This window comes from Myxocyprinus asiaticus, chromosome 1, assembly GCF_019703515.2.
Source record: "Myxocyprinus asiaticus isolate MX2 ecotype Aquarium Trade chromosome 1, UBuf_Myxa_2, whole genome shotgun sequence".
Classification (NCBI taxonomy): domain Eukaryota; kingdom Metazoa; phylum Chordata; class Actinopteri; order Cypriniformes; family Catostomidae; genus Myxocyprinus; species Myxocyprinus asiaticus.
In genome coordinates this window covers 64,658,822-64,730,910 of record NC_059344.1, presented here as the reverse complement: position 1 = coordinate 64,730,910, position 72,089 = coordinate 64,658,822, and the positions used below count along the sequence as shown (strand labels likewise).

Genomic DNA, 72,089 nt, shown 5'->3' with positions numbered 1-72,089 from the left:
CTATCTTATGATATCAAACACTTTTACTTTAACTCATGATTTGAAAAATGACACATTTTAACGCTTGTATTACAAACCCACCTACATATACACACTTTTTCCAATACAGTTTGCTTGCTTGGTGGCTCACCTGACAAAGCGTTGGGCTTTGGACTCGACAACAGCGGTTTAAGTCCAGCCAAAGATGTAGGAAAGTGAAAGTGGCATAGAGGTGACATAAAATTACATGGTTACTTCAGAAAATGTGCTTTCCATTTCAAACTTGCATTTTAAAATACTATCGTTTAGGTTTAGGTGTTGGTTTAGGGAAAGATGTCTGTTTTGTTAAACTCTCATTTATCTTTTTGGACACTATTGGTTAGCTTTAGGGTAAAGTTTTAGGTTAGGGAGGTATGTTTTACTCATTAAAACCTCCATCTAAAATCCATCTTAAAACCCTCATCTGATTACAATGTCATTTCGCTCGGTTTTGGAGCTCCAGGCTGGACAGAGCGAATTGCAAAATGACTGAGCACTATAAATGAATGGGTATCAGAACTTTGAAGCTCCAAAAGACACATAAAGGCAGCATAAAAGTAATCCATCCAACTCCAGTGGTTTAATCCATTTCTTCAGAAGTGATATGATAGGTGTGGGATATTTAAATCCTTTTGTACTATTAATTTCCACTTTCACTTCCACATTCTTCTTCTTTTGTTTTTAGGCGATTCGCATTCTTCATGCATGTCGCCACCTACTGGTCAGGCTGGTCAAAGGTGTAGGTTTAAAGTAACAAAGGACTGAAATATTGATCTGTTTCTTACCCACACCTATCATATTGCTTCTGGAGACATGGATTTAACCACTGGAGTCATATGGATTACTTTTATGCTGCCTTTATGTGCTTTATGGAGCTTCAAAGTGTTGGACCCTGTTGACTTGCATTGTATGGAGCTACAGAGCTGAAATATTCTTCTAAAAATCCAAAGAAAAATATACACATCTGGGATGGCATGAGATTGGGTAAATGATGAGAAAATTAAAAAATTTTGGGTGAACTATTCCTTTAACTGCACCTTAGTGCTGATTATTGTGAATAAGGCAGTGCATACAGCACCTAATCATGTTGGATGCAGGTTTTTGCGCTAAAATGCCACATGCAAAGTGCTGCAGATGTGTACTGAATTCGCAGTTTCATCATTTATGTTGTTTTAAGATTTCAGGCAGTGCTTCCCCTCATGAGACATGAGTCAATTTAAAATGAAAGGTACAGTACATTAAATTTCAGACGTATCAGTTATGAATTAATAAGCTAAATGGCACACCATGCACATGTGTGTGTGTGTGTGTATGTGTGTGAGTGTGCATGCATGTGTCCATGTGTTTGCATGTGTAGGATGCAGATATATAGAGCAATTATCTGTGGGTGTCAGTCAAATATGATGAGTTAAAAGTATTTCCTCACAGCATGGTCTAAACATACACATGCATGTGATGCTGGACAGTTATACACTTTGATAGGCAGATATACAATAAGCATTTATTTATAATCATAGCATGAGCCATGCATGAGCTGTCTCTTCATATACATATAGACAAAGAGACTCCAAGTTCATATTCAATAATGCCATGGCAACCTAATGAACCTTAGTCCTACTAGGATATCATAGTGATATTCTTGAATATAGACTGGCAGTAGGCCTACATTCATTTAGCAGATGTTTTTATACAACTGTGCTCACAAATGAGTGCCACTGCAACGCAAGCGGTGCATCTTAAAGAGACATAAATTTAGACATGTGGACTGATGATTGAGCTTAATGACAGTCTACGTCAAATCAAAGAGATCTGAGAGCGCTGCAGCTCACAGCCAATTTACAGTCTCGACTAATTGTTAATGTGATTATTTCTGAATCATATTGTCTGGTCTTATTGATGCATGCATTTCTAAAGAGATGCGCATGATAATTCTTTGGCCGTGGTCGTGATTGTTACTCGTCAGAATTATGACAAAGCTTTAGACTTTTGCTTCAAACTCCTTTTATTCCAAACAGCTAAAAGAATGAGTACCATTTCAAGGAGGAAACTATTTAATCATATAACTAAATAATAAAGCAATTATGTTATTCCTTAGAGGTGTGGACTTACTTGAGACACAGTGGGTTTATATAATTATCATCATCAAGAGTTACATTTGCTACAGTCTATTATAGGACAATTGTAACATTCTGTCTTCTTGTATTAAAATCAATATTTTGACTCTTTCTCAATGTTTATATATTAATGGTAGCCTACAAATACTGCATTGGCACATACAGTATTGTGGCTATGTTTGGAGGGGAATAATTACAACTTTCTAAATACTGCACAGTATATACTGTGTAATGCCTACAATTCTTTTAATTGCATGAAAAGCAATAGCAATTGTCCCACGATAAACAGTAGTGTGCTACGTTGTTATATGACTTCATCACCTTGCATGATTACTTTAATCGAGCGAGTGGCGTCCCATTATCAACTTGGAAATCAATATGCTCTAGTCATTTATAATAACATTTATAATCCAATTTTGAGTAAAAATAATCAGTCAAGAAAGACATGTTAAATAATCATGGCTAATATTACTTGCGGTTTATTAGAAACACTGGAAATCGTACAATAGGTGCATTGTGTTGTAAGATAGTACACGCCGTGTGCTCTGTTGTATACTGCACATTTTGGTAAATGTAGTAGGTAATCCAGATCATCTATTCTTACAGAAAATATGTATAGGCTATTAGGCTACTATGCAGTTTACATACTGTATACTGCAGAAATAGTAAGAGTAGTGTGGTAGTATAATATTCCGAATATAACCCTTGGTACAAATGCCCCAGTCTCAGCCCAGTCCTTAAATATGAAATAATGGCTCTATAAAAAAAAAGTCCTAATCTATTCTTTTTTGTGTGTACATGTGTGTGTGTGTGTGTGTGTGTGTGTGTGTGTATCTACCAGTGAAGAGTTCAGTTATATATCAAATGTTCATTCTAGTGTATATCACATTTTTGATGTGGAAATCTGAAGATGAGGAAACAGAGCATGAAAAACAAAGGAATCAATAAATCTATTGGCTGAGCAAGATTTAATCATTTCCAGTCCCTAATCTGAATGCCTGCAAGCATACTGACTCACACACGCACGCACGCGCGCACACACACACACACACACACACACACACACACACAGAGTTTTCTAAGTATTTGAGTGCAGTGGACTGAAATAATTTATGTAGATCAAATGCATACTTATTTCCAATAAAATTGTAGGCCTTGATATAGGGTGTTGAGGCCGGTTTCCAAAGTGTTAATAAATGGTTGCTAGGATGTTGTGGGATGTTGCTAGGTGGTTGCTAGGGTGTTACTATGCGGTTATGGGCAGTTGCTCCAGTTGAAAATCAGTACTTTAAAACTGTAGCTTCCCAAGCTCCTCATAGCTAAAAGTAGCTCAATTACAGTCGAGCTAATCTTTTAAAACCATAGTTAGCTACACATCAAACTACTAACAAAAAGTAGCTAACCATTGAAGCTATTTAAAGAACAATCTATCTATCTATCTATCTATCTATCTATCTATATATATATATACACACACACACTTACTATACACTGATAACCTCGAAATACCCTTTTTTTATATAGAACTGAATGAACTATAGTGATAAACAGCAGCAATACTCAAAATAGTGTGCTTTAAAAAAACAAACAAAGTCCCTTTAAAGGAATAGGTTGGTGTAAGAAACAAATCGATAATTAAAACGTTTTTAACTTCGTTGCTTCCGGCCAGCACTGTGTTTTTGTTTGAAATGAACTTGCGTGACGTTCCTCTGTTGTATACAAAGTGCGCGCTTCCGACTTCTCACGTGAACGTGCCATAGTGCTTTCGTCACTGATGCATCGACAGCTGGCAGGATCAATTTGCTTAGGGCCTGGGTAGCTCAGTGGTAAAAGACGCTGGCTACCACCCAGGGCATGCTGAGTGACTCCAGCCAGGTCTCCTAAGCAACCAAATTGGCCCAGTTGCTAGGGAGGGTAGAGTCACATGGGGTAACATCCTTGTGATCACTATAATGTGGATCGTTCTTGGTGGGGCGTGTGGTGAGTTGAGCACAGATGCCGCAGTGGATGGCATGAAGCCTCCACACATGCTATGTCTCCATGGCAACACACTCAACAAGCCACGTGATAAGATGCGTGGGTTGATGGTCTCAGATGCAGAGGCAACTGAGATTTGTCCTCCACCACCCAGATTGTGGCGAATCACTATGCAACCACAAGGACTTAAAAAGCACACTGGGAATTGGGCATTCCAAATTGGGTGAAAAAGGGGAAAAATCCCCCCAAAAAATTATTGATTTGCTTCAGAAGATATTAATTGGATTACTTTTATACTGCCTTAATATGCCTTTTGGACTGTCAAATGGCATATTATGATGGCACCCATTTACTTACATTATAAGGACCTACAGAGCTTCAATATTTTTCTAAATATCTTAATTTGTGTTCTGCTGAAGAAAGACAGTCATACACATCTGGGTAAGTGAATAATGAGAGAATTTTCATTTTTGGATGAACTATTCCTTTAAGGCTGTGCGGGGATCAAGTGACTCAGTGAATCAATTATGTTAACAAGTCCGAAAAGAACAATTTACTGAAATGAATCCCAATGCTAAATATTAGGGAATTGTTTATTTTATCTGGTTCATTTACATAAACTGTCTGAAACAACTGATTCACTGAAACGATTTGGTTTTCCCAGTGCTACGAGAGAGAGAGAGAGAGAGAGAGAGAGAGAGAGAGAGACAGAAAGAGAGGACTGTTTAGGTGAGTGCGTTTGTTTACTCCCTTGGCTCCGCTGCTGCTTTTGTAATGTAATTTGACAAATGTAGTGTTTTGTGATGTTACAGCGCTACTCGTTGGAAAATGTAGCTTGTTTCTGGAAAAGCTGCACTATTATGAATATAGCTGAGTTACTGCCACGCTTCTAAAAAATTTAGCCAATTTGTTCTCCCCAATTTGGAATGCCCAGTTCCCAATGCTCTCTAAGTCCTCATGGTGGCGTAGTGACTCGCCTCAATCTGGATGGCGGAGGACGAATCTCAGTTTCCTCCGCATCTGAGACCGTCAATCTGCGCATCTCATCACGTGGCTTGTTGAGCACGTTACCACGGAGACAAAGCACATGTGGAGGCTTCACGCTATTCTCTGTGGCATCCAGGCACAACTCACCACGCATCCCACCGAGAGCGACAACCACGTTATAGCGACCACGAGGAGGTTAACCCAATGTAACTCTACCCTCCCAAGCAACCGGGCCAATTGGTTGCTTAGGAAGCCTGACTGCAGTCACTCAGCACGCCCTGGATTTGAACTTGCGACTCCAGGTGTGGTAGTCAGTGTTTTTACTTGCTGAGCTATCCAGGCCCCCAAATGTAGCTATTTTTAATTAAAGGTGCACTCAGCAATTTTTGCTCGTGTCATCTTGGACTTACAGTGACACCTAGTGGTGTGGATGCAGCATCATTCAAAATCAGTAGTTTTCATTTATAGGTGCCACTATTCACTATTCACAATCAGCCATGATTAATTTAATCCAAGAGTAAAAGTGTCCAATAACAAGACGGTTACTGAGATTAGTAGTATTCAGCTGGTCATGTGATTCTAAAATGGCAGCCCCCATGAGGGCGTCCCTGCCCCATGTAGTTTACCGTGTCCTCATCTCATGTAAGTGGTCGTGATTTTATATACTGTAAATGTTTCAAAATTACAATTAATTTCTTTAGGAGTAAAACTTTTTTAATGGGAAAAAAATTATGGAGTGCACCTTTAACTACCATTCAACACTGGAAAAAATTCGTAACACTGAACTCTTAAAATAACAGCACACCTCTCCTCAACAAGACAAATAACTTGATGTACAATTAATGTCTGCAGCACAAACAGAGCAGGATAAGTTTCAAGGCGAATTTTAATACTGTTAATAGTGCAGGGTTTGTTCAAATCACTTACCCTAGGTATGAGCAGTAATAATAGGCATGTTCGACATAGAAAGAACCACTAATAATTAAAAGCTACTTCCCCTCTCTATCTCTCTTTCTATAGGCTCACAAATTCTTATTCTCGCAATTTCCCACTGACATTTAATTAAGCTTTTCACTAAAATGCCTTTAATTAAGTAAGGCCTTTCAATCAAATACCACTTCTTAAAATGTTTAATGACCTGGTCTATTTAGCCAAATTTAACTCCATCTGAGGTTTGTATGTGTGGTGACTTCAGTGTATTAATGTGATGTGAGGACACTTTAGACTTGATATGAATACTGATTAAAGCTTCTGCTCAAATGAGACACATTCGACTAAAAGCTGTGAAATATTACAATCAAACTCACTGCAAGAAGACATGTGCGTGTGTGTGTGTGTGTGTGTGTGTGTGTGTGTATGTTAATTAAACATTTATTGGAGGGAAAAACAATTACAAGGGTAACACTTTACAGTAAGGTAACATACATTAACATTAGTTAATGCATTCGATATCATGAACAAACAATTAACAATATATTTTGTACAGCATTTATTAACCTTTGTTAATGTTAGTTAATAAAAATACAATTGTTCATTGTTAGTTCATGTCAGTTCAAAATGCATTAACAAATGTTAACAAATACAACTTTTGATTTTAAAAATGTATTATATGTTGAAATTAACATTATCTAAGATTATAAATGCTGTAAAAGTATTGTTCATTGTTAGTTCATGTTAACTAATGTTAACAAATGAAACCTTACCGTAAAGTCTTACCATTGCAATCTATATAGTTGCAGAAATAGTACTGTATGTTCATTAGGGGCTAATAGGATATAGTATTGTGAACCTTTGGATTTCTGCATGAATTGGTCAAAAACTGGTCAATAATCTGATTTTAACGTCTTTCATGCATTGCAAATTACGTAATCGAATTAAATGGAAAGAAACAAAATGTATTATTAGGTATAGAATCAATATACTGTATTTTAGGTATACTGCAGTATTTATAAATATACAAGTAGTTTGAGATTGCAGGGAAGCCGACTTGATTGCATCATTCACAGTGCGTTATGCTAGTGGGCGGTCGCTGCAGAGCTCTTTTGCTGCGGTTTGTTCTGCGCGACTCTCAGATTGGTGGATTTTCCCGCTCAGGATCATGGGAAGTGTAGTTCTTCACCAAGAATTCCACCATTAAGCACAGTATTTTAAAAATGAAGTTGAAATAATGTGGACTGATGGCTTCAAAATAAGCATAAACCATTGATTAACAAAAGCAAAGCTCAATGCATCATTAATAATCAATTTACCTTTGGACAAAATGAGTGGAAATTGCACTTCTGAAACCAGAGTGTTGCGTCCAGACCTCCTTGTTTCTGGGTGGTTTATAACAGATTCCTAACCCTATCACCAAATGTAATAGTAATGCTTGCCTTATTACCAAAAGCACTAAAAATGTCTAAGGGCGTTTTCCAAATGGCATTTTTGCACCCTTGAAGGGCACTTCGAGAAGGGGATGCCACTCTAAGTGTCGTTCCAAACAAAAGTAAGAAAGTGCATTTATTCACGAAGGGTGCTGTCACAAGACTTTTAGTGACAGCTATGTTCAAACTGTAATGTCATGCTCCCATCAGAGTGCCCACATCAAGAGCTCTATCCTTCGTAGTGAGTAGGGCATAGGGATGATCACTTTCGATTGGAATTCACCCTAAGAAAAGCTTAGTTCTGAGAAAAGGTCTCACATAATTTGTTTGCAAATGCCACTTGGTTATATATCTATTGCAATGAAAATTATTCCTTTCCTGCGTGTTTAATACGAGCCCAAATACTTTATAATAATTCTGTGAATGTGTGTCTGACGGATTATAGAGCCCAGTCTGTCCCAGTATACACTGTGATGTTGTGCAGCATGGGAGTCACAAATATTGCCACTTGGATGAGATAAACCTCTAAATGATTTATGAAGGCACTTGAAATGAAGCATCCACCTCCCTGAGGAGTACTCCACCACTTCTACAGTAGAGGCTATGGGCGCTTCTATAGTGACCAGGATGAAATACCAGCTCTGAAGCCATTTTTCTCAGATTTAGTGTTGGTGTATTTACTGTGTTTTGCCTTTGTAGGGCAGAGTAATCAAATGCTTTATTCCAAAATCTAGTGAGCTGCGTACAGAGGTGGCATTTTATGGCTTCATTTAAAGGAGCGTTCCCAATGTAAATTCGAAGATTTTCAGGGAACAATGATGTAATTTTGTACACCAGTAGACTACTTTTATGGTGCTTTTTTTGGTCCTTTTTAGCATGTATATTCTGCAAAATACCTCCTTTTGTGTTCTACAGAGAAAATCAAATGGGTCTGGGAATGACATAAGAGTAAACATTGACAGAATGTTCATTTTTGGGTGAACTATTCCTTTAAGAGAACATATCCAAGACGCTCAGTGGTTATCAAATCTCTGTTGTAATTTAAATGTCCTGTGGTGTGACGTTACATACTCCATCTAAAACTATTTTAAAGCGCATTTTCTAATTCTTTTACAATTATTGCATGCAGGGTTTTTTTTACTTATATTACTGTGTTTATACTTAAAAAATAATTTGTCACACATCAGGACAATTTAAAATTATTAATGAACACAAAAAGTGTTTGAAATGGTGAAAACCTTCAATACATTCAAGTACATTAAATTGAAATTTATTCTAAAAATAAGCTACCTAAATATTTATTATACCTTCACTTGCTTTGGTAGAACTGGTATTGTTGTTTCATAGTTGTACGTTGAAAGAAAGCTTCAGTATATGTGTTTTTGTGAAATAAAGGCCCTTTCTCATTCATTATGCTATGAAAAACTTTATAAGCTATTTTAAAAGTTTATTATCCTGACAAGACCTCCTTCTCTAAAACCTTCCAGCCATAATTAGGTTATACAAGACAAAAACCAACATCGAATTGAGCACTCCATCTCAAATAAACCCTCAAGGAACCAAGATATTCAGTGCATTACAGAGACTGCATGTAAGACAGAAGAACAAGGATGTGATTATGAAAAAGGATTCACAAATAGGCCATATACAAATGTGCTTATTTAGTAGATTATAAGAAGTGCAGAGGGGTTTAGCCACTGTCAGCTGTTCAATCTAAGGAATGTAGGTACCCTACATGTGCAGTATGACAAAATATTGTTCTTGGACAGAAGAATAGATCATGCAAAGGAATCACACATGTAAAGTATAGCTACTGTATATGTATTACCCATGCTTACATAATTGCACCTGGCTATACAGGAAAACAAGTGCTAGTTTATTTTATGAAAGTCAGTTTCTGTATTTCAGCATTTGAGCAGGAGTAAAATAAATTATAATATGTGGGATCAATTTTGTGAATTGTTCAAAGGCAAGAATATATATATATATATATATATATATATATATATATATATATATATATATATCATTAATTGTAATTTCAAAGGCCTTGCTTAACAGAACAAATTACAATGTGATCACACAGGAGGTTAGTATAATAGACTACTTCCTAGTTTAAACACGGTATCTGAAGGTTAAATATTTCCCACTAACATTTTACTCCACTGATGGTTAGGTTTAGGTTTGGGGTTTGGGATAAAGTTCATAAAACATGCATTTCTCTTCACTGTATAATGCTGTGTTCCATTTGTCTCGGAAGTCGGAGCTCCAAGTTATTTTCCGAGTTCCGAGACCGGAACTGACAAATGGAATGCCCCCCGATGTCAGAATTCCTACTCGGAAAGTCGGACGAACTCAGAGGACCCCAAGTTCAGAAAGCAAGATTTACATTTACATTTATGCATTTGGCAGGCACTTTTATCCAAAGCAACTTGCAGTGCACTTATTACAGGGACAATCCCCCTGGAGCAACCTGGAGTTAAGTGCCTTGCTCAAGGACACAATGGTGGTGGCTGTGAGGATTGAACCAGCAACCTTCTGATTACCAGTTATGTGCTTTAGCCCACTACACCACCACCACTAATGTGATTATGTGATATAAATATGATGGCTGCGAAGAGCATCGGCTGTTGTATGCTGTGGGTTTAAACTTTTTTTTAGCACTTTTGTCTTTTTTGTGTCCAATTTAGTAAGTCGTATACACAATACTGTATTACCGTTGCCTATAGGCATGTTGCTACGATCCTGTTATGTATGAATTACCGCGTAATGTGTTGTTTATAAACTGGTACAGCTAAAATGGGCTAGGACGCTGCTGCTACAAGAACAATGGTCAGTGTTGCTACAACAACACTGCCTAATGTTACAAACCGTAAAACCGTTTACACATAACACAGTTAGGCAAATTTATATTGCAAATATACATTTGTACTTCCATAGGGCATTGCCCTTTGTTTACACCGCTGGTTCGATTAAAACGTGGTTAACATGTTTTGATACAATCAAATACACGGAAACATTAACATAACTTCTCCGCTTTCTGTCATCTTCCTCGAGGCCTCTTAGGTGAAGGGCATACTTATTTTGTAGCTCTGTACTCCAAAAGAGCTAGTGCAACAATTACTTTCCTGGAGGTGTCCATCTTTTTTTCTGACTTGTCGTGTGTAAAAGGAACGCATCCAACTCAGATTTCTTGTTTTTTTTAACGGATATGACGTCGATCCGAGTCCCGAGCTCCGACTTCCGAGACAAATAGGAACGCAGCATGACAACCTGTACAGCTGAAAACAGCTCATTTCACAACTTGCTTTTGGCGCCCCTCTGTGGAAAATGGAGCTCACACATGCACATACTGTACGCCCAACAACACTTACCGCTTTGGCCACTAGGAGGAAGTGTTTCACATTTCAGTAACCACAGACCGATTTTCAGTGGTGGAAAGAGTACTGTTTTTATTTTATTTTTTTACTTAAGTAAAAGTACTGCTACTGAAGTAATAATTCACTTGAGTACAAGTAGAAGTACTGAGAAATATTATGACTCAAGAGTAAATAAGTAGTTTGCTGAAAAACTACTCAAGTAATTACAAGTTACTTTATGAAAATTATTTTATGTATTGTATATACACTTCCATTTTTAGAACACAAAGACATTTTTGTTCTTGAAAGAAATTGATGCTTCCTTTCACCAAGGATGCATTAAATTGATCAAAAATACTGGCAAAATCATTAATTGCAAATTATTATTACGGTTTGAAATAATTGTTTTAAGTGGTATTTATTCCATTATGGAAAACAGATACTGTGTCACCTATTCCTTACAAAAGCATTCTAAAGTGCTCATTTGGTACTCAAGAAAATTTTCTTATTATTAGATCAATTGAAAATGGTTACTCTACCATGCGGAAATCACAATACAGTGGGTTTTGTCCCCATTTGATGAGGTATTGAGTTCTTACAAGTTGTTTTACACTTGCAAGTCAAATTTTGGTTTTAAAAATAGGCAAAAAGAAACACATTTCTCCTGAAATTCTATTTTCTCCTAAAGTCTATTGTTTTAGAGAGATGAAGTCTATTCATGCATGCATTACTGTTTTAATGCCTAACCAGGACAGATAGGGAAGTGGACGGCCCAGATGCACAACAAGAAGACAAGTAAATCACAGTCTCTAGTTTGAGAAACAGACTCCTCACAGGTCCTAAACTAGCAGCTTCTAAATGCCAAAGACCTGCATTGCTGCAAGAGGATACTTGGACAAACAGAATATTTTAAGAATACAACATTTATTTAAATAGAAATATTTGTAGCCTTTTAAATGTCTCTAAATCGTCTCTAAATGACATAATGTGCATTGTGACTGAAACACATTCCTATTTCAGGTTTATTCTCATTCACGTATGTCCAAGTATTTTGGCTATTAAGTTAACATACTGTACAAAACTAATATAATGCAATATCAGAGGTGGAAATTTATCCTCTATGTTATTGCAGCAATTATCCAGATATGGAATGAGATTATTAAGCAAACTGTTATCAACTCCTACATGCCAACTGAATAAAATTAGTCAAAAATAAACATTTCACACAGTGTTTAGTGAGAGATATTATTGATAGGATTGTTCTGTATATGTATTATTGTACAGTTTTAATAATAAAGTCTTAATTAACATGATGGTTATTAAACATATTGAGATATTATTATTAAGTAAATTGTAGCATTTGGTTACAACTTCCCTGCCCTGTGCTGCTGTTTAAATTAGTTTAAATTTTCAATTAAAATTAATTATAACATGTTCACCCGCTAGAGACCAAAAGTGCACAAGGAATGGATGTTATATAAAGAAGATATGAGAAATCACAAAACAGTACAGCACAGTGAGCGAGAGTGTTACTGGCTAGGACAGTTTATTTTGAACAAGAGGGGCGAACGGTTACAGAATTTAACGTGGGAGTACAATACCGAACTGATGCGGATTGATAGAAGTCTGTGCCAGATGGCAGGAAAACAAATAATGTTCAGTGAAAAGTCAAAAGAAGATCGCAATCTATGTAACTGTAACTATAACAGGTATTATTAATAAAACACAGGAACTTGTTGTGTGGGCATTTTTTGCCCCATATTTTGAATTTCGGGGATATTTTGGACAATTTCTGTAGCATTTATGCACCGAGTCCCCGTTCATTTTCGACACTATTGGCATTGTATCTTTCTAAGGTATTTAAAAAGTTTGTTTTAGACATATAATAGCAAGTAAACAAGATATCCCTACATATATGTCAGACAACATTATTACTGTTTAACGCAGTGGTGGCTCAGCGGTTAATGCTCTGGGTTACTGACCAGAAGGTCAGGGGTTCAAGCCCCAGCCAAGATGCCACTGTTGAGCCCTTGAGCAAGGCCCTTGACCCCATCTGCTCCTATCTGCATATCATGGCTGACCCTGTGCTCTGACCCCAGCTTAGCTGTAATATGTGACAAAAATAAAGCACCAGCCTGGCCATGTCCTCCTCCTTGTCACACCTACTTTAAAAACAAAAGAAGTTTGACATGAGAAGTCAGTGGTTAAACATGTTCAGATGGTTCCCTCATACCTTTCCAGAATAAAATGAAATATGCAGAAAATCACAGTATTACTGTTCTTGTATAGTGACAGAAAGTCTTGGAGATGAGAAAAGAGAGGACACCAGTAGCAGTTTATGCATGATGCTGTGCCCTGCAGGCTTCTGTCATGCCACACACAGCATGTTTTAGTTTATAAACAGATTTAGCCCTTATAACTTGCCAATTTCTGCTTCCCAAAAAACATCCCAAAAAATTCAGAAATATTATGTTTTTTTTTTTTGTTTTTTTTTTTGTACTTTGTAAATGTGGTGGAAAAATAACTGTAGTGAAGTTGAATACTTCATTTTTAGTCAACTCAAGTAAAAGTAAAAGTACTATTATTTATTTATACTTAAAAAAAGTAGAAAAATTTGAAAAATGTACTTAAGTACTGTAACAAGAGTAGCTGTAATTTGTTACTTTCCACCTCTGCCGATTTTAGCTGAAGAAAACTCAACCTACTTTTCTGTGAGATCAGTCTGCAATTGAATACATATTAAAACCTCCATCTAATATTCACCTTTTTTTGGTGAGTAAAACGTACCTCCCTAACCTAAAACTTGAACCTAAACCCAACCAACAGTGGCCTAAAAGCAAATGAGAGGTGAACAAAACAGACATCCTTACCCTTAACCAACTCCCAAACCTAACTGATAGTGTCCAAAAAGCAAATGTGACATGATAAGTACATTTTCTGAAGCAATGACCTAATTACATGGAACTTTCTTCTCTCATGTCAGCTTGTGTGTCTGGCTGGGCTCAAACCACAATCTTCCAAGTCCAAAATCCAGCACTCTATCAGATGAGCTACCATGGAAGTTAATCACATTGGAATAAGTTGTTAATGTAGGTGAGTCTGTAATACAAGTGTTGAATGATGTGTTAGTCTAAAAGTGTTTTGATATCATAACAGCAGTGTGTGAGTAAAAGAGTGAAAAATAAGTGTTTATAAAGTCATAATCAGTCAATGTACTTGTGATTTGTGTGAAAGTGAATAAAACGCACAGTTGTTGTAGCGTTCATTTCACCAGGAAACTGCAGCCAAACGCAGAATGTGGCACGTAAAAGTCAGTTTGCAAAAATGTAGTTATGGTAACGTTCATTCTATGAGACTAAGTTGCAAAAATGACCGTTTGATGAGTGAGTAATTTATGTATCACACAAACATATTTATGATGACAGTGATGGCTAATATTAAGTTATCCCCGTTCCCTATCTATTCAGTTCACGAGACATTGCTGAACGCTTTGGGGAATTCCTTTCCCCTGACCTAGTTGAAGCCTTTGGATCATAACGGCAATCTTATGATTGGCAATGGTGTTTGAGCCCCGCCCTTTTAGGCATGCATTTGCCCTAAATAAGCGGGCTCTCACACAACATTTCTTCAGAATTTGATTCCTCATCCGTCTCATCTTGACTACGCAACTGGATCAGCCCTCTCTTCACCATCGACAGACACCCATCAGCGGACGGGATTTCCTGCAGATGCATCAGGATGTTCTTCTATCTATACACTGGCAGCCAAAAGTTTGGAATAATGTACAGATATTGCTGTTTCGGAAGGAAATTGGTACTTTAATTCACCAAAGTGGCATTCAGCTGATCACAAAGTATAGTCAGGACATTACTGATGTAAAAAACAGCACCATCACTATTTGAAAAAAGTCATTTTTGATCAAATCTAGACAGGCCCCATTTCCAGCAGCCATCACTCCAACACCTTATCCTTGAGTAATCATGCTAAATTGATAATTTTGTACCAGAAAATCACTTGCCATTATATCAAACACAGTTGAAAGCTATTTGGATCGTTAAATGAAGCTTAACATTGTCTTTGTTTTTGAGTTGCCACAGTATGCAATAGACTGGCATGTCTTAAGGTCAATATTAGGTCAAAAATGGCAAAAAAGAAACAGCTGTCTCTAGAAACTCTTTTAGAGGAATGAAGGCTATACGATGCTTGAAATTGCCAAAAAACTGAAGATTTCATACAAAGGTGTACACTACAGTCTTCAAAGACAAAGGACAACTGGCTCTAACAAGGACAGAAAGAGATGTGGAAAGCCAGATGTACAACTAAACAAGAGGATAAGTACATCAGAGTCTCTAGTTTGAGAAATAGGCGCCTCATGTCCTCAGCTGACAGCTTCATTGAATTCTACCCGCTCAACAACAGTTTCATGTACAACAGTAAAGAGAAGACTCAGGGGTGCAGGCCTTATGGGAAGAATTACAAAGAAAAAGACACTTTTGAAACAGAAAAACAAAAAGAAAAGGTTAGAGTGGGCAAAGAAACACAGACATTGGACAACAGATTATTGGAAAAGAGTGTTATGGATCTTAACCCCATTGAGCTTTTGTGGGATCAGCTAGACTGTAAGGTGCGTGAGGAGTGCCCGACAAGACAGCCACATCTATGGCAAGTGCTACAAGAAGCGTGGGGTGAAATGTCACCTGAGTCTCTGGACAAACTGACAGCTAGAATGCCAAGGATCTGCAAAGATGTCATTGTTGCACGTGGAGTAACTCTTTGAAGTAGTTTAAGAAGTTCTGAACATTTTATTCAAATTGTAATAGTAATTTTTCATGTTATTAATGTCCTGACTATACATTGTGATCAGTTGAATGCCACTTTGGTGAATAAAAGTACCAATTTCTTTCCATAAGAGCAACATCTATACATTATTTCAAACTTTTGGCCGCCAGTGTATGTACTGCAATATTCCGTCCAAGTGACGTAAAAAACTAATAAATGAGCCGCTTGTGTGTACATGTGACACATTGACACAGTGCAGTACACACGTGACAACCTCCGGCCCTCTATTAATGAGCACGGTGTTGTCGTATTCGGCGGGTCTGACGTTGATAATGATGCGTGTCACTCGTAGCATCGGAAGAAAGGTCCATCGAAGATGCTGCAGCGAGGGTGAGGAGCGCGCACTGGCCAATGATACGAGTTACTCCACGTCATTGCGCGGGCGGTCGAGGAGCTCGGCCTTGAGTGGTCACCTCCTGTCGTGCCGGAAAATTCGCGTCTGAATGAATGATTACTGCACACCGTCCACCATCAAAAGACAGTGGTTTGGAAAGCAGTGTCGTTCTTCCCTGAGGTTCACACGGAGCTTACTGAGACCTGGCGTGCGCCCTACTCTGTGCGCGCCCAGATTGGAGGGACTGCCGTCCTCAAGCAGATTTCAGTGTCTTAGTACTGTGACGCAAATAGCGCTGTCAGTCCCCAGCGGGAAGAATCCCCCTGGAAGTATAGTGTTTATAGGAACCTAGAGCTCATGCCTTTTTCTATTATGTTTCGACTCCCTTCTCCGCTATTCTCGCCGGGAACATGTCAGTTTTTATTGCAACGCTTCCTATGCATTGCTTGAATAGCGTGCGTTGAAGGCTGAAAAAGCTCTTTCTTCCTCTCCAACCAAACTCACTCGCCGTGATAACCGCGGGTGATTGGTGTCTATTGTTAGCTTGCTCGAGCCTTTACACTATTCTGCACTCCAAGGTTGTAAATCTCCTTGTGAGAGAGGCAATGGGGTCGTTCCCCGTACTGTGCACAGAGAGAATGTCACTGCCATTATTTTCTCATCAAAACGCAGAAAGACGGTGGCCTCAGGCCTATCTGCACCTGTGACATTTGAATTGAGTTCTGTTCATAATGATCACATCCAAACAATTCTCTCTCTTATGTTTGCATGCTCATAAACCATACCTTAGTGAACTTATTAACTTTGGCTCAGGCCATCCTTGAGATTTTGCCTTGCTTCCCCATTTCACACACTATCACAATTAGTGTCAAATATAAAGCGCCCACTGTCCTGTTATGAGAACATGTGGCGTGTGCTCACGGGCATGTCAGATTGGGTGCTAAAAATGATAGAACACGGGTATCCAATCCAATTCGCACGCAGACCGCCTCGCTTCAACAGCGTTTTGTCCTCGACGGTTCCATCACGGGACGTGCCTGTATTATGTGCAGAAATTCACAATCTCCTCGCAAAAGATGCGATAGAGGTTGTTCCGAGCTGCCATGGCCGCATAGGGTTTTACAGCTTCTACCCTTTCTTTCCAAAGAAAGATGGCGGTCTTCTAGATCTGAGACGCTTGAATCGCATGTTGGCAAAGCGGCCATTCAAGATGTCAACTCAGAAACAGATCTTATCGCACATCCGCCCATGGGACTGGTTTGCGTCAATAGATCTAAAGGACGCGTAATTTCATATACGAATTATACCATGCCACAGTCTTTTCTTGAGATTTGCATTCAAAGGTATGAATATCAATTCAAAGTCCTTCCCTTCGGATTGTCTCTGGCACTGTGCACGTTCACGAAATGTATCGATGCGGCGCTCACCCCTTTGAAGACGAACGGCATGCGCATTCTAAATTACCTCGATGATTGGCTATTACTTGCCCGATCAGAGGCACTGCTATGTGAGCACAGGGACATTATACTTCACCATTTGAACAGCCTGGGTATCAATGTAAACTGGGCGAAAAGCACACTTTCCCCCAGCCAAGAAATCTCCTTTTTGAGGGTTCGACTCGACTTCATGAACATGCATTTGTGACGCTCCTGTTCTACCCGCTCCGTACGAGACTCGAACCGGCATCTCCGGCATGGGAGGCTACAGGCTACAGCCTCTAGCGTCAGTCGCTAGTGCACCTCTTGAGGTCAGGAGAGTGAGGTTTATACACATTTCACAGCTATCTATCAGCTGGTTCCCGTTACAAATGCAACATTCAAGAGCGAGCACGTCCAGACTATTCACCAGTGTCTGTCTCAGTCCAAACTGGGAAAAACATTTCCACTGAAGACTTTTCAGAAAATGCTGGGTTTTATGGCAGCAGCATCCACCGTCATACCGTTGGGTCTTTTACACATGAGACCTCTCCAGTGCTGGCTCAAACACGCATGCGTGTCACCGTGACTCACCACTGCCTGGCTGCTCTAGCAACATGGACAGCTCCAAACCTTTATCAGCAGGGTGTGATGCTGGGTCAGGTTTTCAGATGAAAAGTGGTGACCACGGATGCGTACAACACGGGTTGGGATGCACTGTGCAATGGACTCCTGGCTTTCAGCAGTTGGACAGGTGTAAAACGAGAGTGTGTAATCAATTGCTTGGAAATGCTAGCCAACTTCTTAGCAGTGAAAGCTTTCTATTCAGACATAGTGAATCATCACATTCTGATTCCTTCAGACAGTATGTCAGTGGTAGCATACATAAATCACCAGGGCAGCACTCGATTGCTACCAATGTTGAGCCTGCCGCAACGCCTCCTCGTGTGGAGAGCGCGCCATCTCCTCCCTATGCACGACATATGTCCCGGGCCGTTTGAACTGCAGAGCGGACATGCTGTCGTGCCTGGGTCCAATGGCAGGGGAATGGATATATCATCCTCAAATGGTTATGAGGATTTGGGAACTGTCCGGCAAAGCAAAAGTCAACCTGTTTGCCGCCGCAGAGACAGCCCACTGCCCTCTTTGGTACTCCATGTCCCAAGCCCCACTGGGAGTGGACGCCTTGGCCCACAAGTGGCCGACAACACACAAATATGCATTTCCCCTGATACACCTCCTCCACGCTGTCATCAGCAAGAGGACAAGGAAACAGTTCTGTTGGTTGCACCAAAATTGCCCAACCAACCATGGTTTCCGGAAATGATGGAGATATTAGGTGGCCCTCCATGGGAAATACCGCTGAGGAGGGATCTGCTCTCTCAAGCACAGGGCATGATTTGGCATCCATAGCCAGAGCTGTGGAACCTACACGTATGGCCCCTGAACGGAGTGCAATGAACGAGCTAGGATTGACTCAGTCTGTAATAAACACCACTTTGCAGGCTAGAGACACCTGTATGCACTAAAATGGCGTGTGTTTGCGGATTGGTGCTTTGCGCAGCAAAGACCCAGTGAGATCCATACATTCCTTCAAGAGTGGTTGGATGCAGAACTTACTCCGTCAACACTTAAGGTTTATGTAGCGACCATCCCAGAGGCTGACTCCTCTATAGACAAACACAATCTAATCATAAAGTTCCTTAGGGGGCGAGGTGCTTAACCCTTCTCGCCCTGCTATGGTTCCAATATGGGACTTGAATCTGGTGCTGAGGGCGCTCACGAGACACCCGTTTGAACCTTTGGAATCCATTGAGGTATGTGTGCTCTCTTTAAAGACGGCACTGCTGTTGGCTCTGGCCTTAGTCAAATGGGTTGGCGATATACAGCCACTGTCGGTTGACAGTTCATGTCTGGAATTCAGTCCGGGCTTTCAAAAGCCACCAACAAAACCAAAAAAAGGCTATGTGCCTAAGGTGCTTTCCACACGCATTATGGCTCAGATAGTGCACCTACAAGCTTTCTCTTCTCCACTGTCTAATTCGGATAAGGAGCAGTTAGTGGATTTATTATGCCCCGTGCAGGCATTGCACACGCATGTGGAGCGCACTCGCTAGTTTAGACTGTCAGGTCAGCTCTTTGCTTGTTATGGAGGATGCACAAAAGGCATGTCCATCTCCAAACAAAGGTTACCTCACTGGATCGTTGATGCGATCGCCCTTGCTTATGAATCACAGGGCGTGAGATGCCATATTGGCATGAAAGCACATTCAACTAGAGGTATGGCCTCTTCATGGGCATGGACAAATGTATCCCGACAGGATATATGTTTTACAGCAGGATGGTCTTCGCAAAACACGTTCGCAAGGTTTTATAACCTAGACGTGGTGTCCATTACTTCACGAGTCCTCTCTGTCTAGAGAACTTACTATTCCAACACCCGGCAGGTGAGTCTGAGCCCCTTATCATGGGCGGGCTACCGGTTATATTTTAATACAGTTGCCTGTGTAGGCCGCTACCCAATTTACTCCCACTAGAAGTCACAAGCACTTCCAATAAAAATAATAAAACCTCCCTCCCTACCTCTGGTACGAAGGAGATAAATTATATTGTGTGTATTATATGATTCATACACATCCTCAGACTATGATTAACTTCCCGGCTGGTTTTCACCATGTGGGGTTATTCATTTTCACACAAACTAAAGAGATATTATACCAAGTCACCACCCGATGGACCTGTGATTTATATATAGTGTTTTATACCCTGGTGCATCCAAGGGTGTTACGTTACGTAGAGCATAGTGTAATGTTAATGTGAATGTCAATACAGAATGATAAAAAATGCATTTGCACCAACAACAAACATCTCAGCTGTTTGGTAAAGGTTAATAATAAAGAAGCGATTGGGTCCATAAAAAAACTAAACATTGACTGTAATTAATATGGACCCAAGGAACTCCAAAATGCACAAAATAATATTTTATTTATTAATTTATTTATTTTTTGCCAGAGTCCATTAAGGGTGGACTTTTGGATTGTACGGAATTGCTGAATTGTTTGATTTAAGAATTTTACTTTCTAGTGCAATAACTTGTGTAAAAGTGCTGGTCTAGATTGTACTGTTGCATTGTATTTTGGTTATATTGTATTTTATACAGATCTTGCATTGTAATATTTATTAATACAGGAAGCATACATTATGCTCCATTTTGGAACAGACTATTGTATTTTTCAATGCTCTTAAGCCAATGAGATCTTTAAGGCAGTATTTGAGTTAAGCTCTTTGTTATATCTGTAAGGCAGTGACTATTTATTAGAACAAGCTTCTATTGTGCAGCTGTCATGATTGTATTCGTCTCAGCAACTGTGTAATGTCGCATTTTCCCGAGTGGAGAGTCTGGCTGGCTGCAGATGAGTCAGAGATAATGTAAACTGCTCCGAGTTAAGTTTTTCTAATATTGAGGAAATGTACTGAAAAAATAACAGTTACATCCCATTAAAAATCAATTCCAGTTTCATTTTGACTGTAGTGTCTATACTACTGTACCGAATTATATAAGTGTAGAACTGCTTCAGAAGTATCGAAATAATCTTGTTTCACCCTAAAGGGGTTTATTGAAGCAGTAAGCCATGAGAAGCCACACGTTTCAATGACTGTGTTTACATCCACACCAATACATTGATAACTACCAAAAAATCTGCTCATTTAAAAAATCAGACAATTCAAGAAAACCATGATTATGTTAAATTTGAAATCATCATGTTATTCTCTGCTTTTAACTTCAAAATGTAAACCCGTATACTTGCACACATCGGATAAGCTGGTAAGAACATTGGTAAAAGTGTTTACATGCAACGCCAAATTGGGAAGAAAAAAAACATATCCATGCTGGTCTATTATTGTGGTATAATAACCCGGCCAGACACAATCAGTTTGGTGAAAGTAGGTTGAATGTTCTACTACTGAAATCAGTCTGTGCTTACCAAAATCTGAATCTCACTGCCCCCTGTGGCCAAGGCTGGAAGTGTTTTTGAACATGTGGGCAAGTGTGAGCTCCAGTTTCCTTGTGAAATGTTGAAAGACAATCAAAAAGGAATGCATATTTTATTAAATATACCCCCAAACCCAAACGCTAAACCTAACCATCACTGATGATGGTCCATCAGTGGAATACAAATGTAATTTTATTGCGAAAATGCAACCTCCAAATCATATTCACAATAGTTTATGTACTGTACATGTGATTACTTCCTGGTTCCCATGGGAGACCACAACCCATGTCTCGGAGGTTGCTTGCGCAACACGCTGTCCATAGCGCTAGAGGGAAAGGTGGCTATGGTAGAAACCATGCAGAAATTTCTGATGGGGGAATGGTGCTTCGGCAGAATGAGGTTGATTTCAGGGTACATTCAATTTCAGAAGACACATACCGATTTCCTATGTGATTATGTTGACCCTATAGCTAAACAGCATTTAAAAACAAAATGAACCATCAATGCTCGCTTTACATGTCAGTCAGATGCAGGGCTTGACATTACCTTTTTGGCTCTTGGCCACTGTGGCTAGTGGTATTCCAAAGTCACTTGCCACTCGGCATTTTTACTAGTCAAAATCTCTTGTCCCACAAAAACTGATAAAAGTAACTGGAGACTGTAACTGCATGCATTTCTTTGGACAAGAATTATATGAGTACAGCAGGACACAGGCCTAATGATTTAAGTCATCTCTTAGAATATCTGAAGGCAAACATGACCAGTTAGAACAAGAGGAAAACATTGTCAATCATTTGTCCATGGAAGTCCAGATTTTAACCCCATTCTTAATTGTACTTGCCCTTATGAAAGTTTGCTTTTGTTCTTCCATTTTTAACAGTGGCATTTGTAATAATAAAGCCATAACAACAGGTCAGATCATGGATTACTCCACACCACTCTGGTTAAGCTAATGTAGATAGCGTTTCTAAAAAATAAACTTCAGTATTTATTATAAAAAACAAATAGCCTAAACACATTAAGAAACCTTTAACTACATCTTTCACAGTTCATAATTTAATGGAGTACAAAAGGAGATGTTAGGTAGATTAAACTAACCAATCATGGAAGAAAGTCCTAAGGGTTTGGATCAAGATAAAGGTGAGTGAATGATAAATAATGGTAATAAAAATGAAGTTTTATAGAATCATAGTGCTGTTTAATGTCAGGGCTGTCTAGCAGTTTGTGAGGTTTGACTTCCTCCATATAGAGCTTTATACTAGAATGTTCTCAGTAGAATTCAAATGGGTGACATAAGTTTTGTGATGTCGAGTGAAGCCCAACTGAATCATGCAAGTTTGCGCTGTCCCAGAGCTTTGGTGATCTTATCTCTGGAGCACGCTGATGTGTGCTTCGGAGGTTTGCGCGAAGACCCGCTTCATTCGCCCCGCACACAAGTTATGAGAGGCATTTTTAATGCGAGATGAGTACAGTTAAATTTGCTTTGGCTGGTGTTGGCAAGTGTTAATGTCAAGCCCTGGTCAGATGACCCTTCCTGTCTAAGTGGCAGACTGATCTCAGTGAAATCGGAAACAGTAGGTTGACTTTTCTTTAGCTAAAATCGGTCTGTGCTCACCGAAATTTGAAACACTGTCTCTAGTGGCCAAAGCGGTAAGTGTTGTTGGGTGTATGGGCATGAGTGAGCTCCATTTTCCGGGTGTAATGTTCCGGGTACTCAATCAGATTTGAGTATTCCAGAGAGCCATGTGATAAGCTTTTGCTGTATTCAAAGTCTGGCTATATTACCTTATGCTGACCCTGGAACATTTCAGTTCAACTGCATAAGGGTAATCTGATGCCATCTGTTGTACAAACTCATTCCCAAAAGGTTTGTCCACACTGATTTGTATCAGATTTAGCACAGACACAGGCGCACACGCGTTGTCTATGATTCACATTCTTATGGCTCCTTAAATCCACAAAACAAGGTCACAGGATGCACCAAGAGCAAGTTAAAATTTTGCTACATTCTCACTTCTCCTTGACAACATGCATCAAGTTAATCATGCATCAAAGATAACCTCCATATACAAGATACATAACTAATATGCTGAATGAATGTAGAGGGATTAAAGAAAGCATGACGTCTCACTTCAATTTAATGAATGCCGATTGTTTGTGCATGCTGAGATTAATTGTCAATCCTGTTTAATCCTTTGGAATTACATCACTAAACATCAACATGCCACTGACCTCTGTCCTTATTTGCTGTAGTTGGGCAGGGATAGGGTTAGGGTTAGGATGTGACTATTTGTTAGATAATATTAAAATGTTATTGTGTATGTGGGTACGATCCATGATTTTCCATGCTGTCTGCTATTGGTCAGAAAACTCATGCCACTGGTTGAGCCTGTGTTGTTATGACATGTTGGTTGTTATGACATAAACAGAATAATGTTTAAAAGTGCAAAAGTGTTTACACTTTTGGAAGTCAATCTACAAATGTCTTCCTTAAAGTTGTCTTTGCATATTAAGCTGGAAAAAGGGAAAGTATTTTAACATCAGAAAAATTACACACTTGAGCTTTATGTAGTTATAGCCGTGCACAAACAAAACACATGACTTAATGAGCAGTATGATTAATAGTTGTTCCCTGCATTACTTGAGGTCATTGATTGTTTAAAACACTATGTTGGTGTGCAAGTGAGTGCATGCGAATGTGTGAATATTAACAAGAGATAGGCTGTGCATGCATGAAAGACCCTTCAACATCAGTAACCAACTCAATAAAAAAAATAAAAATAAATAAAAAATCATTTGAAAAGGCCCCAGGGTTGGTTATTATTCACAACAATTAATATGGCACAGAATTCGAGCATAAGAGATTTGCTGTCTCTAACTGTTAAACTGTAAATAGTGTACAGTCCACTTCCACCACCACACAATTATACTGAGAGGTGATTTCACTAAACAGACCAATTACAAGCAATATAGTTTAACTTAGGCTCTGTCAGTGCTGTAAAAGTGCCGCATACTCGCTAATATTGTGGCCAAGAGCACAAACGCCAGGATGGATCACGTGAAATCCACTGTCTTTACTCCCATTGATAGTCACTGCATCAAGTCGCTTCACAATTGCATAAAGTTAAAGCTGAAGTGTGTCATTTTTGATGATAAAATTCGTTCTTGTATCCCATCTTAATGTACAGAGACAACCATAAAGTCAGTGCCACACCTGCCGATTTTTCCAGTGATTTTTAGGTGTGAGCTTCATTAACGTAATCGCCGGACAGGTGGAGGGAGACGAAGCGGTATTAGGGTCTGCCAGCTGGAGGTCTTTAATCACTTGACTGTCGGGACTCCCTGCTGAGTTAATGGTTCCAGCAACAGGAAAAAGTATCCAACATGACAGAAAAAATCTGGTGGGCTCTTGTGTTCTCGTCAAGTAATCAATGAGCTTCTTTTACTGAAGAATTGACATCAAGCTTATCTGAACGATTTCATCGCACTTGCTGTATATCATCACAAACGCTGATTTTAATCCAGAGTGATTCTGTCACCAAGCATTTTCCTGCCTTTTTCTCCTGCACGAAAATGACTAATGAAATCAGAACGCGGAGACACAACAGTCTGTTTTTATTGAACATAATTTCTTTACTCGATGAAAGCTGCATATGTCAATACACGTCCTACGGCAAGCCTCGAGGGGATAAATACGCAATCACGCACTTTCACAAGGTACGTTACTCCACGAATAGCATCATAATTCACTCTTTTACAATTGTTTATGCTCACACGGAACTCCTGTTGTTATTTCGGCGAGCTCCACATGACAAGGAATCAGAGAAAGAGACGCACAGCTGAAACTGTACTAGCTACGCAGCACGTCGAACTGTCTGACTCAAAAAGAACCGAATAAGCCAGTCCCACTAACTGTCGAAGTTCACAGAGGATTAGCGAGTAGTCTGATGAGTGAGCTGCTGATACTATGAGCATGCATGTGTACCGAGGACTAGAACGAGCCTGGGGGAAAATGTAAGTTTCTTTAATAACAAACAAAACATACTGAAAATATGCTTATGGCTATCTATCTATCTATCTATCTGTCTGTCTGTCTGTCTGCATATTGTATGGTCTGTATGTACTGTATGGTCTGGTAAAATCTTCAAACTTTTTAAACGTTCAGGTAATGCTTTGTCAAGCCAACATCAAAGTTTGTCATAACAAGCTTTACCTATCTAGTGCAATTCCATTTGGTGATGCTTGTGGCACAGAAATTATACACCTCATCTATAAACTTCTCTCAACTTTGTCAAGTCACTGGACACACCCACATTGAGCCATTGTGGCACCAAGGACAGACCCGTATGACCTGGAATTGCCCATGCAAACTGTGTTCAGCATTAAATTATTGGGTGTTACAGCACCATTACTTGATTTGCATAATTGCTTTAGTGAATCGGGCAAGACAGTGTGTGCAAATAAACAACGCAATCAATGGCCGAAATTCATTCTTAGTGAATGAATTTGAAATATTTGTCATACTATATGTTACTTGGTGTACAGTTATCATATTTTGCAGCTTTGCAGGGACTCATCTAGGTGAACCCATAAATCACTTCTGCATCTCTGCAATAAACAAGCGACTTTAATGCGAACATGAATCCCGGCATGTCATTTCAAGTGGCTCACTCTCTTTTCATTAACTGTGTCATGACAGATTCTTTCTCTGACACATAGCTTAGCTACAGTGAACAGCGGCACTGTATGTAACTGTATGAGTTATATAGAGTTTTCCCTACGTGATAGGACAACTGACAAAAATGTAATTGAATTTCATGAATTCATTTATTTGATCTTTCCATGGCTTTTCCAGTCACTCGTGATCACAGAAAAATCATTGTGTAGCTAGTGCACTCACAACAAGCAATATCTAGACAATAAAATACTTTAGAGCTGAGCATAACTAGACAGGTATGTTCACAACAATATTCATGCTGTTTTAAGATTGTATTAATTTTCATGACTTTTCCTGGCCTTGAAATCACAAATTTCATCTTCCCAGCATTTTTCTAGGTTTTCTATGATTGCAGGAACCTTGAGTGTGTCTACTGTGTGTCATTTCCTGTGGTATCAGAACTGAACCTTATTGTTTTTGTACAGTGCTTGAAAACATTATTTGGAGCAATATCATCATTTTCTTTTTAGATTCAGTTTGCACTTTGTACAACTATTTTATCCGGTTTCCATAAAACCGGATGTCCCAAATGCATGCTCTATTAGCATGTTTATATACCCTGGGAAGCCGGAAAAAATTAAAATATATGTTCATCATATTATTCAGGGCTAAGTAATAAGCCACAGCTGCTTCTCTTTGATGAACATTGCATGGGAAAACAAAAGGGGAGCAGCAAATTAATGCCTTTTTCCTATTTTCTCTTCCAGAGAACAGTAAGACTGGGCTGTCCAGCATGTGAAGAACGACCGCTAGGAAAAATCCATCCACACGACTGACACACCTTAAGGTGGCTTAAGGTTGTCCAGGATAGAGAGAGGAGAGATAGCTTTGTGATTTCCCAAGAGGGCTATTCCAGAGTCGTGCCGTCCAGAGCAAACCATGAAATTGGCATCCCAGGCAGCAGGGCAGAGGCACAAAGCAATATCTGCAAACTCAGAAGTCCCTGATGGAGAAATCTGGCTGGTCAGATGTTTCCAGCATAGAGAAATGTTAGATCCACTAATGGGAATTATGTCTCTGCTCTTCTTGACTTGGAGACTATAGTCAAGAAGACTTATGGCATCCATATAAACAAAAGGGATGCTGCTATTATATTATGTGGCGTAGGGTGCATGATCCGTGATAAATTGAAACCCAGATGTGGATGAATGAAAATGATGTTAACCCTAAAATATGCAACTTCCCCCCCATAAAATGCATTTGTGTGTTGAAAAAGACCCAGGTGAAATCTAGACGCTTATTCTTTATAAAACTACTTATTTTACTTTTTCAAGTAATATTAACTGCAATTCTTATTCTATTAATACTTAAACGCATACTTCGGGTTTTTAGTGTCCCAGGACACCTCTTTAGTATTCCTCAGTCCTTCTCTAATAAATAGTGTAACCCAAAAAAATGCCAAAATTGCTAAAAAAATATATTTTCTATAATGGCTTGAATACCAAAAGTGTATAGGGTATGTAATACAGTAATGTCATTGTTTTGTTTTTGTTTTTTTGTTGTTGTTTTTTGCACTTCCATAGATCATAGTTATTATATTTTCTATTTGACAAGCAACATGGAAGTAAACTATAGCAAGTTTAACATAAACAGTATAATATGACTGTTGTCATTTGGGTGTACTACTGAAAAGTATGTAAGTTGTGCATCTATTTAGACTCAAAAAGTGCCTGAGAAAATACATATGTGTAACTTCAATGTAGCTTTTAAGTAGCTCTCTAAGTGTTTAATTTCAGTGTGAAAGTAATTAATCCTGTTCTAGATTTGTCCTGATTGTTGCATCATCTCTTTAAAGACCTGAATTTGTAAGAGTGTTTGGTGAAATTCCCATGCATTTAAGGGTTAATAACTGAATTCAGTTTTGTTCAATTTAATTATTTTATTCAATTCCGAAGTGTTTCACACACATTAAAATAAAGTAGGAGCAGTAGAGTGTAGTATTAGGTGTTTAAAGTATTTTCAGTAAACTTAAAATTGAAAGTTTTGTAATTGAAACGTGCAAAACAAACCAATAACTTGAGTAGGTAAAAGTTTCATAATAGACAAAGACAGACTTACTGTACATTCAGTTAATTATTAATTACTATCTTATTCTTGCTTAACTAATGTATCACTGTGGACCCTTAAATAATGTATTACTATAAACTTGTAAAATGACAACATTATGTGTCATATATAGCCATGGTACTCTATATTGCTACATTACTTTATGTAGCTATATAAGTTCATAAAGGAACAGTTCACCCAGAAATGAAAATTCTGCCATCATTTTGTTCCAAACCCATATTGTTTTGTTTTTCTTCTGTGTAAAAACAAAATGCGACTTTAGGGACACTATTTTCCATATAAGAAAAGGTTCAAGAAGACTAGGGTTGTCATGCTCCAATATGAAAAAAGAGCATCCTAACAGTATCATAAAATGGTCTATAAGATTTGTGCACCGTATTCCAAGTATTCTAAAGCCATACAATTGCTTTGTGTGGGGAACAATCCAAAATGTAAGTCTCATATGAGAAAACAAGCATTAATCGGCCAGAAAGGGCATTAGCTATACCAGTGTGAAGGCAATACCTTCCAATGATTATTGGATGTGTTGTTTGCTGATGTTGTTTGCTGACATCAAAACAAAGCCAAATGGTCATCAGTTGACTAATATTTAACAGCTTTTTCTCACTGAGTGTCTGCATGCATTGATTTGTCTTAATAAGCAGACAACATTGTAAACACCTTCAGCTGTGTTCATTTGCAGGGAAAAGGTCATATATATGGTTAAAGCAAAACTCAATCGACAAACCTAGAATTTTGCCTATTACCTAGATGTAATAGTTTCTATCATTTTTAAAATCTCATGCAAACACAGTTTTTTTGGCTTGGTGGTTTATTGATTTGCATCATGTATGTAAATTCTAAAAATTAATTTTTATAATGAGATGATTTTTAAAAGCATTTTGTTGTACATCAGCATCTGTTTCTCATTCAGTGTGTTTACTTATTAAACCGATTATGCTTAATAAACTGACAATGTATCAGATCATGTACTGTAAAAGCTTCAAACAGAGTTCATTTATCAGGGAAAGGTCATAAATGATTTAAGCTTTAACCTGACTGAGTGTGTTTACATGCACATCAATATGCTGAAACAACTAAAATTAGATTATTCAAACAATCTAGCAAAGCAAGAAAACCATAAAGGGTATTTAATGCAGCAATATCATTTACATGTTAAGAGAACCCATATGAGAAAGTTTGTTTCAGTTTGTAAGGCATTTGATGCACATGAAACACACGTCCTACGCTGCTGGTTCAGGATTTCTTGCTCGAGTTCCTTCAGCATTTAAATTCGGTGGTAAAAAAATTTTTGTGCTTTGGTGCCACCTTTTGCACTGCTTTTGGCAACTGCTACAGCTCCTGACACGTGATCCAATGCTCATATTTTATTGCATTTCATCACCCACAAAAAAAAAAATAACTGACACGCTCACCGTTAAAAAAACTTCGCTTTGTCACGCGCGATCAGGCACGAATGTTCGCTCCATGTGTGAATGGCTTGTTAGGAATCCATTGTTTCGAATAAAAATGTTGATCGCAGCGAGAAATCACCGTGAAAAGTTTCGTTTGGTGCATGAGAGTTGAGATCATCGGGTTATTCTCTGCTTTTGAAGCCAAAATGTAAACAAGCTTATGCACATTAGATAAGTTGGTAAGAATGCTAGCGAAGTTTTTTTACATGCTACGCGAAACTGCTTATACCATTAATGACCTAACCCTGATAAACGGAAACCATTTTAGGTATTTGCAGGATCACACACGTTGTTGATTATTAAGACTAATCGGTGAAAGATCGTGCATGTAAACACGCTCCTTTACTAAACTAGGTCAATTTAATAAACACTTTCCCCACTGTCACAAACACACCCTCTTTTCTATGTAAGTTGCTGCTAATTACCTGGAGTCAAAGCTGTTTCTAGCTATAGGCGGTGAAAGCAGCCATTTTGGGCCCCCAAGCCACCAGGGGGCCCCACAAAGCAAGGTTGATTATTGATTTATTTACTTATTAAGTATACTAAAAGCTCCTTAAGACACAGGCAGCTGTTAAGGCTCAATTAGACAGTTATATGGGGCCCCCTTGTGGCCTGAGAGGAAAGGGAGAATGTAACTGCAATAGGGTTGATGCAGAGGTTTGAAAATCAAATTTAAGACTTTTGAAGACTTTTTCAAGACCTGAACAGATCAAATTAATACCGTATCCCCAAAACAAACCCACTAAAATCACAATCTAAAATAGTTTAAACTACTTACAGGTTTTCCACATATATTTCACATTAAAATTGGTTTATTTACCATTATATAAATAAATACAAATTAAGAGGTCAACCAATATTGGATTTTGCTGATATGATAATGTGTTGAAAGAAAGGCAATTAATCTGCCAATAGTTTTTAAAATTGGTAGCCTATATTAAATGTTCTTAGTCTTTCCTTCCTGTGATGGGGAGGGCCACACAGAGGCTCCAAGAGTCCAAATTGAATTAAACTCCAGATGCAGTTTATGGTTCAACCAAAATACCAATAACCAGGGGGGTAAAAAAAGAAAAAAAGATTTGACTCATAGCGCAGAACTTTTAATTTTAAAGGCTGAAATACACTGGGGACTTTTATTTTGAAATGAAAGCGATTCACTGGCTCCAGTTGCTCATTCAAGCATATAAGGGGAATAAAATATTACTCCTACAATAATCTATTGTGTGTGTCAGTGCATCAATCGTGTGTGTTGGATGCTTTTGAGTAAAAAAATAAAAATAATTACTTTTGAGTTGGATTCGCCATCTCCCGCTTCCTCCTTCCCCACATACGGCCTTGTTACATCATGGTAGTCAAATAAAGGAAAGTCTCCATCGCCATCATTTACAGCAGGGGTTCTCATACTTCTATGGAATTAGATCTACTTTTTCATCATGTTATTGCAGCAATACCTACCATACACAATATATCTGTCACAATACCAAAATTTCAGTAGTCTGTTGTGAAAATTAATAATTTTTTATACCAGCTTCAATACCACAACAATACCTTAACTCTAATTTGTTAATTATATAAGAATTAGGTTCTGTAGTAATTAATCAAGAGTAGTTAACAGTCAGTAATAAAATAACAATAGAAAAGCTATGAATAGAAATTTTTTTTAAACAGTATAGAACAAAATAACACAAATTTAGAAAACAGTGCTTTTTAACAGCTTTAAAAAAAAAAATTACAATATCAAATAATCAATTAACATTCAGAATGAATTTGACACAAAACCCTGGTCTTCCCTGTATGAATAATACATTAATGCTTTTATACTAGAGTTATACTTCTAAAGTTATCCAGCTAAGAGTACTCTGAACTGACCGGCAAGTTTTGGGAAGTGCAGCATGCAAATTGCATTCAGTGTTTTTTTGTTTTTGTTTGCTTTTTTGGTTACCTGATTTGCATAATTCCTTTAGTGAATGGGCTAAATGAGCTAAAGCAGTGCAGACAGACTGTGCAAATAAACAATTTTCATGGCGGACTCGGGCAGCAATTTGAGTTCAAACTAATTTGTTTGTTCTCCGTCTCTCCCCACTCCTCAACTATCGACTCATCTACCATATCCGAAAACGTAGGCAGCTGACTTGCTGACTAATCAGTTAATGGCTTGACTGACAGCTGTTTTGAATGAATGGAATTCTTAAGGAAACTGGTCTCCGAACAGTTTGAAAAGCACCTTATTTTCATCCTTCCTCCATATACAGACTCCGAAGGCAGCATTTTCCTGGTTTCAGACGCAGCACCGGTTTCGTGGTCACGCCTAAAAAATCGATTGCCCTCTTGTGGTCTGAGGTTTGTAACCTCAGAGCAACATAAGAGCACATGTAATGTATTTACAACGGGACCACGCGATGGCTATGCGTTGGCCAAGCGCTCGCGTCTGTTTGCATACTTGCGTCAAGTCCTACATTTTGATACAAATCAGCTTTCCCCCCAATGTTTACTTTCACTGTAGACATAACTCTCTGTTTCCATGAACACCTCACCAAGACTTTTGAAATGTATTTGACCTTTTTAGGCATGTTAGCGCGTGCATTCTCGGAGCAAACGTGGATGTAAAGCACGCCGCACACAAACAAGCCGCCTGTCAGTCAAACAGCGCACAGCTGTTAGATCACTAGGAAATGATAAAATTACACACTCTCGATTTTCTTCTACAGCAGAATAACAATATAAACTTTGTAATGAGTGACATAGGCCTATGCAATATTAATAATATAGCCGGTTATTTTTTCGTTATTGATGTTTTAATCAGACTACTTGTCTGGTCGGGCTAGTAAAATTCTCTTTCACTTGCCCCTTTAAAAATTCATTTGTCCCAGACAAGCAGACAAGCATTAATGTTGAGCCCTGATTGTCATATTTCATCAACACTATACCATCAACAGTTGATCATTAGTCATAAATTTCCAATTTGGCCTAATGATTGCGAACTGCTCAGCAACAGCTGGAAACAATCACAATAAATGTTTTAATTAAATCGTACTCTTTTGAAGTTTGATAATTACATTAGGTCATATCGCTGTACAGTCCCAGTAAAGTTTACCCTTTTTTGTGGTATTTTCTTTCCTGCATCCTCCACAACCTAATGCTCTGAGCTGACCGGCAAGTTTTGGGAACTGCAGCATGCAAAATGCATTCAGTGTTTTTTTTTTTTTTGTGATTGCATTCAGTGATTTGCATAATTCCTTTAGTGAATGGGCTAAATGAGCTAAAGCAGTGCAGACAGAGCATGCAAATAAACCTCACTATCAGCAGGTAGGCAGGCAGTGTATTTTCTGTATCTTGCTTCACATGTTTTCACTCACCCGTCACTCCTGCATCGCTTGCCTTTCTCACTGTGAGGAATAAATGAGTAAAGGAATATTTCTGACTTAAAATAACCAGGAACTGTTAAATAAGTGCGATTACTGGTTGTTCATGTGATAACATGTAAAGATACACATATTTCAATATTGTTATTTTATAACAAATAAACATTGTGCTTTTACTTATTATACTGTATTGTTAGCACCAGTTATTGGATTTCATTTATGCCACATCTGTGCAACATTACAAAAATCTGTGTATACACACCTTTTTAAGAATTGCAGCCTGATCTCAGGAACATTGTTTGACCATGGCAACATTTTTGCAAAACGAGATTACGTGCTTCATTACGTTCACTGCAGTTTCCCAGTGAAATATCCAGCAGGGGGGGCCAAAAGCGAGTGAAATTGCGTCCTAATCAGACAAGGTTTTTAAGGTGAACATTCGATGGAGGTTTTAATAAGTAAAATGTTCCTCCCTGACCTAAAACTTTAATCTAAACTTAATCAATAGTGTTCTAAAATCAAATGAGAGGTCAACAAAACAGATATCCTTACCCTTTACCAACGCCTAAACCTAAATGATAGTGTCCTAAAAGCAAATGCGACATAAAAAAGCGAATTTGCCGAAGCAACAACATCATTGCATGTCGCTTTTATGACACTCGTTTCATGTGTCAGCTTGCGTGCTAAGCTGGACTCGAACGGCGGTCTTCTGAATCCAAAGTCCAACACATTAGATGAGCTACTGCGCAAGACAATCAAGTTGGAATAAGTGTGTAAATGTAGGTGGGCCTGTAATACAAGCGTTAAAATGTATCGTTTTTCAAATTATGCGTTCAATATCATAGCATAGCAGTGTGTGTGTGTAATAATGTGAAAAATAAGTGTATATAAAGTGAATAAAACGCACAGTTGTTGTAGCACATCTAGTGTTCATTTCACCAGGAAACTCCGGCAAAACGTAGAACGCGACACGTTAAATTTTTGCTATAGTAATGTTCATTCTATGAGACTAGGTTGCAGAATTGTATTACATTTATTTCTGATTTTTTTATATCTGTTCTGTTGAAATCTATAGAGATTTCATTATTACATATGCCTGCTGAGGGCAGTAAATGCAATAAAAATTGGATTTGTTATTTCAAATGATTTCTTACTTAAAGGAACTAAAATAACTGTTGGAATCAGTAAGAGGAATCAGAACCAGAATTGTTTATTTCCTTATGATTTTCATCTCTACTCAAGAAAGAAAGAGAGGGGAACAAGAGTAGTTTGACAGGTCATTAGTAGTTTTACATCTTCTTTCTATTTCTTCTCCTTCAACACGCACCTGATGACGTAAATGTACCTTTAATGAGCCCATAACGAGCTTTTAACGAGCTCACAGAGCCTTGAGAGCACCTGACAGGTACTGGCTGTAGTAGAAAGACACATATAGCACCATGACATCAGTTATTTCAGCAGCCTTAATCATAATACTTTAAAAGAATAGTTCACCCAGATATGAAAAGCCTGTCATTATTTACTCACCCTGATGTCACTTCAATCCCATATGCTGTTTATTTTTTCTGTGGAACACAAAAGGAGAATCTTTTTTGATTTTATATTTACACAGCTCTTTCCATACATTGACAGTTCACAGTGACTACATCTGTAAAGCTCCAAAAGAAGCCATTAAAGTACTGCATATGTAACGGGAGCCAGCTGGTAGGTAGCTGTGCAGTATGTAAACCTCACTCCTCTGGCCTCAAGAGGCGCACTAGCGACTGATGCAAGAGGCAGTAGCCATTAGGATCATCGTTAGTGTGCCTGCCTCCCATGCCAGAGACAACAGTTTGAATCCCGTTCGGAGCAGGTCAAGCAGGACCGGTTACACATACAATGTGTGCGCAATATTCCAAGTCTTCTGAAGTCATATGGTAGTTTTGTGTGAGGAAGAAGTTGACTAAACTATTATGATTAAAGTTTAAAAATGAGGCTAAATTGCATAAACATCCCTAAATGTTGTTAGATTTGTGCTTAAAACAAGAAAAAACTAAAACAAGGGGTAATAAAAAATACTGAATTTATACTAAACATTCTTGTTGTGTTTGCTTTTCCTTGTACAACTGGACATACAAAATGCTTGTAAATGTAAACAGCCTCTTAGGTCCACCTAAATGCTAATGGGTACCAGACTGACACTTGCCTCTTTGTTCCGAAGCAAAAATAGACAAAGTACTTGAAAATCTAGCTAGTAAAATTTTTGGATGGATATGAGATGAGTAACTAAAGCACTCCATCAGGTTAAATGGCACAACTGCACATCTAAAGAAAAACAGAAGGGAAGAGGATAAGTGAAAATGGGAACCATATTCTTCCAGTCTGTATTCCCACCTTCAGGATGGAAAACACTCTAGCATGAAATTGAGAATGGTGAAAAAGAGAATTCGGATCGATTAATACTCTGTGCTGAATGATATCTAGAGAGTGTTTTGGTGAGCCTGTGTACAGCAGAGGTAAGTTATGTATGTGAAATTCTCTTGTTTCAGCAGAATCCAGAATTTATAGATAGCACAAGTGTTTTTTCAAACAGGTTTGGCTATGTGTGCGTTTTGTTGGGGTGGTAATTGTGCCAAGTGAAAATGCAGTTGGCTTGCTAAAGGAATAGTTCAACCTAGGGTCATGAATTTAGGGAGGGCTCGGGGCAAAACTGCTATCCAATATGTCAAAAATCCAGAAATTAAAAATGTGGGGGCAAAAAATGCCATTGGAATTAATTCTTCAAATTTTTTATTTGCAACATCTGATATAGTTCTTAAAAGAATATTTTGGGTTCAGTGCAAGTTATAAATAATAATAATAATAATAATAATAATAATAATTTCCAGTTGTTCCGGAAATGATTGAGGTTACAGTGAGGCATTTACAATGGAAGTAAATGGAGCCAATTTTTGGAGGGTTTTATGGCAGGATTGTGAAACTTGTAATTTTACTGTATATCAGAACTTAAATTAATTCTTCTGATAAAACTTGTTTATAATTTGTGTTGTAAATTTGTTTAAATCATTGTTTTCCTAATCATTTCAGAGTTTAAGCAGTTACATCATCATGGCAACAAAGCTATAAGACTGGAAATAACTTTACACAGAAAATGTTTGTAAGCGATTTTATCACTCTAAAATCATGTTAACACACATATTGTTTTCATTGTGTGTCTATACTTTTGAAATGTTTTTTTTTTATTTATTTTTTTATGTTTACAGATTGGCCCCATTCACTTCCAAGTGCCTTACTGTTACCCAGATTTTTGCTTTTTTTATTTGTATTATTATATTTTTTTTAATAAAAGGTTTTGTGGTAAACAACATTATGCCACAAATGCTGTCGATTGAACTTAACATTGTATACTTAAGTATTGTACCTGGAATATTCCTTTACTTCTCTATTATAGTCCTACTGTAGTCAGTGGCTGTTTTGGGGGGGGGGGGGCACAGTTTAATGGCAGATTTGGAGCATTGGCTTCTTCCTTGCTGAGCAGCCTTTCAGGTTATGTCGATATAGGACTCGTTTTACTGTGGATATAGATGCTTGTCTACTTGTTTCCTCCAGCATCTCCACAAGGTTCTTTGCTGTTGTTGCTGCTGGATTGATTTGCACTTTTCGCACCAAACTACGTTCATTTCTAGGAGACAGAATGCGTCTCCTTCCTGAGCGGTATGATGGCTGCGTGGTCCCATGGTGTTTATACTTGCATACTATTGTTTGTACAGATGAACGTGGTACTTTCGGGTGTTTGGAAATTGCTCCCAAGGATGAACCAGACGTGTGGAGGTCCACAATTGTTTTTCTGAGGTTTTGGCTGATTTCTTTTGATTTTCCCATGATGTCAAGCAAATAGGCACTGAGTTTGAAGGTAGGCCTTAAAATACATCCAGAGGTACACCTCCAATTGACTCCAATTAGCCTATCAGAAGCTAAATTAGGCTTGACATAATTTTCTGGAATTTTCCAAGCTGCTTAAAGGCACAGTTAAGTTAATGTGTGTAAACTTCTGACCCACTGGAATTGTGATATAGTCAATTAAAAGTGAAACAATCTGTCTGTAAATAATTGTTGGAAAAATAACTCGTGTCATGCACAAAGTAGATGTCCTAAACGACTTGCCAAAACTATAGTTTGCTAATATGAAATCTGTGGAGTGGTTAAAAAATTAGTTTTAATGACTTCAACCTAAGTGTATGTAAACTTCTGACTTCAACTGTACGTATGTGATTAGTAACATGGAAAGAGTGCAAAATCTTGCATAATCGTCCTATCTTTTATTTACTTAATTTTTTTTCCAAATCATAACACTTATTTCCTGGTTTCAATTTAGACTTTGGACCCCAAATGTAGCCTGTATGAAACATATATGAATGCCACACTGCTGTCAAGATTCAAGGTTCTGCACAAATCTACTTTTCATAAACGACCAACCTAAAAATCAGTGAATAGAGATGATATTGCAGCCCTCTAGTGGTACTGAGACGGATTTGACCAAATGTACATGAACAATTGTCTCTCTTTCCTTATTACTATCTCCTTACAGGCTTATTATTATTATTCTCCAGATATGTTATCATATCGGCCAGCTATAATAAAACAAACCTTCCTTTAAGACCATTTACATATGCTGAAGCTCACATGTGTGAATGAACGTGCGCGTCAGAAGCAGATATTGACGCACGCATGCGCGAGGGCTGCTGAGGCTGAGCGTCGGGCGCTTCGCGTGCAGATGATAGGCGTGTGAGCGCGGGCCGCGGTTACTCTTCACTGGACACCCATGGTGAATTGGTGAGCTCCCTTATTTTGCATGTAATTACTCAATGTATTATTAGATAACTGATGCAAATCGGCATAGACACATAGCGTTTATCGGCTCATAATTGAGGCGTTTCTCTTTGGAGCATCATGTCACGAGATGTCTGCATCCCAGATACACTAGAACGCTCGTGCAGATGCTGAATTATGGCGTTAAATTGCAAGAATTCCCTGTACCATAAAGCAAATAATAATGCCTTTAAAATGGAATCAATTATGCAACATGAAAAAGGTATTTGAATCGTCCAACTTGAGGAAACCCCTCATGTCATGCAGTTTATTTACTGTATGGTTTGTGCTATTTAAATGCATAGTAGTGCAAACAGCCATTATGTGCACTGGATTCCTCTTTTTCAGGTATTTGGTCGTAGTTTTTGGATCAGTACTTGAGAAATGTATGCTGTTTCAAAAATATTATTAATGTTATCATGGCTTGAAGAAATAGATGCATAAATGTAAACACCACAATGATCTCCTGTGCTCGTGAGCTCAGGTGTTTGTTGTAATTGGTCTCATTGGATATAAATGTTCACTGCATGTCTGCTGTGTATTGTGGTATGCAGGCCTCTTACCTACCTGGAGGGATGCTTAAATTAATTAAGCGTGATACAATTTTTTATGTGAACTTGTGTCATATTAGTAACTGTTGCACTGGTGAACTGCATGTTGTGTCTGCAGCTCATGGGGTCTGAACGGGTGAAGATGGGGAAACGTCCACCGCAGGATGCTGGAAATGCCACCCAGGCACAGAATACGCCCCCCAACATGCTGGGAAGTGTGAATACGCAGACCCTCGGCTGGCTCAACGCTCCACCAAACGCCTGCTGCTTCTGCTGGTGCTGCTGCTGTAGCTGCTCTTGGTGAGAAAAGACTCGTATTGAAACACATTCACCAGCGATTTATAGCTTAGCTTGCAGTGAAGGGAACAATGACAAAATACAGTGGCCCCAAAAAATATTTGGGTACTTTAAAGGAATAGCTCACCCAAAAATGAAAATTCTCTCATCATTTACTCACCCTCATGGCATCCCAGATGTGTATGACTTTCTTTCTTTTTTTTCAGAACACAAATGAAGATTTTTAGAAGAATATCTCAGCTCTGTAGGTCCATAGAATGCAAGTGAATGGTGACCAACACTTTGAAGCTCCAAAAAGCAAATAAGGCAGCATAAAAGTAATCCATACGTCGATGCATACATCTTATGAAGCGATCCAATTGGTTTTGGGTGAGAACAGACCAAAATGTAACTAATTTTTCACTATAAATCTTGACTTTCGCAGTCTACTTGGCAATCATGATTTCAAGCTCGATTACACTTCTTAGCGCCATCTAGCAGTCAAGCACCAGGAAGTGTAATCGAGCTTGAAATCATGATCGCCAAGTAGACTGCGAAAGTCAAGATTTATAGTGAAAAATGAGTTACATTTTGGTCTGTTCTCACCCAAAACCAATTGGATCGCTTCATAAGATGTATGCATCGACGTATGGATTACTTTTATGCTGCCTTATTTGCTTTTTGGAGCTTCAAAGTGTTGGTCACCATTCACTTGCATTCTATGGACCTACAGAGCTGAGATATTCTTCTAAAAATGTGTGTTCTGTTGAAGAAAGAAAGTCATACACATCCGGGGTGGCATAAGGGTGAGTAAATGATGAGAGAAGTTTTATTTTTGGGTAAACTATTCCTTTAAGTTATCACTTTTTCAATTTAAACCTGATATAGCGACTCTGTGGCACAGGATGGATGCAAGTAACCTCAAACGTCATTGGTTCTTGCTCGTCTCTTGAGTCTGAAGCGCTAAATACTTTTATTGTATGGAAAAGAGGATATGACTGTGTACAATATAGGCTTTTATTAAGCACCATAAAAGAATGGAGTGAACTACTGAACTTCACAAAACATGCAGTAATTATGCAGTTTATAGCTACACGTTGGGGTTTGGGTTCTGTTCTATATAGATTAATCACCATTTGGATGTAATTTGGCCTCCCTTCCATGTAAATTAGATTTGATGATGACTAAAGTTTGGAATAATACTCAATAGCCCATTTTTGATAACCGTTTTATAATGTATGGCCGTTTTTAAAGGAAAAACTCAATGTAACCTAGAAATCCCTTAATTCTCTGTATAGAGCCACAGGTGTTTTTAGAAACTTAATTAAGGTCACGGCAGAGTTTAGCAGTGAACATTTACAGCATCACTATCCCTGTGGAGCCTCTCCTGAGACGCACATGTGTAATACAATGCACACTGTGGATATTTATGACACCCAAAAAACATGTTTTTCTAATGCGAGTGTTTGTGTGTGTAGTCTGACGGTACGATCTGCTAAGGAGGAAAGGATTCTGACGACAATCTCAGAAAAACAAGACAAGGTCAATATTGACCACATGTGAGTTGTTTTTATATCACTTATATAAATACGTATAATAAATTTGTTTCTATAAATAAATACAGTATGTGACTATAAATATGTTTCTTTCTCAAACTGTACCTGACCTAAATTATTTACGTGATGTCAGGATTAGGACTGAGTAAAAACATAGATTTTCCGATGCTTCACTATCTTCATTTGAAAGGTCTTGATATTGATTCTTAAATTCCAAAATCGATCTTTTATTAAATGTGCAACTCTCTACAATGTGCTCACATATGAGACCAAATTGTGCGCTATGCGACTGAAAATGTCTATGATTAGCCACTGACTGATAAATGATCAGATTTCACTTACCAGTGACTGAGTAGTATATTTGCGAAGTTCAGCATCCTTTCATTGCATTTTGAGAGTAATAGTGTGATTTGACTCGTTCCGTGAAATGTGCGTCCAAGATCCACGCAATCCATTTGTTATTGAAGATTGTCTCTTTTAATATCCTTTCTGATCTTTACGGTCAATTGTTTATCAAAAAAAGGAAAAATGAACATTTCATTCTCATCATGCATTGCACGAATGAGGTAAAGAAGCCATTCCAGTCCTCTCATTATTATGCGATCATTTACAGACGCTCTTTACAGAACTGCCGGTTTTCTTAAAGAGACAGTGCAGGTTTTTAGCACGTTTTCTACCAATCAATGTAAATACATATAAATAGTATATATTATGCATTAAACATGAAACAAAATATATGCAATATAACATCATATTTATTGATGGAATACATGGATTTGTACATTTTTAAAAAGATAAAATGTGGCCAAAACGATGAAAAACAAATAATATAATTAGCTAAATTAATATTTTCGTAATGTACCTAGTTTGAAAGTCCCTTGTATAATTAAAAGCATTAGCTGAGAGTGAATTTAATTCATATGTAAGCAAAATGGACATTATAACGGAAATATACCCATATGAATCGATATCGAATCGGGAGCTTGTGAATCGGAATCGCATTGAATCGGGAAATCTGTATCAATACCCAGCCCTCGTCAGGATTGCCAGATCTCTGTGACAAAGACAGCCCTATGACCAACCAGAATTAACCGAAAACCAACCATTTTCAGACTTCCCTTCATTTGTAAACCAACTGTATAATGTACAGTAACTGCTGTAGCATCAATGAACAATTTGAAAAGTTGAAAAAGTGTCAAGTTAACAACCGTTTGAGGGTAAAAAAAAATCTAGTCTGAAAAAGTCAATGTTCTAATTGAGAGATGTTCTGTAATATTTATAAAGCAACAAAATGCAATGCACTTGCAATACGGAAAAAAACAGACATGACAACCTTGCGTGTAGTATCTCAGTACCTTTCAATAAATATTTAAAAAAAAATTCATATATAAAAAACAAAGTAAAAGCAAAGTGTCTAAAACCTCTTTAACCATTTTAAAATTGCTGTAATGCATGGCTTCTTGTGACTTATTGCTTTTATATAAAATGCTGACTAAAGCTATATGACACAATATTTAACATCAATGTTAAATAAATAGTTAAATGTATTAATATACATTTTTTAGAATAAAGTATTATTCCACTGTTTACGGTTGCCAAACACTGTTGCAAATTGGTGCATTAATACACAGTAGAATGTGCGGCTCATCCAATCAGAATTTAGAGTCGGAACCTGTTTTATAAATTAGATCAATTTTGGATTACCCACTGTGAGAAATAACATTTTCTTCCATGAAATCTAAATAGGGAATATGACACCTGTGTTGTCATCTTCCGTAGGCCTCAGCTCACATTGGAGGAGGTGCGTTCTTGGGGAGAGTCTTTTGAGCGGTTAATAAAGAACGCACAAGGCCGCACACATTTCCAACAGTTTCTCAAGACTGAGTTTAGCGAAGAGAACCTGCTGTTCTGGCTCGCCTGTGAGGAACTGAAGAAAGAGACCAACAAAACTGTGGTAGAACAGACTGTGAAACAAATATATGAGGACTACATCTCTATACTGTCACCTAAAGAGGTATAGATGCTGTATGGCAACACACACATATTCTGCTCAAATTGTGGTAAAAGGTGAAGTAATTACTGAACCACTAGCATTCAGATGGAATGGCACAAAATTACGGCTCACACAGGTTTTCTGAACCTCAGACTTTTGGACCCAACTGACCCCGACCTTCTATTTGCATCGGCCATAAATATAAATAAATAAAAATGCGAGGTAGCCCATTAGGGTTTTTTTCTCTTCTGTATGTGTTTGTTTGCATGTAGGTGAGCCTGGACTCGCGTGTGCGAGAAGTGATCAACAGGAACATGCAGGAACCTTCCTCGAGCACGTTTGATGACGCGCAGCAGCAGATCTACACGCTCATGCAGCGAGACTCCTACCCACGATATATGAACTCCAGTGTGTATGCAGACCTCATGACCAGCCTTGAACAACCCAACGACTCCTAACACACACAGGCACACAAGATCTAGAATTCAGAAACGGGTTTAAAGGAATAGTTCATCCTAAAATTTAAATTTGATCATTATTACCCTCAAGTCATTCCAAACCCTGTTGTATGATGTTATTTTTTACCGTGGACCATGCATCTGTTGATTACATCTGTCATGCTTCAAGAAGAGCAAGAAGAGTGAAAACAACAATATAAGTTGATGTAAATAATGTCAACATTTTCATCTTTGAGTGAACTATTCTTTTAATACACTTCCCTAAATCCCTAATAGACTCCTGAAACACTTAATAGTATGTCATTCAAAGTTTTAGCTATTTAAAAAGTTGTTGCATTTTTCATAGTTTTTCTCAAATGAAGAATATATTCTGATATTTCTGCCTGTGCTGTGTCCATGCACTTCAGATGGCAGAACCGTAATTGTGCCTTGCCTCACAGACTAGGATAGGCTAGAAAATGACACTGCTCAGAGTCAGACAAGTGTCATTAAAGACTGGTGCTGTCAATTAGTTTCAGATTCGGTGATTTACAATTTCAATGTGAAATAATCAATACAAGTCTTACTCATTCACACACCAACACAACACTGAAGTCCATTCACACAGATCAACTGAACTCAGCTCCATGCTGGCATATCTTCTATTTATGACTTAATGCATGTTTTGAAATGCAGTGATTGCATTTGATACATTTGTGTATACCGGATAAGCTGTACAAATACATTTATTAAACAATAAAGCACAAATAATTGAAAATGGTTTGTTTTTAATGTTCCTTTTCTTCTTCTAAACTGAGAAATTAATACAAAAGGACAGTTTTAGAAAAGTTTAACCTCTTAACTCCACCGGTGGTGGAGGGCGGGGGGGGGGCGCGATATGTCGGGAAATAAGTTTACGCTTAAAACGTCAAAGTCCCCGGATACACAAGTCAGGCATATGTGGGTATTATTTGAAAACGTAGAATCTGAACTTTTCATAGGACACCATCACTTCACATTTTTGTTACATAAAATAGCAAAATAAGCGCTGAAAACATCTGGGTCGCAAATAAGCGCCACCTAGAGGTAATGTGGTAGTAATGTTAATATGAATATAAGTCTTTCGCATAGCACTTATATCATAGCAAGTCATATATCAAATGAAAGGGAATGCGACTATAAAGTTTATATTGTTGCCCTAATCCCACATTTCTATAGTTTCAAAAGTTGAAATATGATTTCTGTAAGACATCAAATACAAATGTCTCTTATGCACCGATCACTGCTTTGATATCTGCTCTTATCTTTGGCAGTTTTCTGTACAATGAACCATTGTTTACATGTCTGTGAGATGACCAGAACCATCTTAGATGACCAGAACAAAAAATTCAGTCCAGCAGGGAAAGCATGCTAAACAAATCATAGGAAAAATATATTATTGACTATGGATGACAAAATGTTATACACCATATCAGCTTTCTAATTACATCTAAATTGACCTTCTAGTCCACTCAGAGGCCGGGATATTCGATGAAACAATGGGGATGGTGCATAAACTGAAAATTAGACTGAATGTCTATGGCCAAGCACATTTGTAAGGGCAGACTTGCGTAAGAGCGCCACCTACTTTTCATATTTGCATATTGTGATAGAAGGCGATAGAGGACATATTCTTTTTCTTAGTACTTGCTGCCATCTGGTGGAATTAAATAAGCCATTTTGCAGGGAGCTGGAGCAAAGATAACCGGAATTACATGCTTGCATATTTAGGACAACAAAACAAAAATGTGTTTTGTTTTTTTTAACCTTTCTATTCATCATAAGATTGTAAACATACATAATATTATTTATGAATAATGATAAATATGATTCTTTTATTATTTGGGGGGGGGGGTGTCTGAAAAATGAGACCATTTATTTGCAATTAGTCTACAGTGTTAATGGTGAGCTTTTAAATTTGAGTGTGAAAAATTGCAGGCAGCAGCCCAAAACTGCACCAAAGTTGAAGGAATGTCCCAGGCTTAATACCAACTACTGTATTCAACCCGGAACATTCTTTTTCCATACCTATAGTCCTTATAACCTGCTTATAACAAACTGCTAGATCACAACTAATCGATGCTGGTATTCACAATTTTTTTTTTTTATTCCAACTCAATACGTGGAGCCCTTTAACCCACATGATCACATGGGTTTTTACATCACTTAATGCCATAGAGTGTTAACCAATGAGAAAATGAGACTTGCAGTAGCCGTGGAAACCTTTTTAAAATACATATCAACCAATCAATAGCCTGAGTAGGATATTACAATGTTAAATCGGTTACTATTGCAAGATCGTGCAATTCAGAGTCTTCTAAAGACTCAGTGATACTAGTTTATCTCAGTACAGTCCTAAACTCTGAGGTTTTAATACTCTTGAGCTTAGTTTAAGCTGGGTTTGGAAGTGTTGGGCTGAATTCAGTCAGATGAAGACGTAGCAGCTTGAAACAGTCCATGATTGAGTCACATGGCCAATTATAAGTTATCGATTAATTAATTGGGGGGAGGTGCTTCTCAATAAACTGTTTGATGTCCATCATTTCCTGTTAAAAGAAAGGAATAAGGAAATCAGTTAAGAATACTTGTATTAAACACAGATATTTTATGTTTCTTTATGTTATGTAAATCCCATTGATTAAAGGGGTCATACCATACAGTTTTATTATAGAAAAAAATAAGTTCCACTTATGTAAGTCAACTCTTTTTGTGCCAAAAGTATTATTAATATATATTAATTTTTCCATGACCATTTTCAACCCTCTTTCTTATCCAAAGAATTAAAGGATATGTTTTTTTTGCTACTACACCTTTAAGAAACGCCCCCTTCGCATGTCAAATAAGCAACAGCAACAGATTCACAAAAAAATCCACACCGAAATGTGCCACGCCTGCCAAAGACATTTTAGCCGCTCGTTTTTAACATTGGCATTCTTCAGAATAGAGGTAGACTGATATATCGGTTCAACCGATTAATCAGTGCCGATAGTTGCTTTTTGGAGCTATCAGTTATCTGCAAAAATCTATGCCAATAGTTTTTTATATCATTATTATTCCTCATGTGTTCCTCTATGACCGGCGCTGGAGGATTCTCCAGTTAAAACAGCTTTGTTCTACAGTTTATGTGAAATAAAAACAATAGATTTGCTTTCATCACTGACAATATTCAGCCATAATTTGATCCTCACTTCAATGCATATTTTATTTTTAATAAGTTAAAATACATAGAAACGTGCCCCATCAGCACATACTGTATATATCGAGTCTCCAACTTCATATCTTGTGAATATTAATAAACCTTATTCCTCATTAAACCTCGTCTGGTTATATAGGTATAAATACGTGAATATATAGGCTTACTAATGGTAAATGCTTAAATAAAGAGCACTGTAACAGAGCCAAGTCTCCATTTCAAAATAAGAGTCCCTGGTGTATTTCAGGCCTTTTTATATAGGAAAAAGTTCTGTATTATGCAGCAAATCTTCACTTTTTTTCTGGTTATTATTGGGATCTTGGCAATAATAAACTGCATCTGGGATTGTATTGATTTTGGACTCTTGTAGCCTCTTTGTCTCTGCAAGATATAGTTAGGATACGTGTAAGATTTGTGGACTTTTCCACCACCTTAGTTATTGGTATCGGTAAAATCCACCATCGGTCGACCTCTACTTCAGAAGGATCAAGCAGAGCAGCAGGTGCTACACAGCCAGAAACAATACAAGGCTTAACAGACTTTTCCACATTTTACTCTCATTGTTAATTCTTCTGGTGTTTGGGAATAGCTGCATCTATCCAACTTCCTCCTTATTACCTCATCTTGACTGGACCAGGCTTACTGATCAACCAATAGGCATCATTGATGTGTAAATGTGGACGGTCATGTATTAGTGCATTTATCTCTGTATTTATCTCTGGTTTTGATTACCAGGGAAATCCAATCAAATGTATACACTCATCAGTAAAAAGTTAGCCAAATGCATAAATATCAATTGTAAAAGATCTTCACGATTTGACCCCTTTAATGCATTCTGTGCATACTGAATAATGTAAATTTTAGGTTGGTGTCTGCAAACCTCAGGACATGAGCTGTGAGGCATCCTGGGATATGTTTTGAAGGTGATATGGGCAGGGTTAAGCATAGTTTTGAGTTTCTCTACAGTGAGACAGCCAAAGACAAGAGGAACCAGCGGATCTGCTTCACCATGACACTGTAGCACCGGTATGTCCTTATTATTGCTTATCACTGACTACAAGAGACAGAGAGAGTTAGAATGAGAACAGACCAGACAGAGAAAGAATGAGACGCATTAAAGTTAACATAAAACGGCATTCGTGATCCATTTTGTATCCAAAATGTGACGTTTTTGGGTGAAACTGAGACTTGATTTTTTCCAACAGTAGTGATTGGATGGTGAAAAGTGGGCGTTCTATCCCAGAATAGAGTGAGATCTAAATGCGGGTTTTCAGTGGATTGTGGAGGACTACTCCCCTCATAAAACACTGACTTTATATCAATTTATTAAATGCCTTTTCAAAGTGCACCTTTGTAAAGTTGAGGATGATGAAAAGGAAGAGTTGATACAACGCCTCTACAATATCAACATGATTGATACCTTTTATTTGTAGTTTTCTTCATGTCTACATGTACGTTACCTCGCAATAAGTTTTGCATTCCCTTGCAGAGGTGGGTAGAGTAGCCAAAAACTGTACTCAAGTAAAAGTACAATTACTTATACTCTACTTATACTTATTACTCAAGTAGAAGTAAAAGTAATGATGTTAATAATTACTTGAGTAAGAGTAAAACAAGTATCCAATTAATAGAATACTCAAGTAACTACTTACTTTAATAGGTAACACAATGGATGTTTAATCTCCAATATTCTATTACATAATACACATTTAACATAAATTAGAGAATAATAATAATAACAATTTAACAATAATTATTATTATTACTGGAAATGTTGTTCCAAACCTGTATGACTTTCTTTCTTCAATGCAACACAATTAAGGAGACATCAGACAGAATATTTTCCTCAGTCACCATTTACTTTCACTGCATGTTTGTTTTCCTCCATATTCTAAAAAGGAATGGTGACTGAGACTTTCAGTCCTTAACATTCTGTCTAACATCTTTTGGGTTCCACAAAATACAGAAAGGTTTGGAACAACATGAGGACGGGGATATGATGACAGAATATAAATTTACGGCTGAACTATCACTTTAAGGACGCTTGTCAGATTTGGACAAAGTCATTTAGAAGAGTTTGGAAACCAGTTTCTAGTAATTAGTACGGGGAAAAACGTGAACAATATTCCACAGGCCCAATCATATATAATGCTAAATAAAAAGAAGCAAGATCATGCTTTATTAATGGTTACCTTCACTATTTAACAGCATTTTAAAGTCCTGAATGGATTCTTGGTTCAGTCTAATTACAGTATTTTCAGTGTAGAAAGAATTTAGATAACTAGTTCTGTACAGTACGGGGTAAACTGCACCTAATCTCTGAATTTGGAAGCGTGTTAGGCTTATTTAAGTTTAGAATTTGTTCTCTGTTGTCCCTGAGAAAAAAGCACAGCATCTGTCAAACGCAAAGTTGCTGTACAATGTGCATGCGCAGAGATGAGCTCCAGTAGTCACGTACGCACGCGATAGGCAGAGCAAAAGGCATTTACACCTAACGTGGATATTTACATGTATTTATACAGTAGGCACTGATATATTTCAGCACTGATATAAAAATTTATACTTAGAAACTGATGTCATAAGAGCCCATAGTTACAGAATCACTCTGAAAATGACCATCACCACAACACAGACATGCTCACGTTATCACAATCGCAAAACTCACCGCGAAGAGTTTTTTTAAGTTGGAGCTGCAATTCTAATCTTGAAATACCCTCTTGTCTTGGTCTAAAAATTAAGACATTGCATGACAAAAGTCTTTGTTTGGCGCGCTTGCTGCTGCAGCCATGAACTCGACTCGAGTGACAAAGCGCAACTGTAAAGTTCTGCTGTCGTAAAAGTCCTATTCAAAAATAAATTACGCATTTATTAAAACATATTTATTTAAAAGCAGTAGTGTAACGAAAGGAACGTTGCCCATTGTAACGAAGAGTAAAAATACCCACTATTAAACCTATTCTCAAAAGTACATTTGCTCCAAAAATGTACTCAAGTAAATGTAGCGCGTTACTACCCACCTCTGTTCCCTCGCAATAGTATGCGTTCCCTCGCAATAAGTTTTGCGTGCCCTCGCAATAGTAAGCATTCACTCGTAATAAGTTTTGCGTGCCCTCGCATTAGTTTGCGCTCCCTCACAATACGTTTTGCGTGTCCTCGCAATAAGTTTTACGTGCCCTCGCAATAGTATGCGTTCCCTCGCAATAAGTTTTGTGTGCCCTCGCAATAGTATGCGTTCCCTCGCAATAAGTTTTACGTGCCCTCGCAATAGTATGCGTTCCCTCGCAATAAGTTTTGTGTGCCCTCGCAATAGTTTGCATTCCTTCATAATAAGTTTTGCATTCCTTCACAATAAGTTTTGCAATCCCTCGCAATAGTAAGCGTTTCCTCGTAATAAGTTTTGCGTACCCTCGCATTAGTTTGCGCTCCCTCACAATACATTTTGCGTGTCCTTGCAATACGTTTTACATGCCCATGCAATAGTATGCATTTCCTTGCAATAAGTTTTGCATTTCCTCGCAATAGAATGCGTACCTTCGCAATAAGATTTGCGGGCCCTCACAATAGTTTGCGTTCCTTCGCAATAAGGTTTGTATTCCCTCGCAACAGTATGCATTCCCTCGTAATAAGTTTGGCGTGCCCTCGCATTAGTTTGCGTTCCCTCGCAATCAGTTTTACGTGTCCTCGCAATAAGTTTTACATGCCCTTGCAATAAGTTTCACATGCCCTCGCATTAGTTTGCGTTCCCTCGCAATAAGTTTTACATGTCCTCACAATTCGTTTTGCGTTCCCTTACAATACGTTTTACGTACCCTCTCAATAGTATGCATTCCCTTACAATATGTTTTGCGTGCCCTTGCTATAAGTTTTACGTGCCCTTGCAATGAGTTTTACATGCCCTTGCAATAAGTTTTGTGTGCCTCGCAATAAGTTTCAAATACCCTCGCAATAGAATGCACTCCCTCGCAATAAGTTTTCCTAGGGCTGCCCCCGACCAAAGATTTTCCTAGTCGACTAGTAGGCGTTAATTTTTTTTTTTTTTTTTTTTTTACATTTATAATTGTTTTTATGTCTTCATTTGTGTAAGTAATTTTCCGCCTGCATGTTTAGATGGACACTTGCCTGATGGTAAATGGAAAGGTGGTTACTTTCGCATTAGTTTGCATTCCCTGACAATACGTTTTTGTGTGCCCTCGCAACAGTTTGCTTTCACTCGCAATAAGTTTTGCATTCCCTTGAAATAATCTGTGTTCCCTCGCAATACGTTTTTGCATGCCCTCGCAATAAGTTTTGCGTTCTCTCACAATTTGCGTTCCCTCACAAAAAGTTTTGCGTTCCCTCACAATAAGTTTTGCGTTCTCTCACAATAAGTTTTGCGTTCTCTCACAATAAGTTTTGCGTTCCCTCACAATAAGTTTTGCGTTCCCTCACAATAAGTTTTGCATTCCCTTGAAATAATATGTGCTCCCTCGCAATACGTTTTTGCATGCCCTCGCAATAGGTTTTTGCATGCCCTCGCAATAGGTTTTTGCATGCCCTCGCAATAAGTTTTGCGTTCTCTCGCAATACGTTTTGCGTTCCCTCGCAATAAGTTTTGCATGCCCTCGCAATAAGTTTTGCATGCCCTCGCAATAGTATGTGTTCCCTCGCAATAGTATGCATTCCCTCGCAATAAGTTTTGCGTTCCCTCGCAATAGTTTGCGTTCACTTACAATAAGTTTTATGTGCCCTCACAGTAAGTTTTACATGCTCTCGCAATATAATGCGCTCCCTCGCAATAAGTTTTATGTACCCTCGTAATAATACAGTAAAATGAAAACTATGGTAGAAAATATTATAATTTAGTGGTAATTATGGTTTTACTGCAAATAACATAGTTTAACTATGGTTACTGAAGTAAAAAAAGTAATATCATAGTAACTACGAAAAGTGACCATGGTTTTTTGCGGAAACCATGGTTTTAATACAGCATACTGTGTCCATATTCCTCTAAGTCCTACGTAGAGGACCTTGTAATATTTCAAATACAACCACCTTTTTCTTGTGAAATCTTTGCTGATTTTGACCAAATAAAATATAAACTGTTTAGTTTACTAAATTGAAGCAACTTGTGCTTGCTAAAAATGTCCTACATTATTTTATAGACAAAACTGTGCTGAAAATGAGTGCATCAAATATGATGCAACAGGCATCATACATTACATTCATTTTAAATATCTCCTTGTTTTACATTACAAGCTATTATGATGTCATCTTACTAAACACTTCTGAGACCCCAAAAAAAAAAAAAAAAGGTTTTACAATTTTGCTTTTTTTAAACATCAATATAGTGTTTAGTGCATTTAAAAAACACATGATAATAATGGGCTAAGTGAAACTTGAATAACAAAAGTCCTACACAAAAATGAATTGCTTGGACTCTCTGAGGATATTTTTGTTTTTAGGATTTGGTCTGTAGGTTAAAAAAAACAGCTCCATTTCCAAAAAAATTGAATTTTCTGTCTATTATTTCATATGTTAGACTTTATTATACAGAGACAATACATCTTCAAATGTAACATTGTTGGTGAATGCAATATTAACATTGGCGCCCGGATGCAGCCTCGATAGCATCTCCTCGTATCCAAATGGGAACGCTTCTTTTTTAAAATTTCGTTATTTGCTATTATTGTTATTACCTTTATTACATTACATTTTTTTTCTTTGAAATAATGTGCACTGATAAATCTTTCACATTAAGACCAGGTATGTGTATCAAAGTGGATTATGTGAAACTGTTTTCTATGCTCTTGATAAGTGAAATTATTTTCCCAACATCATCTTACCCATGCTATAAACCCACCTGTGAGAGGGTATTCCTGAGTGGTAACCAACAGCTGAGCGCGACCACACCTGCCAACTTCTGATGAGTAGTTAAAGCGGTGTAGAGAGAGAGCGCACCACCCTTTAAATACATACAAACAGTCAATATTAAATGACTGCAGTTCATCACTCCTTTGTATTACAGCCATAATTTTGGCCTCTACTGAAAGAAGACAATTGGGCGTTTGTTGTCCAAAAGTCAGAATTAAATTCATAAAGAAAAATGCTCAAATTTTTTGGAACATGATCAGAAACATTTATTTAAATGTATCAAATATATACTGGCCTTGTTAATTAGTCAGTGTAACGTATCACAGAAGTGACAGGGCATTACAGAAAGGGAAAAAGCACTTTTTAGAATTTTCATTCAAAAGTTAAAGAGAGAGAAAAAAGACTTTTGCCTTACCTGAGAGAATCCTCCCAGAACAATCCTATGAGACGGAATGCCGTTCTTAACCTCTTGATCAATCAGTGCTTTGACTGTGGAAGAATGAAAATATGTACATTTTTACTTTCTATTTGAACTATTATTGGCTATCCGTATTGGCTGCATTTTCTATTTCAGTGCATTTCACACATTGTATGGCTGATTTAGGATTTTGTTACTGACTTCTTAAAACAGTTTATATGATACTTAACTGCTTTCAGCAGCTTTTTTAATTCCTGATTCATCCTCCTCTGCGTCTGGACGGAGTCCAATTATGTCAAACCTAAGGACCAGGGATAAATAGTTGGGTGAAATAATATTTTGTAGTTAGCAAACATTTAAAAAAGACAATCTGTGTCTCACCAGGATGGCATTGCCATGTTCATGTTGAGGGTGACGGGCATGACTGGTCTTTTATGGTCAGCGACAGAGAAAAAGAAAAACAAAGAGAGGGAACAAAGTTAATGGACCATGCAGTCATATTCCACTAATGTATGCTTAATGCACAAAAAAAATACAAATTAAAAAAAAAAAAAAATTATATATATATATAAATATATATATATATATAGCCTATTTTTAAGATATTAAAGATTATGAAATTGAAAAGCATAAATCTTAAAATATTTTTTTGAGTGTGTATGTGAACTCTATCAGACCCACTGATATAATGACTGAGTGAATGAGGGCTTCAGCTGTCAAGCTTCAAAATGACACCATGAAAGTATCACAGAAGTAGTCCATATGAGTTCTGCATTATACTCCAAGTGTTCTGAAGACACACAATAACTGTGTGAGGAACACACTGAAATGTAGGCCGTTATTCACTGAAAATCTTCCCTTCTGCTGTCTTCTTCCATACAGCACACAGGTCAAAAAAATTTGTTTTTTCTTTACATCAATGACATCATACTGTAAGTCTTGATCCCTATTCCCTTTCATTATATGGGAAAGATTGTCAACTAGGAATGCACCGATATGAAAATATTTTCCCGATTCGAATACCGATTTAACAAAAAAACGATTGGCCAATACTGATATTTTGCCACTTACCTTATTTTGTCATTACATCAAAATGTACAAAGAGGTATAAAAGCTTTTTATTGTTCTAACAATAAATAATTTCCATTGAACATGGATTGGAACTGTTGAACACATTAACCAAAGGAACAAAATGATCAAGTCCAATTGTTGTATAATGGATAATGGCGTCCAAACCGCTAGAGGGCGCCGCTTGCTCACACAATGGTGATTGAAGCGCTGACTGAAGAGCTGATTGCTGCCCATATTGCGATTTCAATCTTAATTCAATCAATCGTGCAGTCTTAATGGATACCATACCAATGTTTTAGAAGTCAAAGTTTGCTGGTTTTAAAATGTTTTAGATTGTTTTACCTCATCATGTATAGATAAGTGCCGCTTTCACAACGATCACGTCTGTTTTTCCTCATTAATGTGAGAATGAGAATGATTAAAAATTAATTATAACATGTTCTTAGGAGTGCTAACCCTTCTACATTCTGGGGCTATCATTATTTCTGGATTGTGCATTTGAATTCACAGTTTTAACAAAGTGTGATGATAATTATAAATTAACCATCGGTATTTCATATCAGCGCTTTCATGCTTAAAACTGATTTACCGATGGTTATAACTTGATCAATAATTGGCCAATAAATATCGTCAGCCGATACACTGGTGCATCCTTAGTGTCCAGGGGTGGACTGGGAAGAAAATTCAGCCCGGGATTTTACATAGAAACTGGCCCAAAAGTTGTTGCTATCCTTAAGTTGTTGACCGGGGGGGGGGGTTGCTGTCCTTTTCTGCATATCGCTGCCCCCTTCCGCACCATTTTGTGGCGCATTCTGCATAAGGGTGAGTGAATGATGACAGTGCTTTCATTTTCGGGTAAACTATCCATTGAACCAGAATATGAACCATAATTGTAAAATGATGTGCAGGTAAACGTGGTCAATAAGAGAGACAGATACACCAATAGTGCTTTATACAAAACGCAATTAATAGAAATATTTTCAGTACTTACGCATGAGGGCAAATGTACTTGACATGAGGGGTCCTGATCCCCGCCATAGCTTCGGCCCATCCATGCCTGAAGAAACGTAGGGTAAAAAAGTTGGAAGAAACTACATATTGACTTTTCATGAGGTTTATTCATTCAAATCACACCACAAAATCAGGACATATTTACCCTGTGTCTCCCAGGCCATGGAGAAAGATCACCTGGAGAGAGAAAGAATTATAAACTTATAAGTCTTGACTTCATTAGGGGGCGTTCACTCTCAAAATACGATCTTGCAATCAAACACAAGACGGAGCACAATCAAATGAAATTGAACATGTTTTAAAAAGCTGAGCTGTTTGTAACTTGACAAGACAAAAAACAACAACAACCTCCTATTCTGATCAAGTAGGGCTGCTTACTTGGCTGTTCGTGGTCATTTTTGACCGGACACTGAACAGATATAACTTTTTTGTTTTTTTACATAATGGTAAAGGTATAACATTTCTTCCTCCCTGAAGTAAAATAAAAAATAAAATTATGCACTTCTTTTGTATTTTATGTTTTTTAGATCTTATTTACATAGATATTTTTCGATTTCACCATTCATTTGCATAAGCAAATTACTCTTGTATGCAGGGGTGCTTTAAGGTAGCTCTGGGCCCATAGGCTCGCCCAGAGGTTGCGCTAGAAAACATATTTATCCGTCACTTTGACCGACCGAGTTGTAAAATTTCCGTCATGGTCTATTTTTATCTGTCATACTTGTTTTCATTTTAAATACTACATTCAAGGGCGTAGCATCCATTATAATGGCATATACATGATAGTGGTTAGGCTAAATGATATTTTCTGACTCCACAAGCGCAAGTATGGTGAAACCAAGGTGTTCTCGGGTGAAAGTAGGGTCAAGTGCGAACAATCGCTTTTGTTGTTGTTTTCTCAAAACCGCCACGCTCGTGGCGCGAGACGAATGTACGCATCCTGAGTGAACGCACCCTTATTGATGGCAACATACAAGTACTCTGCTTGCAATCTATAGCATGCAACAGAACCGTTTGAACGCAAAATGAGTACCCAAAATCTCAACAGAGTGTTGATCGGATCACTTACCGCAGCCGTTGCTTTACGCGCGGCGGGCACTATCGCTGGCAGCGGCGCTGACATGTTATTACCGCACATAAAAGGACCTAGAGTTTTGCATTCAGCGAGGGAAAGCTCAAACTGTTAGCTACCGTGGTGTCACCAAAGGCACAGATTCAATGTCAACAGCTGTCTACAACGCTTGTAATTTTGCGTCGCTGGAAAACGTAAAACAGCAACAGAGATCAAACACTGAATCATCGAGCGACACTTTGTCACTGGGCTGAGTGAGATCAATAAACATGGAATGGACTCCTGACAGTTTCGGTTTATGACCCGTATCAACACTATAGTAGGCTTCAGGTCAGCTTATTGTCTTGTCTCATGCTTTACAAAGGTGGACTCGGTACCCGAACGGCTGATCCTGGAACAGTATTAAAGGCTAACAACCGCCACAAACGACAAGGCATTGACACAGGAAGTCCCGCCCACTACTAGAAATTGGAACGCTCAATCTATTGAACCAAGGTGCTCTGAGCGCCCAACGGTCAACGGATGTAGAAAGGAAGTCCCGCCTTACAAGTTACAACAGCCAATCACCTTTTAGCTACAGATATAACCTGTCAGTCAACTTTAGAACCCGCATGCGCATTAGCTATACAAGCCGGGAAAATGGCGATTTTTAGCATAATATGAGGTAAAGAATCACAATGTATGATTCCAGTTTTGTCAGGTTTTATTGCTGATATTTCAATATGTCCTTTGATCATAATCTTGACCAACTGTTTTTGAGATTTCGGTGTTTGCCCATTCAAGTAGATAGGAGCTGCACTGTCATGACTGGAAATAGTCTCCTGAGAGCGTTCTAAATATTGCCGCCAGTGGACTGACTTGCTATAAAGACTTTGATGCAGTGCACTGTTCTCACAAGTATTACAATTGTATTATCTTAATTATCTCAAATTATTTTTATCGGACCACCAACACAACACATGACTTATTATTATGGGTTCAATACAAGTTAATCTCAATCGACGACATATATAGCGTAATATTAATACCACAAAAATGTAATTCCTTTTCTTTAAAAAAAAGCAAAAATCTGCATCACAGTGAGGCAATGGAAGTGAAAGGGACCGATCCTTAAAAGTTTAAATTCTCACTGTTTAAAAGTGTTACCTGTGTTAACATGATTTAAGTGTGATAAAATTGCATACTAACTTATTTTTGGTGTAGTTATATCCAATTTTACAACATTGTTACCATGATGACGTAGCAGCGTAAACCCTAAAACCCTCAAATGACCATTAAAATACAATTTAAATGACTTTACAGCTCAAATAATACATGAGTATTTACAGAAGAATTCATGAAAGTGCTTTTATAAAATTATAAGCTTCACATTTCTGTCTTTTAAACCCTCCAAACATTGGCCCCATTGACTTCCATTGTAAGTGCCTCACGGTAAAATCGATTTTTGCTTCTTTTTCTTTCAAAGCAAAGACGGGGCGACTCGAAATGAGTTTTTGTGGTAATCAACATTATGCCCCAAATCGTGTTGATTGCGCTTAACCGGAATATTCCTTTGGTTTGCCTATATGCATACAATGAAAACGGTGAAATTAAACGTTACCCTTATACAGTGTTGGGTGTAATGCATTACTAAGCAATAAATTACTGTAATTAAATTACTTTTCCATTGAAAAAAGAAAAGTAAGGGATTACTCTTAATTTTTCAGTAATTTAATTACAGTTACTTCTGATGTAATTGTGTTAAATACTGTATAGACTACAGAACAATTCTATATAAAACAATAGTGAATTTAAAATCGAAATGTAACGTCTAATGTTAAAATATATGTTTTCTAATTTAACGCTGCCCCTTTAAATTCTTTGGCTGGTTCATGAATAATGTATTTGATTTTATATGATTTTTTTGAATGAATTAAAATAACTGCTTCATGTATATCCTTGTATTTTTCATCTGGTCGAGGTTTATAAGGGTTTTAGAAAGTAATTAGTAATAAGTAATGCAGTTACTTTTCAGACAGAGTAATTAGTACAGTAATCCAGTCACACTGTAGAAGATGTAATTAGTAGTTAGTAATTAATGACTTTTTAGATTAACTTACCCAGCACTGCCCTTATAGTTGCTACAATTAGTTACTAAATAAATTATATATTATATAAAAATATAATAAAAATAACAGTAATAAAACTATGGTATTATATGTTTCCTATGGCAATTTAAATAAAATATTAATAATTTTTATTTTTTTAAAGGGGGAATTATATGGCTATTTATTATATCCTTATAATTCTCTTTTATTATACTCATATATATTTTGTAACGTCTCATAAACAGATGTTTAAGAACCGCATATGAGTGTATTAAAATATGTAACGTTATCGTTTTATTTTCCTCGCACGTGCAGATTCCGGTTCCGGTTCAGTGTGACACGTGGGTCTCCTCACGTCTTCTGCCCTTGACTAGCATGTCTAAGGCTCTGCGATGTCTGTGAGCAAGACAACCGGAGGAAAAACCGTCAACATTGTAAAGAACCTACCTCGCATAACACTCGCCAATCTTCGGCCAAACCCGGGTGCAAAGAAAGATGTAAGTTATAACTCTCCTGCGAGCAGCTCATAGTAATAATGCTGCTAGTTAGCGGTTTAGCCTGCCAGCAAATATTTCTGTTTTACCAGTTTCTGTAAAAATATTTGAATACACCGAACAACTCCAGCGTTATCAATTACATAATGCATGTAAGCAAAACATGTAGGATGTTATATGTTTGCATATATGTCACATAAGATACACATGCATCCCTGTATACAGTTAATTATCTTTCTGTTCCTACTTACTGTGGTAATATAAGAATTCCCCCATTTTTAAGTAAGTTCTTATTACTTAATAAATCAAGTATCCCAAATAAAGTTAACATTTGTGCGCCAATTTAAAAAAGTTACTCAGAGGTCCTTAGAGGACAAAAATGTCCGCGTCAAAAAACTGCCGTAATAATATTATATATTAATATTATTTTCCACTTTCAGTGAGTTAATATTTTTAACCAACATCAGCCCTTATTATAACTACCAAATATTCATTTTCAGGATTTTAACCCTTTAAATGCCAGTTTGTTTACATAATACCACTGTTGTTTTTTATGAAAAAAAAAAGAAAAACAACACACACACACAAATTAGTAATTTTTCATATACTAAATGCTAAGGGGATTTTTTTATTTTGTATTTATTTATTTATTTATTTATTTTTGATTATCACAGTCTGGGATATGTCAATGATTAGCAACAACATTGATTTTGATGCATTATTATTTCTTGTGCAGTGTCAGATAAAAAAAAAAAAAAACAGGACCTTCGAAGACAAAGATGTCCGCATCAAAAAACTGCCATAAAAATATCATATATTAATATTATTTTCCACTTTCACTGATTTTTTAACCAACATCAGTCCTGATCATAACTACCAAATATTCATTCATTTTCAGGATTTTAACCCTTTAAATGCCAGTTTGTTTACATAATGCCACTGTTGTTTTTTTTTACACACACACGCACACACACACTTCTCAATACACACATACAAAACACACTCTGACATCCAAAACAACACACCCACACAATTTTAGCTGCATCATTTATTCAGTTGGCCTGCAGTGCTATAATACAGCAAACAGAAAATAGGTAAAAAGAATGTATTTGCTCCATAGGCTAAACATGAGAAAAATGGCGCCACCTGGTGGAAAATATTAAAAATGTAAATTTTGAAGCCAGGGCTCTGGAATGAAAGTATAATACAGGTGCATCTCAATAAATTAGAATGTCGTGGAAAAGTTCATTTATTTCAGTAATTCAACTCAAATTGTGAAACTCGTGTATTAAATAAATTCAATGCACACAGACTGAAGTAGTTTAAGTCTTTGGTTCTTTTAATTGTGATGATTTTGGCTCACATTTAACAAAAACCCACCAATTCACTATCTCAAAAAATTAGAATACATCATAAGACCAATAAAAAAGAAACATTTTTAGTGAATTGTTGGCCTTCTGGAAAGTATGTTAATTTACTGTATATGTACTCAATACTTGGTAGGGGCTCATTTTGCTTTAATTACTGCCTCAATTCGGCGTGGCATGGAGGTGATCAGTTTGTGGCACTGCTGAGGTGGTATGGAAGCCCAGGTTTCTTTGACAGTGGCCTTCAGCTCATCTGCATTTTTTGGTCTCTTGTTTCTCATTTTCCTCTTGACAATACCCCATAGATTCTCTATGGGGTTCAGGTCTGGTGAGTTTGCTGGCCAGTCAAGCACACCAAGACCATGGTCATTTTACCAACTTTTGGTGCTTTTGGCAGTGTGGGCAGGTGCCAAATCCTGCTGGAAAATGAAATCAGCATCTTTAAAAAGCTGGTCAGCAGAAGGAAGCATGAAGTGCTCCAAAATTTCTTGGTAAACGGGTGCAGTGACTTTGGTTTTCAAAAAACACAATGGACCAACACCAGCAGATGACATTGCACCCCAAATCATCACAGACTGTGGAAACTTAACACTGGACTTCAAGCAACTTGGGCTATGAGCTTCTCCACCTTTCCTCCAGACTCTAGGACCTTGGTTTCCAAATGAAATACAAAACTTGCTCTCATCTGAAAAGAGGACTTTGGACCACTGGGCAACAGTCCAGTTCTTCTTCTCCTTAGCCCAGGTAAGACGCCTCTGACGTTGTCTGTGGTTCAGGAGTGGCTTAACAAGAGGAATACGACAACTGTAGCCAAATTCCTTGACATGTCTGTGTGTGGTGGCTCTTGATGCCTTGACCCCAGCCTCAGTCCATTCCTTGTGAAGTTCACCCAAATTCTTGAATCGATTTTGCTTGACAATCCTCATAAGGCTGCGGTTCTCTCGGTTGGTTGTGCATCTTTTTCTTCCACACTTTTTCCTTCCACTCAACTTTCTGTTAACATGCTTGGATACAGCACTCTGTGAACAGCCAGCTTCTTTGGCAATGAATGTTTGTGGCTTACCCTCCTTGTGAAGGGTGTCAATGATTGTCTTCTGGACAACTGTCAGATCAGCAGTCTTGCCCATGATTGTGTAGCCTAGTGAACCAAACTGAGAGACCATTTTGAAGGCTCAGGAAACCTTTGCAGGTGTTTTGAGTTGATTAGCTGATTGGCATGTCACCATATTCTAATTTTTTGAGATAGTGAATTGGTGGGTTTTTGTTAAATGTGAGCCAAAATCATCACAATTAAAAGAACCAAAGACTTAAACTACTTCAGTCTGTGTGCACTGAATTTATTTAATACACGTGTTTCACAATTTGAGTTGAATTACTGAAATAAATGAACTTTTCCACGACATTCTAATTTATTGAGATGCACCTGTAATTCATGATTTTATGCTTTAATGACACTGGGATCAAGTATTGTCATTTTAATGGGTTTCAATGGGGACATTTTTGTCATTAAGGTCCTGAGTGTAAATATTTTGTGTATTATAGATGTATTATAGGAACTGTGGTTGAAATATCAAAATTCCCCCCAGAATACACACCTTTGGCTAAATTTATGCTGTTGGCATTAACACGGCTAAAATGATCGAAAAAAAAAATGAAAAAGAGAAAAATGTCCTGAAGGTCGCACAAGGGTTAAGGTTTAGTTTGAGATGGAATATTTCCAAGTAGCATTTAGGTGAGCACAGGAGAGGAGGAATGTAGGTGGTTTTTGCTGGAAAGCACAACTATTTTTGAAACATGTAGAATGGATCATCGTGGATGTGTTCTCACTTCACAGGAGAAGCACAGAGGTCGAGGCATGCATGGCGGCAACAGAAGTGGACGGGGACATAAAGGTGAACGACAGCGCGGAAATCGACCCCGACTGGGCTTTGAGGGTGGACAGACACCGTTCTATCTGATCATCCCAAAATATGGCTACAACGCTAATCACAGGTAATGGTTTACAGCTGTCATGGTATAGGGTGCTAAATATATATCTCTGACCTTTGACCATACATCCTGTTATTATCATAGCAACACTAATGTGAATGTGTGTTTGTGCGATTTCCCTCCAGTCGTAGACCCCAGTATCCCCCACTCTCCTTGCGCAGACTGCAGTACCTCATAGATTTGGGGCGTGTTGACCCCACGCAGCCCATCGATCTGACCCAGCTCGTCAACAGCAGAGGAGTCACGGTCCAGCCTCTGAAACGAGACTATGGCATCCAGCTCATTGATGAGGTGCGTATATGTCTTTGATACCTGACGGGAATGTTTGTTGACAAAGTTGTCATTTACTCACCTTCATGCCATCCCAGATGTGTATGAATTTCTTTCTTCTGCAGAACACAAAGATTTTTAGCAGAACATATCAGCTGTGTAGGTCCACACAGTGAAAGTGAATGGTGATCAGACCTTTGTACCTCCAAAAATCACATATTGAAGTAATCCATAAGACTGCAGCGGTTAAATCCATGTCTTCAGAAGTGATTTGATAGGTGTGGGTGAGAAACAGATCAAAATGTAAGTCCTTTTTTTACTCTAAATCTCCACTTTCACTTTTACATCTGAAAGTCACATGTTGTGCCTGTTTTAGTTTTTACTTTCACATCTGAAAGTTAAAGTGGAGATTTAGAGTAAAAAAAGGACTTAAAATGTGTTAAGTTTCTCACACTCGCCTATTATATTGCTTCTGAAGATATGGATTTAAACACTGGGGTCGTATGGATTACTTTTATGTTTCCTTTATGTGATTTGTGGAGGTACAAAGGTCTGATCACAAATCACTTACATTGTATGGACCTACAGAGCTGAGGTATTCTTCTAAAAATCTTCATTTGTGTCCTGCTGAAGAAATAAAGTCATGCACATCTGGGATGGCATGTAGGTGAGTAAATGGTGAGAGAATTTTCATTTTTGGGTGAACTATCCCATTAACTTGCATCTGTGGATGCACCAGCGAATGGTGTTGACTGACAAAGGTTCACCAACGCAAACTGCCTTAACGTGAGGAATTCACAACAGAGTAACTTTTAAGTCAGAGTAAAAATGACTAAAATTGATGGATATGACATGATGAAATATTTACTAAATTTAAGAGACATTTTCGTCAAAGACAAAAATGTACCTACAAGAAAAAAAAAGAAAATTAACACTGCTTGTGACCATCTCTGTTGTTCTTAATGAAAGTATGTAGGAAATCTGACTGTCCAGAAGGGGGCAGCAGCAAAGCACAATTGACTCCAAGTGAAATTATTATAATATTTGTTTTTTTCAAGTTATGCTTGTTATGTACTGTCTGTGTGTCTGTTTGTTTCAGGGTGCTGATATGTTTTGTGCCAAAGTTAACCTGGAGGTTCAGGTTGCATCAGAGAAAGCCATTGCTGCTGTTGAACGAAATGGGGGTGTGATCACAACCAGCTACTATGATCCACGCAGTCTCCGTCAGTATACTTGCATCCTTACATACATAAAAGTCCATTTCACGCTTTGAAGAGCCTTCCAAAAAACCTGGCACTTGCAAAACGTTAATTATAATATAATGAATTATTTTACAATTTAAATATTGCTTGCAAAATACTTTATTTAGTCTGAATACATGATTAATTTTGATTGGTCATGAAAGGAGAAAGATGCTTTTTGGGCCCAGATGTTGTAGTTAAGGCATCTACCAACAGAGTTAACTGGGCCATGCTAACCAGCCAAACCTTGACCCCTTGATAAATATACACACTATACACAGTCATTTCATTTACAGAGTGTACTGAGCTCCTCCTACATCTTGGTAATGAATACTGTAATATAAGTTGCATTCGTAAGTTTTTGTGTGTGTGTCATTTTAGAGGTCCTCATCAAACCAGTCCCTTTCTTCATATCTGGGCAACCCATTCCCAAACGCCTCCTTCCTGGTGAAGACCTTCTCCCATACTACACAGACGCCAATAACCGCGGCTACCTCGCAGACCGTGATAAGATTCAAGCTGCACGGCTAGCTCTTGCTAAGAAGTACGGATACAGCTTACCTGACATCACAACAGATGTGCTGTTTGAAATGCTGGCACAAAGAAAGGATCCTCGTCAGATCTTTTTTGGGTTGTCACCTGGGTGGGTGGTTAATATGGCTGACATGAAGATCCTCAAACCTAAAGATGATAAAGTCTTGCAGTATTATGGCTCATAATGCTTCATTACTCACAATGTGTTGTCTCTGGATGTAAGAACAATGTATATAGAGTGAAATACTTGTTTAAATTCTTTTTCTATAATAAAATTCCATACCACATTCCATACTTATTATTGATTTAAACCCAGAATGCACGCAAAAGAAATCTAAGAACACTATATGAAGGATGAATCACAGCCTTGCCAATGAAAACGTGTTAATGAGTGAACCATAATTTAAAGGAAGATTTGCCATACCAGTAACACTTTGTATGAAGTCTATACATACAGTGGGTTCCAAAAGTCTGAGAGCTCTAGTGAAAATGCATCTGCATTTTCTAATTGAATACAGTTTTATTTAAAAGTTGAATTGAAAAATATACTGCTTTTTAACAGCATCTTGTGTGCTTCAATGGAAGCAAGAAAATCTGAACTTTTATACTAAAGAGTTAATGTCACAAATTTGCATTGATTTGAGTAGTGACTAAGAATCTTATACATTGCTTCATTGAAGTCATAACATTTCTTTTTTACAAAAATCGTTGCATTCAATTTGTGATTATTTCTAGGTTGAAAGGTGCTGTAAGCGATTTTAACCAAAGGCTTTTTAGCCTCTAGTATTTTAAAATGGTCTAGAAATTCTCGTTCTAGAAATGCACGTAGCATAAAGAAAAGGTAGCAAAGTAGCGTCTTGACAACCGTCAAACTGACTGTCCGCGGGCTTTTTTCCCCGCCATTTACAGAGCTAGCGCTGTCACAGAAACAGGTGTGATATTTATTAAATTGCACCCATTGATATCTTTCAATAAATAGGGAAATTTTCTGCTTGCCATGTCATAAAAAACACCTTACAGCACCTTTACATTACATTTTGAATACTGCATTTTCATTTTTTCTCAGACATTTAGGCTAATGCCTATCCCCAATATTCTTGAGTCCCATGACGCGATGTGGGCGGAACTTCCGGTTAAGCGAAAACAATCATTATCTTGCGTGCTAGCAGCATTAAAAATGGCAGAAACTTGAGAACAAATGATCACATAATTACAGCAAGGCGATATTGTTCTTCCCCACCTATCTGATAATGATTATGGGTTTCAGGGTTACGGCCAAATATGCAAATAGAAGCATTTAAGTTATTTTGTTGAGTCTTTATCCATCGATGGAAGAACCTGAGCAGACTAACCTGAAAAGCTATGTAGCTTATTAGCACCTTCACAGCTGTAAAGTTGGACATGTTTTGAGAACTGTAGATAATTATGTTTATTTTAAAGCATATACTGAGTCTAGTCAGAACCTGAAGAGTTTGTTGTAACAAGATTATGTACTTACTGCAGACAGGGGAGGTCTAGACAGCAGGATGCACGTGTATTACAGGACTCAGGATTACAGGATGATAATACTGTCATGCTGCCGTTTTTCAGATAAAATACAATTATTTTGCGGGAGATGAATGTGTAGTAAACTCAATCTAGCTTTATAATTGTTAGTTTACATAATCTCTGTATATAAATGCTATAAACTGCATGAAATGTTTTAGTGCTGACTGAACAACTGATCCTGTTGATAGATTGAATGTATTGTTCTTGTGTAGGAAATAACAATGTATTAGCAACCACACAATAAACTGTACCATACAAAAAGAACTACATGCAATACAAATCAACATATTTATTTGGACATACATTATAAACTTTGTACACAAAAGTTCAATGTTCTCTGTAAAGCAACTATAAAACAGTATTTATTATTAAAAGCACTAGCTGTACAAATAAATGTAATTGATACTGAATTAATGTCCACACTGTTTTCCAAATCACCTTTTCCCCTTAAGGGAAGACATGCACATTCTGCAAAGACACTCAAAAGAAAGTGAATTGCAGGCAGGAAAAATGCAGAAAAGAGGAAAATCATAATACAATTAATTTAAAACGTGCTAAAACATCTCACTACTGTACATGTCTCATATAATAATTATGGTCTTCTACTGTAGAATTTATCCATTTAGCATCACAGCATTAAATCAGTCGAAAACACCGTCACTACTCACAGACAGTTCAGGTAAAACACTGTTCCTTTTTATATTCAGTAATAATGCCATTTCAAAACGTGAAGCATTCACAAAAAAAGATGCTAAATAGAAATGAACAAACTTTCTAGATGTCTAATGAACTTCATGCACATGTTCACACACCTGTTAGTACAATAATGCTATCATTTATATGTAATTCATTGACTCCGTTTCTGGACGGTAGATAATATAAGTAATCCCTGCTGTTGACTTCTAAATAAAGTGAAAAGAGCACACAAACAAATTATTCCAAGCTTTTTCAAACAGATGTTTCTAATTCAATCCTTCTGTAGGCAGCCGATGGAAGAAGCAGCATCTGGGACTGGAGCCCTTTGCGAGTGGTTTCTGATCATAACGTTGCTGTTTTAGATAAAACTTGAGTTTTGCTTAATTATTAGGATAACCATTAATTGCACACATTGTCCGGGAAATTTTAAAACCATTTTACAACATTTAAGAAGCAAGAATCTATCCGCATGACATGCAAGCAATTAGTGACAAGTTACACACAAAACGGCAAACAATCGCACTTCCACTAGCTAACCGGAAATTCCGCCCACCTTGCAAAATACAGTGGACTCGCTGAGAATATTGTGGATAAAGTAATTGTTTATGCATTCATAATGCCATATAATCAAGGTTGGGGAGTAACGGAATACATGTATAATACAAAATACAAAATATAAGTAACTGTATTCCACTACAGTTACAATTTAAATCATTGGTAATCAGAATACAGTTACATTCAAAAAGTATTTTGATTACTGAAGAGATTACTTTGCATTTTATTGTCATTTGTTTCATTTAATATTTAGTCCTTTCAGATGGAAAACATTTATACATATAAATGATGCGATCCAAAGTGCATTTGAACAGCGGTGAAACACTTTCTTATGATGTGTTACATTCATACGAGCAGACAGAGAAGTAAGTTTGAAGTAAGTTTGGAGCAGAAGAAATAGAAATAAACCTTGTGTAAACTGTCAGCTTTACGCTAAGCTAAAATGCTATTTCTAGCCATTTTACATGCACGTTACCAGACACGATCAAATTTTTTTTTATCAAGAAAATTCACGTTAGATCATAATTTTTTTTTTCTAGTAAGACCTTTGATATTAGGGCAAAAATTGTATTCTTGATAATAATTTTTGTATTGTTTTCCTGTAAAAATATCTAAAAATCCTTAAAACAAGATCAGTTTGATTTATCTTGTTTTAGAAACAACACCGCATAAGATATTTAGGTTTTTCAGAGAATGTATTTTAAACATGTGTATTTTGTCTTACTGTACTGACAGAGTTTTTATAGTCAAAACAAGTGACAAAATCTACCAGTGCTGAAGAAGTAATCCAAAGTATTTAGAATACGTTACTGACCTTGAGTAATCTAACGGAATATGTTACAAATTACATTTTACAGCATGTATTCTGTAATCTGTAGTGGAATACATTTCAAAAGTAACCCTCCCAACCCTGCATATAATACACCATCAGTAGTATGCTATCTTGAATAATTATAACCACACCAAATGAAATGAAGGCACAAGGAATATAACGGGTTCAATAAATTATGCTAAATTGACAGCATGTGCTGCATAATGTTGATTACCACAAAGATTTATTTGTACTCGTCCGTCCTTTTTTTTTTTTTTTAAGATAAATAGAAAAAATCATGGTTACAATGAGGCACGTACAGTGGAAGTGAATGGGCCAATTTTTGGAGGGTTTAAAGGCAGAAAAGTGAAGCTTATAAATTTATAAATGCACCTACATTAATTCTTCTGTTAAAAGTCATGTATTATTTGAGCTGTAAAGTTGTTTAAATCATCATTTTCACAGTTGTTTTTAGGGGTTGTGTCAACTAAATTGTCAAATTGGATATAACTTTACACAGAAAATGTTAGTAAGTGATTTCACTAAAATCATGTTAACACATATTGTTTACGTCTTGTGGCTATACTTTTGAAACGGTATTTTAACGTTTATGGAATGGCGCATTCACTTCCATTGTAAACCTGAATTAGCAGAACTCAAAAAATCTGAAGATACATACATTTTTTTTAAGTTAATAAATTACAAGTTTAAGTAAGCAGAACTGTCAGATTTTATACTACTCATGCGTGTTGATTTTTTACATAACTTGAAATATTGAGTAACTATAAACTCATGCATTTTAATGATACTTAACTTAAAATTTAACTCTTTGGCTGAACTTAAAATCATCGTGTAGGCTCAACTTTATCATGTCAAGTAAAGGAAACCTAACTAGTTCGTACTAGCTAGAACAAGCTACAGTGAATGTTAGCATGCTAAATGCATGCTACTTGGATAAACCATGCTTTGATTAGCATAGCAATTGCTCAACAAGCATATTAATATACTGTAGAATGATCTAATACTGTACCTGTCTTCAAGCTAATCTCAAGCTTCGCTATTCACCGTAATGGTAACCCCCCCAAAAACTTTAACATGACAGAAACTCTTCTAAACAACACAACAAAACATTGAACACCAACAAGTATCTCCCTTTACATTCATCTTGCACAAAGATACACTATAACACATAATTTTAACATTTACTCTCCCTGTCGAGTGCCATGTAAAGCATGCTGGGAAATAAAAATCCTCTTTCCAGTTTCAGTTAAATTTAAGTTCCTGTAAATTTAAAGAGACAAGTTCATTAAACTCAAAACATTAAACAATTCAGGTTACTTAAAAGGTGTAGGTTTCGTGAACTCAAAATAAAGAGAAAGTCCTAAATACTCATCAAGGTTAATTTATTTGAACTAATTTGTATGATTTAATTTTACCCTACTCAAAACAATAAGTTATTTTGAGCATTAGGGTTTACAGTGTTGTAAGTGCCTCACTGTGACCCAGATTTTTACCTCTTTTTTTATTTATTTATTTTTTTTTAAGAAAAGGAGGGACGAGTCCAAATACATTTTGTGGTAATCAATATTATGGCAAAATGATGTGTATTATATAGCATTATGAATGTTTTAAAGACAGACCTAAAGTGAATTCCCCTTGTAGCAGGTGAGCGGGAAAAATGAGAACACAATAGCAAACAGGAACCAGCTGTGTCAGTGTGTTTGAGTAGTGAAAGAACAAGGCAGGAGCCTGTGAACGAGGTTATTACTCATTGACAGCTGTATCCGGGCCCGAGTGGTGCACGATCCCGCACAGCACAAATATACGTACACGAGTTACTTCATGAATTCCCACCGGCGAAAGCAGCCCGTCTGAAACGCACAGTGGCCGCCGAGTTTATGTCACTAAAGGAGGCTTTCAGAAACATGAATATTTTCCAGGTCATTTACACACCATATATAAATTCAACACATTCATGAAATTCCATTCTGAAGTAATTAAATAAAAACCGAATATGTAAACAAATCGCGTCGTATGAAAATTCGTTCATAATTTACGAGTTGGCTATTTCGTATGGTCACACACGATGTTGTTCGCATAAAGTCGTACGATTTCATCACGTGCAAATTCCCGATGTCTAATGCGGAAGTAAGCGCGAGTTTCATGCATGAGACGTTAAGGACATACTTAATATTATGCCCTTACCCAAACACCTTATATAAACTTAACCAATCAGTAGAGTGTGTAAACATGATAGGAAGCTGTTGTGTGTGACAGAAGCAAGTAACTGTCGCGTATTAGATGGAAACGATGTCCAGCGACGTCACCGGCTGTAGTGAAAGTCGTAGGAATTCAAACGAGAGCAGTCGCACAACATCATCCAAATTAGCCCAATTTAGAAAAGTCGTACGAATCCTGACGATTTCGCCATGAGAGTATGTTGTACATATCGTAGGCCTACAAACTTATCGTAATGCATTTTTTTTTCTCTATCAATATTTTATTGATATTGGAAAAACGCGGGTAAAGTAGCTTAACTGCTTGACGTTTTCCTATGGCCTCATTTTTAGGAATATCAACAAAACAAAACAAAAAACATTATACGTCTCTTTATATTGATTTAATTGCACTATTTCCCAAAAATAAAGCACATTGCCTTGAAAATTGTTTGAAAGACAAATAAATGTGCTAAACGAAAAGTTGCATTTTATCAGACTCATTATCTCCTAATCTTAAAGTAACATTTGTTCTTTTATTTATTGCTTTTTAAAATGTACTCGATGGTGACTAAATATAGCACCCTGCTGTATTGTCATAAAGACTCAGCCGCTGCTGACATTATCGAAGGAAGCACATGGTCTATGTGAGTGTGAGTAACCCAACCAACTACTACCACCAATAGCTTTCCCATCTCTCGTCCATGTCACTTTCTTTGCCCTATCAGATGCTGAGATTTATTTTCTTTTAAAGAGGAATGTAATAAATGCACTGACATTGTTACTCTAAGTAAGCAAATTAGTTTTTTCCTTTTTGTAAAATCAATTTATTTTTAAAAAGAATTGAATATCCATCAAGCTCCGTTTAGTTCGGTTGGAAACCAGTTTGAGCTAATAGCCCCCACAAGTTACATAATGCACACTTAGAAGTCTGAATGCCATTGCACTAGATAACCAAATCTCACATAATGTGTCAATTATATATACTGAAAGATAGCCCAAGCACACTTTTCAAGCAAAACGTTTGACCAAATATATTTGTTCAGTTTGAAATGATAAAGCAAACGATACTATTCAAAAAGAAGAGAAAAAAAGGTATAAAGGACACTTCGTGGTTGTCAGACTTATAGTGGAACATGTCCATGGTTAATGTGACAAACTACACCTGTTGTACATCACCTCGACACCAGTTTGTTAACAGTCATTGCCAGGGGTTAAATTGGGATTTCAGTGGTGGGGGAACTCTAAAATCAAGTTATGTCGCAAACAACCCTTACGTAATAGGCCGTCAGTCAGACAGACATTTATCCATGTCTGTCGGCATTGATGTTGATCTAAATTAATAATCTAGAGATGAGGAACACACAAACGAGAGTTATTTATCGGCATATCGTTCTTGATTGGCAGCATTACGTGAAATGCACCGCAGAAAAAACTAAACAAAAGACAATCCTTCTTTTAAGCACACATTGTAAGTGGAGTTTATATCAGTGCTTGAGTCTTCATTAAGTTATGCTTTTCACATTATGTTCATGAGGTAAAAGTTTGATTGGTTCTTTTTGCCAATTTAAGCAGATTACTAGATCTGTGTTAAATATGTAAAGCTATTTTTAATATCAGCTCCTGTTTTTTAACCTCTATGCTGGTGTGCAGTCGACAAACTGTAGGATAAAAGATAGATCTGCTGTGTTCTTAGAACAATTATGCATTTTACTGAAGTGAATAGAGATGTAGACGCTTTTTTATACGTGAAAACATACAAACGTTATTGAAACTCATTATAATTATTATAAGACTATTATTGTTGTCTTTTGATAAAAGTCATGCTGTAGGGAAATTATAGATTTGCTTTGTTCTTATAATGCTTAAAACCGCTACTAAAGTCTCTTTGTAGGTCTGTGGACATACACATTTTAAAGGATTAAAATGTTCTTTTGATCGTTGATTCAGTGACTAACTCATTTCACACAAGACACTCATTTATCAACACCTTCTGGCACCACCAGAAATGGTCACTTTTTGTGACAGAGTCAAAACACTCGAGCCACTTGGATAAGTTTAAATACCGCAATGCACAAGCACAGAGTAAAAACATAAAATTGTGCACATGCACGACTGTCATTATTGTAATTGATTAAATAATTTATTCAGGACCAGCTTGTGCTCAGTCTTTATTGTCATGTGTGAAACAGAAGCAAGTGCTCCACAAGATAAACAAGAATTGTTTGTTTTTTTGCAATTCATTTGCAATCATTTAATCTTTAAAATACTACAAATATATATTAATATAATCTGTATATCACACTTATTAATATATACTGTAATATATTAATACTGCACTGTAAGTGTTGGGTCTGTGCGAGCCACCTACTGACAGTTGTGTGTGCCCCCCACTTTTAAAATGACTGCTACGCCCCTGTCCAACTGTATATTTGCTAGAGAAAAAAAAAAGAATTCAAAAGAAGAAAAAACCCCACACAAAATAAAAATAAATGCTGAATCAACAAAAATGGAGTACACATCAATATACAAATAACAGTGAAACCTTTTACAGCGAGTTGGTCGAGTGGTCTTTTGTTCTCAAGTTGTAGGCCTGATATTTCGATCTGATGTCGCTTTGGATGTGATTGATTCCTGATTCAAAACCCCTTCGGATATTCAGCTTTTTAACAAAACTAAGCAAATCGCTACTGCATATCAGTGGATCTAAGAAACGGGTGAGCAGTTGATTCCATATTACGTGATTTCTATGAATCAGAGATTGGTCCACGGTGCGGTACAGAAGAGGAATAACACTATGTGGGAGCGCACAGTCTGGTGCCGCTCTCGAATATGCTGCCTCTACCAGCATCCACAACTGACTATAGCAAAGTATAATGAGCTTGAATTATAATAAGTACACTAGCTAAATAGAGATGGAATGTGTCAAAGGGATCAAACAAAAAACGCACCGGAGAATATAATA

At 37.4% G+C, this 72,089-nt stretch overlaps 3 protein-coding genes across 3 annotated transcripts; 2 read left to right on the top strand and 1 right to left on the bottom strand.

Moving 5' to 3' along the window:
- The first annotated feature begins 37,720 nt into the window (after positions 1 to 37,720).
- LOC127428373 (regulator of G-protein signaling 20) lies at positions 37,721 to 43,282 on the top strand. Its single transcript, XM_051676747.1, has 5 exons — positions 37,721 to 37,813; positions 38,519 to 38,700; positions 40,155 to 40,235; positions 42,012 to 42,246; positions 42,498 to 43,282. Exons 2-5 carry the CDS (start codon positions 38,522 to 38,524, stop codon positions 42,681 to 42,683), a joined length of 681 nt encoding a protein of 226 aa, XP_051532707.1. The 5' UTR covers positions 37,721 to 37,813; positions 38,519 to 38,521; the 3' UTR covers positions 42,684 to 43,282.
- Positions 43,283 to 43,433: 151 nt separating this feature from the next.
- lypla1 (lysophospholipase 1) lies at positions 43,434 to 55,749 on the bottom strand. The gene is made up of 9 exons (XM_051676662.1): positions 55,314 to 55,749; positions 54,390 to 54,421; positions 54,225 to 54,290; positions 52,544 to 52,591; positions 52,393 to 52,463; positions 52,160 to 52,233; positions 51,734 to 51,835; positions 46,775 to 46,948; positions 43,434 to 45,247 (listed from the first exon to the last, which is right to left on the bottom strand). The coding sequence occupies exons 1-9, from the start codon at positions 55,380 to 55,382 to the stop codon at positions 45,194 to 45,196; spliced, it is 690 nt and encodes a 229-aa protein (XP_051532622.1). The 5' UTR covers positions 55,383 to 55,749; the 3' UTR covers positions 43,434 to 45,193.
- A 1,986-nt stretch (positions 55,750 to 57,735) lies between these two features.
- On the top strand, positions 57,736 to 65,110 carry mrpl15 (mitochondrial ribosomal protein L15). The gene is made up of 5 exons (XM_051676203.1): positions 57,736 to 57,900; positions 61,099 to 61,256; positions 61,379 to 61,544; positions 62,623 to 62,746; positions 63,146 to 65,110. The coding sequence occupies exons 1-5, from the start codon at positions 57,796 to 57,798 to the stop codon at positions 63,481 to 63,483; spliced, it is 891 nt and encodes a 296-aa protein (XP_051532163.1). The 5' UTR covers positions 57,736 to 57,795; the 3' UTR covers positions 63,484 to 65,110.
- Positions 65,111 to 72,089: the final 6,979 nt, after the last annotated feature.

Coding starts and splice junctions, on each gene's coding strand:
- LOC127428373 (XM_051676747.1), top strand. CDS start 38,522: ATGGGGTCTGAACGGGTGAAGATGGGGAAACGTCCACCGCAGGATGCT. Junction 38,701..40,154: donor TGCTGCTGTAGCTGCTCTTG/GTGAGAAAAGAC, acceptor TTGTGTGTGTAG/TCTGACGGTACGATCTGCTA. Junction 42,247..42,497: donor CTATACTGTCACCTAAAGAG/GTATAGATGCTG, acceptor GTTTGCATGTAG/GTGAGCCTGGACTCGCGTGT.
- lypla1 (XM_051676662.1), bottom strand. CDS start 55,382: ATGTGCGGTAATAACATGTCAGCGCCGCTGCCAGCGATAGTGCCCGCC. Junction 54,291..54,389: donor CATGGCCTGGGAGACACAGG/GTAAATATGTCC, acceptor ACGTTTCTTCAG/GCATGGATGGGCCGAAGCTA. Junction 45,248..46,774: donor CTCACAGCTCATGTCCTGAG/GTTTGCAGACAC, acceptor TTCTTTTAACAG/GAAATGATGGACATCAAACA.
- mrpl15 (XM_051676203.1), top strand. CDS start 57,796: ATGTCTGTGAGCAAGACAACCGGAGGAAAAACCGTCAACATTGTAAAG. Junction 57,901..61,098: donor ACCCGGGTGCAAAGAAAGAT/GTAAGTTATAAC, acceptor CTCACTTCACAG/GAGAAGCACAGAGGTCGAGG. Junction 62,747..63,145: donor CTATGATCCACGCAGTCTCC/GTCAGTATACTT, acceptor GTGTCATTTTAG/AGGTCCTCATCAAACCAGTC.